Genomic DNA, 72,089 nt, shown 5'->3' on the forward strand with positions numbered 1-72,089 from the left:
GGGAAGATACCCAGAAGTATTCTGGCCTGGAGAATTCCATGGACTGTTTAGTTCATGGGGTCCAGAGTCAGACACGACTGAGTGACTTTCACTTCACTTCAGTCATCATACAGTTTTATTATCATTTTCTAAAAGAAAATGGTAATATGCAACCAGTATATTAGTAATATGGCATATAACCAGATTTTAGAAGATGCTTTTAGTCAATTTACAACTTTATATTAATAGGTTAATAAAATTATAGACATTAGGATGACTTTAAAGAGAATCCTTCTAAGCTTACATCTTTTAGTTGATTTCTTAAAAGTGTATTCTGCCCTGCTGGCATACACATATGCATTTATAAAAGTAGATATTATACTATCTATCTAAAATCTTTGTTACATGTATTCGGTAGTTGACTAGTTAAGTTACAATAAACATGTATGTATACTTATGCATGTATATAACATTTATAATAACCACAAGAAATCTAAGGTTTTGTCTTTTATGTTTAAAATAGTGTAGATAGTTTGCACACAATAAAAGTTGTATTTTTATAGCAACCAATGCAAGTGCATTTCTGCTTCAGAGGTTTCTTAATATAATAGGAAAACTGTTTCTTCCATGATGCAGTGAATCCCCAAAATTTGTATTTGGATTTGTATGCCACAGAAAAAAAATTTTTTTCAATAGTGAACTTTAAATCTGATTTGACAATAACATTCATGATACTATTTCACTTTTAAGAGAATAAACATCCAAAGGTTTCTTTTGATTTCATAAACTGCCTGAAAAGGAAAAAAAAAGTCTTTAGTAAAATTTATTGATTCTCCATCTGAAGCAACTGATAGCACTGCTATAAAAGCTATCATTTAAGTCTTTGCAATTTTTTCTAATAATGGAAGCTACATGATAAGAGACTGCTTTTTTTCTTCTTACATACACAAGAAAACTTGAAATGAAAATCATAAAATTAATCATAAAAAAGATTGCACAGGTTAGATCACTACTGGCTATTTACTACAGGGCAAGTGGGGGCAGCAGTGACAATTAGGTGACAAATTCACCCCTCTGCTTAAACCTGAGCACAGTTTGTTTTATCAGAGAGGCCCCTGCGTGCTGTTCTTCAGAGAGACATGTTAGCTCCCCTGGGTCTGGAAAGGGCTAAAGAAAGAAGAAAGGTCACATCTGTTCATTGTTCATACTTAACCTGATGTTAGAAGGACCACTCTATGGGTCACGGAGTTATCTCACACACTACCAACCAGACCATGGAAGATAATATTACCACTATTTTATTCATAAAAATGTGAAAGTCCAGAGCAAATGGTAACCTGCTGGAATCTGGAACAGTAAAGATAAATCATGTTTTATGGGCATGATTTAATGGAGTGGACGTTGTATCTGGGCTCCCACATGAAGTGGCAGTCTTAGACTTAGCCATGCCCTTAGTGAGAGTTGAAATACAAATACAAATAATAATAGTAATCTTATAAAGAGAGGCATGAGGTGAACATGCACACTTCAGAGGTATGCTTGTATCTGTGTGTGAGGCCACACAATCCCTTAAAGCTTCATTACAGGTCATCCTTCATGTGACTTTGGAGCTTGAATTTGTTACGTTCATGTGAGCACACAGACAACAACCACAAAAACAAGCAAAATAAGTCACTTAAGGTACAACTCTTCCAATGTGATTTGCAAAAAGAGAATTCCTCAAGCCACTGTCATATAAAAGAGATCCAGCACATGAATTCACATTTCAAATCACAGAATTTTGAGGAAGGTAGTAAAAGTCAGCACAATAAGCAAAATCAGGCTTTTTTAATGACCAGGGGTTCTGGAAACATGAGATGTAGAATAGAAAATAGGCACTTAACAAGTTTCTGAAAATTAAAAGGGAAAATGAAAATCCTTGGTAATATGAGATGGAAAAAATGTCCAGAAGAATTGAAAATCACCAAATAAAATGCAGAGTTTGAAAACGTAAAAATCAATAAGATATTCCAGATGAACTTGTTTAACATTTAAATATGTATGTTTAAAGAGAAAATCAATGGGCCAGAGGATAGATCTACTAAGAAAAAGTACTGAGAGTGTAGCACAGAGAGATAACAGATGAATCAAGAAGGTAGAAAACAAAAACATAATATCTCACTTAGGATATTCCCTGCAGAGGGGGTTATAGAGATTGAAAGAAAGTGTCAATGAAATAATGACCACCCTTTTTTTAGAAGTAAGTATGGAGAAATTCACCTTTATTGATATTGGACTTACTATAAATTAGGTTTTCAAAACTCGGTATAGCTGCAGGGGTAGACAAACAGACCTTGAAACAGAATAAAAAGTTCAGACATAGATTCATGCTTGCTTGTATGGAAACCTGACATATGATAGAGAGGACGTTTCAGATCTGTGAGGAAAGAACAGACCACACCATAATGACATGGCAGTTGTTATCCATCAAATCATGGAGAAATCACATAGACCATGTTGTAACAATTACTTAACTGGCTTGATAAAAGAAAAATCTGGAGGCATGCCTGGCAAAATACCTAAAAACATGTGCTAGCAAATAAAAGCAACAAAGATAAACATACTTATTATGCATTTAACTACTATTTGGAGAAGACAGGGAAGTATATAATATACCAAGAGAACTCAGCTGAGATGAAGAAGGTACAAATGTCACTTCAGGTAAAAATTTCAGGGTTGATGGGCTTATAGGAACATAGAAGGTGCAGCAGTTGTGTTTCAGGAAGAGAGATCAGGATGTGTGAGCTCCAGCTGGGAAGAGCATGACATACATGGTTCAGAACAGTTACCTTTTCTTTTTAAAGATGTGTCAATTTTATAAAATATGAGAGGTCAATGGTTAATTTGCATTTCTTTGATTTCTAACACTTTTCATATGCTTATGAGTCATTTACACTTCTTTTTTGATACTGATATGTCCTTTCATTATCCTGCTCACTTTCTTATACTTAAAGCAGAAAAAAAAATTAATATAACTGAAATTAAAATTTCAATTTAATTGAAATTAAAAATCAAATTTCTTGAAAGTCTGAGGTTGACCTCTACAGATCCCAAGACACTTCTGGCATCACTCATATCTCCAAAAGGGAAGGATCAGGAAGAGAAGATGGGTTCCCAAAACTCAAGTCACTAGGAAAGTTTGGCCACCAAACTAAAAACACAAATCAGCTTGAAATGCCAGGTATAGGATCAGAGGGTCAGAGGTTGTTTAGAACTAGAACAGGGTAAAATATGGTGAATTTGCTCAAATATTAGTTTTACCAGTATTTTATTCATTCTTGTCTTCCTATTATTCTGAACTTGCATACTTTAGCAACGTAAGTTGTTATGCAAAAGAAGAGTCAGTGCTGGATGATCAGAGTTAAATATCACAGTTAACTTTGCTTTTGTGCTTCTGCAGTCACAATGGCTAAAGGCACAGCTGTTCAGGGCATGATGCTCAAGTGTCCTGTGTGTGCCCCATGACAGCCCCCATGGTAAGCAGTCAGAAGGCAATGCTTCTGTAGGCCTCAGCTGGTATTTGATCTCTCCTGATGCAGAGAAGTTTCTCAATATATTTACGGCAAATGAATTAGTATGAGATGGGCTAAAATAATAACAGCAATGAATCCTATGTTTCTTAGGAAAGACTAAATTAAGAGATCATGTGTCTTCATAAAATGATACCACCAAAAAACTAAGGTCATGCCATCCCGTCCATGACTTCATGGCAAGTAGATGGGGAAAAAGTGGAAAAGGTGACAGATTTTATTTTCTTGGGCTCCAAAATCACTGTGGATGGTGACTGCAACCATGAAATTAAAAGACATTTGCTCCTAGAAAGAAAAGCTATGATGAACCTAGACAGCATATTAAAAAGCAGAGACATCACTTTGACGACAAAGGTCCATATAGTCAAAGCTACATTTTTTCCTGCAGTCATGTATGGAAGTGAGAGTTGGACCGTAAAAAAGGCTGAGTAAGGATCTGTTTGTTGTTCAGTCACTCAGTCATGTCCAGCTCTTTGTGACTTCATGGATTGCAGCATGTCTGACTTCCCTGTCCTTCACCACTTCCCAGAGCTCACTCAAACTCATGTCCTTTGAGTTGGTGATGCTATCCAACCATTTCATCCGCTGTCATCCCTTTCTCCTTGTGCCTTCAGTCCTTCTAAGCATCAGGGTCTTTTCCAGTGAGTTGGCTCTTTGAATCAGGTGGCCAAAATATTGGAGCTTCAGTATCAGCCCTTCCAATGAATATTCAGGACTGATTTCCTTTAGGTTTGACTAGTTTGATCTCCTTGCTGTCCAAAGGACCCTCAAGAGTCTTCTCCAGCACACAGTTCAAAAGTATCAAGCTGAAGCTCCAATATTTTGGCCACCTGATATGAAGAGGCTACTCACTGGAAAAGACCCTGATACTGGAAAAGATTGAGGGTGAGGAGAAGAAGACATCAAAGGATGAGTTGGCTGGATGACATCACCGACTCAATGGACATGAGTCTGAGCAAAGTCCAGGAGATGGTGAAGGACAGGGAAGTCAGATGTGCAGAAGTCCACAGGGTCACAAAGAGTAGGTCACAACTGAACTATAAGTAGAGACTTACTCCCTGAGTTGATGTGGCATAAGTAACCCAGGTGTGCCAATATTTATGTACTAACTCATTTATTTTTTGGATGTTGATATAAGATTGTGAGGAATTTACCTTCAATAGCCTTGATATTTTACTTATATTGACTTGATACTAACATGATGACTTAATCACAAGGTTATTATGAAGATTTAAAAAGAATTCTCTGGCCTTTACTAATCTCTTAATACATTTGTGTGTGTGTGTGTGTGTGTGTGTATTCAGTTGTGCCTGACTCTTTGCAACCTCATGAACTGCAGCCTGTCTAGCTCCTTTGTCCACGGCAGTTTCCAGGCAAGAATACTGGAGCTGGTTACCATTTCCTATTCCAGTGGGTTTTTCCAACCCAGGGACTGAACCAGTGTTTCTTGTTTCTCCTGCATCTCCTACATTGGCAGGCAGATTCTTTATCACTGCGCCACCTGGGAAGCCACTTGGGAAAGTGCGAAGAACAGATTCATTGGAAAAGACCCTGATGTGGAGAAAGACTGAAGGCAAAAGCAGAAGGTAGTGGCGGAGCATGAGGTGATTCGCTAGCATCACTGACTCAATTTACATGAATTTGAGCAAACTCCAGGAGCTAGTGGAGGATAGAGGAGCCTGGCATGCTACAGTCCATGGGGTTGCAAAGAGTTGGACACAACTTAGTGACTGAATAACAACATGAGAACAGGTGCCATTTCATGTGGGGCTTGGGGAGATTATCTTAAGCCCCACTTCCTGGCCGTGTTCTCTGCCTAAGGTGTCTCCTTCACCAAAGCAGCTGCTCTAGACTCAGTGTTTCCTGTTTATTTCACCTTTAAATTCATATGCTGAATCCTAATGTCCACGTGATGACACGTGGAGGTGGACCTTTGGGTTCATTAGACCATAAGAGTGGAGCCCTCAAGAATGGACTCAATATCTTTACAAGACATCTTCACCCTTCTGCCATGTGAGGACAAAGAGAACCAGTAAGTAGGTCTTTTTCAGATGCCAAATCTTTGTGTTCCTTAATCTTGGATGCCCTAGCATCCACAATGGTTAGAAATAAAATTGTGATGTTTATGAGCCACCCAATATGATGTATTGTTATAGCAGCCTGAATGGACTAAGACATCATTCAAAATGTCCAGAACAAATCATTAAATTGGAGTTTGTCCAGAACAATTGTCCAACATTTTGGATAATAAATTGTCCAACAAATTGTCCAGAACAAATCATTAAATTTTTTCAAAAATTTTAACCTGGGACTTCCCTGGTGATCCAGTGGTTAAGAATTCACCTTTCAATGGAGGGGACATGGGTTCAGTCTCTGATTGGGAAACTATATCTCACATGTGGTGGATCAAATAAGCCCATGAGCAGCAACTACCAAGCCCATGCACCACAGCTAGAAGGTCTGTATACCACTACAAAAAATTACTCATGATGCCAAAAAGACCCCACAAGGAAGTCAAATTAAAAAAAAAATTAAGTAAATACTTAAAATTTTTTTAGTCTATACTATTGCACATAAATATAAAAAGTCTGTGAAAAAAATAATCAATATCAATCTAAAAAAAGAAACAAAAAATTTTGTTTTAGCCAACATGAGGATTCTAACCCAAGAGACAGTCCTTCAGAAAGCTCTTAGGACTGTTCCAGTCATTAGCGATCAAAGCACGGCTATATGCATTTTTTGGACAAAGGGTTAGACATAAAATGACATAAAAACAGTTTATACAATCCAGATGTGCATGTACAAAGTGAGTCCTGGGTCATCATGACCCCTGAAAGGATTAAGAAGGAAGGCTGCTTCCTGTTGGGTTGTGGCCCTTGATGAGATTGAGAAGGAAGATCATCTCCTAAGGAGGTGTGGTAAATGCAGATGTACAACCCACAGTGAAGGAGAGAGGGAGATCCAATCAGGCAGAGACAGTGTTTACATTTAAATTTTTCTTGTTTTTCTATAAAATGTTAATTTTATTTCATTAAAAATAGTATCTTCATACTTGCAAAGATATGTAGTTTTATAGACTGATCTGAATCTTTTTCTGGTAGTCCATGTTTTTACCAGTAGGTACATGTTGACTAATCTAATACTAAACTTCTACCAGTTCCAAAAAACCTCAGCTACAGCATTAAAAGAAGCAAAACTATCTATCATATGCTTTATAAAAAAATTTATTTATTTTAATTGGAGGCTAATTATTTTACAATATGTAGGTTTTTGTCATACATTCACATGAATCAGCCATGGGAGTACATGTGTCTCCCATCCTGAACCCCCCTCCTCCCCATCCCATCCCTCAAGGTTGTCAGGAATCCTCTGGCCCTTATTAATTCCTGAATATTCAGGAATTAAGGGAGAGGCACGCCTTTCCAGGGGCTGCGGAATCCAGGCATTTCCTTTGTTAGTTTCTCATTATGGTGATAAGTACCCTCTTCTCTCTTTAATAGGGATCACCTTGTGTTTTGTAAGTCTGGAATTTTAATCTTTATCTTTGCTGAGAATAACTACCTTGTAAGACAGTATATATGCCCATGCCATGTTGATTAAAACACCTTTGCTCCATCAGAGCTTTGGTCCCCGTGTCTTTCTTCCTTTCTTTCTCTTCCTCTCTTTCTCTTTATCTCTCTATTTCTGGCTGATTCCTTGGAAAGCAAAACCCGGCTGCATAACCCAGGGAATATTAGCCTCTTTCCTTCTTTCACTTTCTCAATGTTGACTCTGGACCACCAGGTTCCGGTCCATTAAAGGACCAACAAAGGTCATCCCAGTGCACCAGTCCTGAACACCCTGTTTCATGCATCAAACCTGGGCAGAGGATCCATTTCACATATGGTAATACACACGTTTCAATGCTGTTCTCTCAAATCTTCCCACCCTCGTGTTCTTCCACAGAGTCCAAAAGTCTGTTCTTTACATCTGTGTCTCTTTTGCTGTCTTGCATATAGAGTCATTGTTACCATCTTTTAAAATTCCATATACATGTGTTAGTATACTATATTGGTATTTTTCTTTCTGACTTACTTCACTCTGCATAATAGGCTCCAGTTTCATCCACCACATTAGAACTGATTCAAATGCATTATTTTTAATAGCTGAGTAATATTCCATTGTGTATATGTACTACAGCTTTCTTAGCCATTCATCTGCCAGTGGACATCTAGGTTGCTTCCATGTCCTAAGTGCTGTGATGAACATTGGGGTACACATGTCTCTTTCAATTCTGGTTTCCTTGGTGTGTATGCCCAGCAGTGGGATCACTGGGTCATATGGCAGTTCTATTTCCAGTTTTTTAAGGAATCTCCACACTGTTCTCCATAGTGGCTGTACCAGCTTGCATTCCCACCAACAGTGTAAGAGGGTTCCCTTTTCTCCACACCTTATCCAACATTTATTGTTTATAGGCTTTTTGATAGCACCCATTCTGACCGGCATGATATGGTACCTCACTGGGGTTTTGACTTGCATTTCTCTGATGATGAGTGATGTTGAGCATCTTTTCATATGTTTGTTAGCCATCTGTATGTCTTCTTTGAAGAAATGTTTAGTTCTTTGGCCCATTTTTTGACTGGGTCATTTATTTTTCTGGTATTGAGCTGCATGAGCTGCTTGCATATTTTGGAGATTAATTCTTTGTCAGTTGCTTTGTTTGCTATTATTTTCTCCCATCCTGAGGGCTGTCTTTTCACCTTACTTATAGTTTCCTTCATTGTGAAAAAGCTTTTAAGTTTAATTAGGTCCCATATGTTTATATTTGCTTTTATTTCCATTACTCTGAGAGCTGGTTCATACAGGACCCTGCTGTGATTTATGTCAGAGAGTGTTTTGCCTATGTTCTCCTCTAGGAGTTTTGTAGTTTCTGGTCTTACATTTAGATCTTTAATCCATTTTGAGTTTATTTTTGTGTATGGTGTTAGAAAGTGTTCTAGTTTCATTCTTTTACAAGTGGTTGACCAGTTTTCCCAGCACCACTTGTCTTTTCTTCATTGTACATTCTTGCCTCCCTTCTCCATTGCAACAAAAAGAATAAAATACTTAGGAATAAATCTACCTAAAGAAACAAAAGACCTATATATGGAAAACTATAAAACACTGATGAAAGAAATCAAAGATGACACAAATAGATGGAGAAATATGCCATGTTCATGGATTGGAAGAATCAATATAGTGAAAATTAAAACTACCCAAAGCAATCTATAGATTCAATGCAATCCTTATCAAGCTACCAACAGTATTTTTCACAGAAGTAGAAAAAATAATTTCACAATTTGTGTGGAAATACCAAAAACCTCAAATAGTCAAAGGAATCTTGAGAAAGAAGAATGGAACTGGAGGAATCAACCTGCCTGACTTCAGACTATACTACAAAGCTACAGTCATCAAGACAGTATGGTACTGGCACAAAGACAGAAATATACATCAGTGGAACAAAATAGAAAACCCAGAGATAAACCCATACACTTACGTGTACCTTATCATATGCTTTTTGAAAAAATCTGATTTTAACATAAAGAAGATTGAGGTAGGTATTATTATTTTACACCCAGAAGAGCTGAAAAATCAGAAGCTCTAAAGCATATAAGTTCATGCTTTTCATGAGAACACTCAACTAATCCATTTTGTGATTGTATATCCCATGCTAAATTTGCTTATGAGTAATTCAACCTTTTAAAAATACTTGTAAAAATGTAAAGTTGCAGAACCAAATCTTAACCATGCATTCACACTATCTGCCCTTGATTGATTGGGTAAAAAGGTGGGGGTAAGGATAGAGAGAACACAAATATTTCAGAAATGGAACTTAGAGACATTAGTTTAGTACCATTATTTGAAAAATTAGATCTCATGCCTATCACTGTATTGGTGGGTGCATGAATGTGGCCTAGACATTCCCTGGATAAAACAATAAAAATCTCTCTTTTTTTTTTTTAAAGAAGCCATACAATGTCATTGCAGTGGGAACAAACAGAGAAATCAGTAGCAATATTTCAGGGAGATGAGATCTCCCAGCTCAAAACCTTGCAACAGCAGGAACACCAATGGGGAGAAGGTTGCCCCATCAGGCAGCATGACTCTCCTCCTGCAGGCCCAGCCCTTTGTGCACACAGCTGGAGCTGACAACGATGGTACATTGTTCAGACACATGGCTGGAGACCTCCTCATGGACCTAGGAGGGCATTATCCATCATGGATACACCCAGGACACAGCCTCAATGCTAGACGAGGGTGCACAGAACAGTCAAGTGTGTGCCGTCTGCTCCCCACACAGCTGAATTCCAGTCAGATGCAGAGCCGTGGCTGTATGTTCTAAGAGCACAGGAGGTGTGTTAAGAGGCCCTTGAACCAGCCTCAGTTCTTTATCATTTGCTTTATCATTTGCACTGAGGTTCAGTTCTCTTCGAGGGAATAGCACATGGTTGGAGTGATACACTCTAATGCATTCATCTAAAAATTCCCTCTACTTGGTAGTTACAGCTTCTAATACTTTACCAGTGCAAGCAGTTGCATGCAAACATGTTTTACCTCATTTTCCTGTTAATCAACTAGAAGTCATCAATATGCCATTAATTCATTTCTTGTTCATAACTTTACATTGTACCTGGAAGCACTTGGAAATACAAGGTCTGCTAGTCAAACTTTTTCCTAACAGTGCCTCATAAATCATGTATTCTGTCACACTCTGAAGGCCTTTTTTTGCAGAATCAGCAGTACTTCCTGAAAAAGTGTTACAAACCCACAGTTTGCCATATTAATCCAAGTTAGTTTATCTAGCCTGTTAATGACAATAATCTGATACTGATTACTATAACAGCAATTCTGATACCAAACTTACTTTCCCTCCTGTCTTCCCTTTGTCTATATAAACTCAATTTCACAGAATTATACTATTTTTAAAAATATTTACTATTGTAACCAATTTTTGCCATATAAGTGTTCCTCTTTTTGTAAAATAAGTGTGCTGAGACTAATAACACCTGACACACAGAGAATGTATGACTTCGTCTTAAGAAAAGTGTGGGTGACTGAGTTGCTTATTGAACATAGTATGTTACAAAATATTTCAGGATGTTTGTATGGATTATTTCAAATAACTCAATACATTTTCAAGGTAACCAGAATCCACTGCAAATCTTTGATTGTATCTTAAACATAGGAAGCCTGAATAGTGAATTTTTTTATTCTAATATAGTGTTCAAATGATTAAAAAGTGGGAATAAGCTTCTAGTATAACCATGCCTTCTCTAAATTGTAGGAGAGTGCTTTCCTTTCATGTTCAATGCAAATTTATTATTTGTAAATAAGATATTAATTTCAAACATCTTTTCCTTTTTAAAATTTTATTTATTTATTTTAATTGGAGGATGATTACAATATCATAACGGCTTTTGTCACACATCAACATGAATCAGCCATAGGTATGCATGTGTGCCCACATCCTGAACTCTTCTCCCACCTCCTTCCCCACCCCATCTGAGGGGAGAGAGAGAATTAGCCCCACGTTTTGCAAATAATGACTATGTAACAGCTGAGGTCATTTATAGCACTGCACATGCACATCACAAGGTACTCGCTTGATCATGAGCTACTTTGTGCTATAAGAATATGAACTCCACCCAAAAGAGCAGCGCATTACTGTTGCCTCATGGCTGTGCCTGTGGGGTCAGCCACAAGAGGAGAGAATTGTGGTACAGCCGCTGTGCCCGCCAGAAGAGAGAATAAAGGTGTCTTCAGTTACTATGGCTCTTAACATCTTCTTCCAGCCTCTTAGCTGATGCATTGCCTAACTTGAATTCAACAAATAGTGTGTACAGTGAGATACAGCAACATAACTGGAGTCACAAACAGGGTTAGCAATACACCTCCAGGTTATCACAGAGCACAGGCCGTGGGTGCCCTGCTTCATGCATTGAACTCACACTGGGTCATCCTTTCTACATATGGTAATGGACATACTTCTATGCTGTTCCCTCAAATCATCCCAACCTCTCCTTCTCCCACTGAGTCCAGAAGTCTGTTCTTTACATCTGAGTCTCCTTTGCTGTATGTAGGATCATCGGTACCATCCTTCTAGACTCCATATATATGTGCTAATATACAATATTTTTCTTTCTCTTTATGACTTACTTTGCTCTGCATAATAGGCTCTAGGTTCATCCACCTCATTAGAACTGACTCAAATGTATTCTTTTTTATAGCTGAGTAGTATTCCATTATGTATGTGTACCACAGCTTCCTTATCCATTCATCTGCTGATGAATATCTAGGTTTTGTCCATGTCCTAGCTATTGTAAATAGTGCTGCAATAAACATGGGCATGCATGTGTCTCTTTCAATTCTGGTTTCCTCAGTGTATATGCTGAGCAGTGGGATTGCTAGGTCATATGGGAGTTCTATTCCCAGTTTTTTAAGGAATCTCAGCACTATTCTCCATATTGGCTGTATTAATTTTCATCCCCACCAACATTGTAAGAAGGATTCCCTTTTTTCCACACCCTCTCCAGCATTTATTGTTTGTAGACTTTTTGATGATAGTCATTCTTACCAGTTTGAGATGATACCTAGTTTTGATTTGCATTTCTGCAATAATGAGTGATGTTGAGCATATTTTCATGTATTTATTAGCCATCTGTATGTCTTCTTTGGAGAAATGTCTATTTAGGTCTTTTGCCCAGTTTTTTATTGTGTTGTTCATTTTTCTGGTATTGAGCTGCATGTGTTGCTTGTATATTTTGGAGATTAATTCTTTGTCAGTTGTTTCATTTGCTATTATTTTCTCCCATCCTGAGGGCTGTCTTTTCACCTTACTTGTAGTTTCCTTCATTGTGCAAAAGTGTTTAAGTTTAATTAGGTCCCATTTGTTGTTATTATTATTATTATTATTATTATTTTGCTTTTATTTCCATTACTCTGAGAGCTGGTTCATACAGGACCCTGCTGTGATTTATGTCAGAGAGTGTTCTGAGTGCTCTGACTATGTTTTCTTCTAGGAGCTTTATAGTTTCTGGTCTTACATTTAGGTTTTTAATCCATTTCGAGTTTATCTTAGTGATATGATGTTAGAAGGGCTTCCATGGTAGGTCAGCTGGTAAAGAATCTTCCTATAATGCAGGAAACCTTGGATCGATACTTGGATTGGGAAGATCCCTGGAGGAGGCCATGGCAACCCACTCCAGTATTTTTGCCTGGAGAATCTCCAAGTTGCAGTCCACGGGGTCACAAAGAGTTGGACATGACTGCATGACTAAGCACAGCACATGGTAATAGAAAGTGTTCTAGTTTCATTCTTTTACACATAGTTGACTGGTTTTCCCATCACCAATTGTTGAAGAGACTGTCTTTTCTCCTTTGTATACTTTTGCCTCCTTTGTCAAAGATAAGGTACCCATAGGTGTGTGGGTTTGTCTCCAGACTTTCTATTTTGTTCCACTGATCTATATTTCTGTCTTTGTGCCAGTACCATACTGGCCTGAAGACTATAGCTTTGTAGTATACTCTCAAATCAGGAAGGGTGATTCCTCCAGTTCCATTCTTCTTTCTCAAGATTTCTTGGCTCTTCAGGATGTTTTGTGCTTCTATACAAATTGTGAAATTATTTGTTCTATGTCAGTGAAAAATGCCATTGATAGTTTGATAGAGATTACATTGAATCTATAGATTGCCTTGGGTAGTATATTAATTTTTTTTACTATATTGATTCTTCCAATCCAAGAACATGGTATATTTCTCCATATATTTGTGTCAACTTTGATTCCTTTCATCAGTGTTTTATAGCTTTATGTGTACAGATCTTTTGTCACCTTAGGTAAATTTATTCCTAAAGCATTTTATTCTTTTTGTTGCAATGGTGAATGGGATTATTTACTTAATTTCTTTTTCTGATTTTTCATTGTTAGTGTATAGGAAGGGATGGGATTTCTGTGTGTTAATTTTATATCCTGCAACTTTAGTATATTCATTGATTAGCTCTAGTAATTTTCTGGTGGCATCTTTAGGGTTTTCTGTGTCATCTGCAAATGGTTTGAATTTTATTTTTTTTTCAATTTGGATTCCTTTTATTTCCTTTTCTTTCATATTTTCTCTAATTGCTGTGGCTAGGACTTCCAGAACTATGTTGAATATAGTGGTGAGCATGGGCACTCTTGCCTTGTTCCTGATTTTAGAGGAAATGCTTTCAATTTTTCATAATTGAGGATAATGCTTGCTGTGGGTTTGTCACATATGGCTTTTATTATGTTGAGTTATGTTTCTTCTATGCCTACTTTCTGGAGAGTTTTTATCATAAATGGGTGTTGAATTTTGTCAAAGCGTTACCTTGCATTTATTGCAGTAATCATATGGTTTTATCTTTAATTTGTTAACATGGTGTATCACATTGATTGATTTGTGAATATTGAAGAATCCTTGCATCTCTGGAATAAAGCCCAGTAGGTCATGATGTATGATCTTTTTAATATGTTGTTGGATTCTGTTTGCTAGAATTTTGCTGAGAATTTTTGTGTATGTGCATCAGTGATATTGGCCTGTAGTTTTCTTTTTGGCGGCATCCTTGCCTGGTGTTGGTATCAGGGCGATTGTGGCTTCATAGAATGAGTTTGTCAGTTTACCTTCCTCTACAATTTTCTGGAAGAATTTGAGTAGGAGAGGTGTTAGCTCTTCTCTAAATTTTTGGTAACGTTTACCTGTGAAGCCATCTTGTCCTGTGCTTTTGTTTGTTGGAAGATTCTTATTAAACTTTAGATTTCTGTGCTTGTGATTGGTCTCTCTGCATTTTCTATTTATTCCTGGTTCAGTTTTGGAAGGTTATCCTTTTCTAAAGATTCGCCTATTTCTTCCAAGTTGTCCATTTGACAGGCATATAGTTGCTCATAGTAGTCTCTTATGATCACTTGTATTTCTGTGTTGTTTCTTGTACCTTTTCCATTTTCATTTCTAATTTTATTGATTTGAGTCTTCTTCCTTTTTTCTTGATGAGTCTGGCTAACAATTTGTCTATTTGGTTTATCTTCTCAAAGAACCAGCTTTTAGTTTTATTGATCTTTGCTATAGTCTCCTTCATTTCTTTTTCTGCTCTGACTTTTATTATTTATTTTCTTCTACTAACTTTGGATTTTTCTGTTCTTCTTTTTCTAGTTCTTCTAGGTTTAAGGTTAGGTTATTTATTTGATATTTCTCTTGTTTCTTGAGATAGACTTGTATTACCATGAACTTTCCTCTTAGCACTGCTCTTACTGAATTCCATAGGTTTGGGGTTGTCCTGTTTTCATTTTCATTTGTTTCTGTGTATATTTTGATTTCCTTTTTGATTTCTTCAGTGATCTGTTGGTTATTCAGAAGCATGCTTTTTAGCTTCCGTGTGTTTGAGTTTTTAATAGCACCCCCCCCATGGTTGATATCTAATCTTACAGCATTGTGATCAGAAAAGACACTTGAAATTGTTTTGTTTTTTTTTAATTTTAACAAGGCTTCATTTGTGTGCCAGGATGTGATCTATCCTGGAAAATGTTCCATGTGCGCTTAATAAGAAGGTGAAATCCATCATTTTGAATATGAAATGCCCTGTAGATATCAATTAGATCAAACTGTTCCAGTGTATCATTTAAAGCTTCTTTCCTTGTTAATTTTCTTCTTAATAGCATGTAGCATAGTGCCTTTTGTGTTTAGGTGTATGTGCAATTATTTTCTCTGTTAGCAGATCAGCAAGCAATCTGTACCTCAGTGGGAAGAATATAGACCACAGTTTAGCATTCTGTGATATATAGCTGTGATCAATAGGAGGACAGACAATCTCAAAGCATTAGCCACAAAGCGGTTAACAGTGTTGCAGCCTGTGCAGATAGGAGATATACTCAGGCATCTGAGGAAATAAACCTGGCCCAAAAAGTAACAAAACAGTAACAAAGCACATATGTCAAGGGAATGGTGCTTGCTACTGTGCATGGTCATGAGGTACATGGTATCCACACTGTGGATGTGTTGTCCTCATCCTCCTCCCCAAGTACCAGTGATTATCATAGCAGGGATCCAGTCCTGACCCCTTAGGAACACTTAGAAAAACAATAATTCTTAAAGTTTAATAGAAAACATACAGTCATTGTGTAGGATTCATTCAAAGTGAAGACTGCATATGTCTTAGGAAAAGCTTGACTCTTTGCTGGAGCATTTGTTTGCCTAATTCACCAGGCCCTAAAGATTAGAATTGAGGTGTCCTTGCTCTCTTAGATTGCAGAGTTTCTGTAGCATCTGACTCCTGGCATTTGTGGCAACAAGAGAATCACAGTGAGTGCCTTCATGGCAACATCGTCAAGAACTTCGGCATTGCTCATATTGTGATATGTCACCTAAAGGAGAGAACACTGTTCCTCCCATCCTGGAGGTCAACTACATACCTATTTCTTTGACATGACTTTTTTTATTATTATTAGTTTTTAAGACTTTTGTTGGAGTTTTGGCAGAGTCTTCTTTCTTCCTGCAGCAAACAAACTTCCATGTGGAATAACCCTATTCCTACTGGCAGCTTTATTTTCTAACTTTTCTATAAAAAAGTAGAGTATTTGCTAAATTTTCAAGGAAAATATTCAGGGAGTAGATATATTGCTTTATACGAATTTGCATAATGTGTTATTCATTTTAAAATGTTACTGGATAAAACTTTTACCAAATTCTTCTTTTATTCACACTTGGAAAATAGCATAATAAAAGCATACTTAATGAGTGCTGGGGTTCTTAAGTGAGGATTATATTGATAATGACATTCAACTTTTCAAGTTTATGAAGGCAGGATTCATGAACACTGCATATTTGCATACCCAAACTTTTTAGAATAAAGTTTTGCACATATAAAAATGTCAGCCCAAGTCAAGAGTAAAACTAAGCAAATTGTTATTTTCATTCATTTATGCTACTTATTGAACATCAAATATAAGACAGGTACTCTGATATGGTGAAATAGCAGTGGATAAAATGTAAAAATTCCTTGCTTCCAGGAATTTTACAATCACATGGAAAATAGATCCTATAGTAGTTAATACTTTTTTGTGTGTGCATACTTTGCGCCAAGCGCAGTTTTCAACATTTTATAAGTTACTAATTCAGTTAATCTTCACAACAGCAATATGAGATAAGGACCATTTTGTCAATGGTTCTCAGTGAAGGAAAACAAATACTGTGTATAGAATAGATATGTGACCAGTCCAAACTACAGAGTGATGGAGCATGGCTTTCCATCTAGACAACCTGACTGTTGAGCCTGAGTGTGAACCCACTTCTCTGTACTGCTTCTTCTTAAACAAACTGCTTCCTACCCGTGGGGCTTCCCCTGGGGTCTGGTACTGGGAGATTTACCTGTTGAAGTGTATGATTAGTGCTACATTCTGTCTGTTTCAGGTTTAATGGCACATAAGGGGTGACAGATAGGAGCTGAGGGAAGTACGGAAAACATGTTTGTTGTTGTTGCTTAAACCAACAGAATATGTGTATTTGATGTGTTGATTGCAATGCTAGAGTAAACTTCATAGCTGGAAGTTAGCAAGATCTCTGATGCCACCCGTAAGGCTTACGACCTCATGAGTACCAGTCAAACCCTGTTCTCAGAATGGCTAGAAAGTATTGGCTAGAGAATAAGGTCTTGAACTCTACCATTAATGAGCAGTTGATCTAAAAGTCAACAGAATATGAGCACCTTATGTGGATAAAGCATCACCTTCAGTCAACGTGATGGTCTCTGAGCAGGGATACTGGACATATGTTCTCTTTTCCTAACTAACACCTGATGGGCATAAATTTCCATTGAATTATAACATTTTTAAAGGCTTATTCTTAACTTTCATTTTATGCAGTGAAGTTTTCATAATTCAGGGAGGTATCTGAAGATTGAAGCAGCGTAAGTTTCTCTTTCCCATCTTTATGCCCTGGAGCTATATATCTGCCTTCAGTTTCCACAGTAAATATCAGTCATCTAAAACCTTTCTGGGGGACCACAAAGCTTCTATTGCATCAGGGTGCTTTTCTATGATACTTTGGGAACTATTTTAAGGTGAAGGTAATAAAAAAATCCAACAGGAAATTAGTGTTGTGCAGGCCTGTCTTTTAAAGCACAAACTCTCACAATGAGAATGCAGTGCATGGTGGGTGACGGGGATCCCAGAGGGCTTGGGGAATTGTGAGTGAAGTGCTCAGAATGTCAATCTGAAAGTGAGTCCTCCATGGACTCAATGTCTAGCCTCCAACTTCCTTGGCAAATGTGACTCCCTGCCTAATCAATAACGGCTACTTTCTTCTATAAAATATCTGTATTGTTAACAGACTCCTGTCTATCTCTGAGACATATTGTCTCTGACATCCACTTAGATGGACCACAAGCTAAGTGAGGGTATGGATTTGTTAAACAATTATTTTTTTTAGAAAAAGGACGTTTAATTATTTTTCTGTGTTATATTGTACCTGGGCTGTTTTGCACAAGAAATCACAAATGCATTCCTTTAGGCTATGGGAGATCTGCTTGGATGTCTGTCCCAGGGGCACCCCATCCATATTATCAAACTGCAGACCAACCAGTTAGTTCACCCCTAACAACTTACAGTTGCCAAGGGAACTAGGCAGTTAGAGCATCCTTAATAAACAATTTTACCTCGGTGAACTCTTAAGTCTCTAAATAGATGATCATGGTCTGTAACTTCTAAATTTGTAACAGAATTGATTAACATTCACTTTGGGTGCACCAAATTATAATCTTTACCACATGCTTCACTCAGCAGCTGACTTGCTATTAGCCAGATTGTCATGGGACTTCCAAGCTTCAGAGAATAATTGCATGAGGATATTTAATATATCAACCACCTTGAGCTAATTTATGTGAATAGATCACATTTTTAAAGTATAACTGAACAGAAGCTTATTTCTCAAATTTTGAAAATGTGAAAATCCTCAAATGTTTACAAGTGTGAAAACAGTGGACTTTAATTCAAATGTAAAGTCCTAATTTACTGTTTAAAATGGCATCTGTTGAGTGCCGATAAAATATCTATAAAAATGGCAAAAAGGAAAAAAAAAAGTTTGCAGTCATAATATCTTGGAAGGTAGCATTAACTGTTAAGGAGGCAATGCAAAGATTTTTCTGTGAGTGATCAGTATTTTTATATTTGGACAGAGGGACAATCCCCTAGAGTAGGAAATGACAACTCACTCCTATGTTCTTGCCAGAAGAATTCCATAGACAGAGGAGCCTGGCAAGTTACAGTCCTGCCAGGACTATGGGATTACAAACAGCCAGATACAACTGAGTGAATCACACAGACACACACACACACACACACACACACAGAAGAGTTACCCTAACAGACTTGGGATCACTATCTTTAGACAGTCTTAATTGCCAGTAGGGTCCTGGGCTAAAGTCCGTGACTTGAGTGGTTTGCATTCTCCTGCTCTGATGTAAAATTTTTCCTAAATGATAACATAGCACTCTGTGTCTGCATTGTCTGTGCACACAATATATTTTATGTTGAGAACTGCCCTTCTGGTGTCTGGAAGTTTGCTACATGTTAGGCAGAGGGAGATTACATAAGCAGTTCTCAGGAAAAACCTTGGGCACTCAGTCTCAAATGAAGTTCCCTGGTAGAAGGCCCTTCACGGACGCTGTCTGTTTCTGAAGGAATTGCATGCATTCTGCACAACTCCCTGAGAAAGGACTCTCAGAAACCGCGTCTTGGTCTCCTCTGCACTTTACCCAGGTGCCATTTCCTTTGCTTACCTTCTCTTCTGCTGGGATAAATCTTAGTTTTGAATACAATTGAAAATAAAAGAAATAGCCATAGGAAAGCATATTTGAAAACTGTTTTTGATACCATTGTTTTTTATGGGATTCAATGCTTTACATGAAGAGTCACACTAATTTTCTTTGAATTTCATGTAGGAAAAACGTTTCTGTCTTCAGTGTGTTAGTGTGCTTTATTGAACAATGACAGCGATTTACCCATTTGTTTCTCATTTATCTATTTTTTTTTAGTCAAAATAAAGCGCCATTAAGTAAGTTTAAGGTGTACAACAGAATTTGATATATTTATATATTGCAAAATGATTACCAAAATGTTCAGTTAACATGTATAACCATGCATAGTTACAATTTTTTTCCCCTTGGGATAAGAAATTTAAGATCTACTTTCTTAGCAATTTAAATAGACCATACAGTATGATTCACTATACTCACCAAGGTGTACATGCTGTCCATGACTTATTTGTCTCATAACTAGAATTTTGTACCTTCTAACCTTTTTCATTTATTATGCCTAATCTGTAACCTCAGCTCCTGGTAACCATGAATCTATTGTCTGTATCAGTAAGTTAATGGGGTTTGGGTGTTTTTTGTTTTGTTTGCTTTCTAGATTCCACATACAAGCGAGATCACACAGTATTTATTTTTCTCTGACTTATTTTACTTAAATCCATTCGTAGTGTCTGAAATGGCAAGATCTTCTTCTGTGCCTGAATAGTATTCCATTATTCCATGTGCTCAGTCGCTCAGTCGCTCAGTCGCTCAGTCGTGTATGACTCTTTGTGATCCCATAGACTGTAACCCACCAGGCTCCTCTGTCTGTGGGGTTCTCCAGGCAAGAACAGTGGAGTGGGTTGCCATTTTCCTCCTGCAGGAGACCTTCCCAACCCAGGGATCTAACCCATATCTCTTGCTTCTCTTGCATTGGTAGGCAGAGTGTTTACCGCTGGCGCCACCTGAGAAGCCCTCCATTATTTCATGGAGATAATAAAATCTACACCAAATTAGCTCTTGAATTCATTTAGTTAGATATATATTATATACGTATATAGATTATTAAAATGAACATAATCACATTTTCTTTATCATTTCATCCACTGACAAATATTAGATACTTAGGTTGTTTCCACATCTTTTCTGTCGTATTATTCAGTTGCTAACTTGTGTCCTACTCTTTACAACTGCATAGACTGCAGCACGCCAGGCTTCCCTGTCCTTCACTGTTTCCCAGAGTTTGATCAAACTCATGTCCATTGAGTCAGTGATGCCACCATCTCATCCTTTGCCACGCCCCGCCTCCTCTTACCCTCAGTCTTTCCCAGCATTAGTGTCTTTTCCAACGAGTCAGCTCTTCATGTCAGGTGACCAAAATATTAGAGTCTCAGCTTAAGCATCTGTCCTTCCAATGAATATTCATGGTTGATTTCCTTTAGGATTGACTGCTTTGATCTCCTTGCTGTCCAAAGACTCTTAAGAGTCCTCCAGCACCACAGTTCAAAGACTCTTGAGAATCTATTGTAGGTAATGACTACTGTAAGTAATGCTGCAATAGACATGGTGATGAAGATATCTTTCCAAGATAGTGATTTCATTTCCTTTGACTAAATACCCAGGAGTGGAATTGCTCAATCATATGTTAGTTCTATTTTTCATTTTTTGAGAAAAGTCTCCATACTGTTTTTTATATTAGTTGCCCCAGTTTTATATTCCCATGAATGATGCACAATGGTTACCTTTTCTCCAAGTCCTTACCAGCATTTGTTATTTCTTCTCTTTTCTGTGATAGCATTTTAACAGGCATGAAGTGATACCTCATTGCAGTTTTGATTTGCATTTCCCTGATGACTAGTGAGGACTAGCACTTTTTCATGTACCTGTTGGCCTTCCTATATCTTCTTTGGAAAATTTTATATTGAATTTGTCTCCCTATTTTTAAAATCAGATTGTTATTATTGTTGTTTGTATTGAGCTGTATGAGTATCTAGATGTTTTGGATATTAGCCCCTATCTGATATATGATTTACAAGTATTTTCTTCCATTCCACATATTGCTTTTTCATTTCATGGATGATTTCCTTTACTGTACAGGTTTTTTGCTCATTAGTTTGTTTTTTGTTTACTTTGATGTGGTTTCATTCATTAACTTTTCCAGCTTTTACTTTTGTTGCCAAATCTAAAAAAAAAAAAAAAAAAATCATTGCCAAGGTCTTTATTAAGGTTCTTACAATCTACGTTTTCTTCCATGAAATGAGAATGTTTGGGAAAACCTGTTCTGAACAATGAGCAAGACACATAATTAGATGAAACGTGTCTACCTAACATCAAGATCATGATAACTGGATCAAATGATCTCTTAAATTTGTTTAGTTAGTTAGCATTGGTCTAGACATGCCTAGACGTCAGAACCTAACACATGGCCATTTGAAACCCAGAAGACCTGTGGCCAAATCTGGCTTCTTACAAGTATATGTGTGTGTTAGTCACTCTTTGCAACCCCATAGACTGTAGCCTGCCAGGCAGAATACTGGAGTGGGTTGCCATTCCTTTCTCCAGGGGATCTTCCTGACCCAGGGACCAAATGCAGGTCTCTTACATTTCAGTAGATTCTTTACAATCTGAGCTACCAGGGAAACCCTGCTTACTAGGGTTTTATCTAAACTAGTCCAAAGGAAGTTAAGCAACCATTTGAAATCATATATAGTAAAGATGAAAAATGTTTTTTAAGGATTTACTCTGCATTAGGTTTGTTCTACAGAGAAGGCAATGGCAACCCACTCCAGTACTCTTCCCTGGAAAATCCCATGGATGGAAGAGCCAGGCAAGCTGCAGTCCATGGGGTCGCTAAGAGTCAGACACGACTGAGCGACTTCACTTTCACTTTTCACTTGCATGCCTTGGAGAAGGAAATGACAACCCACTCCAGGATTCTTGCCTGGAGAATCCCAGGGATGGGGAGCCTGGTGGGCTGCCGTCTATGGGGCCGCACAGAGTCGGACACGACTGAGTGACTTAGCAGCAGCAGCAGGTTTGTTCTAAGTACTTCGTTGCTCTTCCATTTCCATGCCAATCATAAGACATTTATTTCTTAGAACACCTTCTTTACATCTTGATATAGACACATCCTCTCAAGATGGATTTAAACTTCTTTAATAATAACTACTATTCTGTTCATAGCACTTGCCAAATACCATTTGCATGTTTGAATAGTATATCAGAAGAATTGATAAACAAATGAGGACTTTTCTCTTCACAAAAATGAACTCGATGAAGCAGCATAGTGACCTGTTTTTTTTTTTTTTTTCTTATTCAGAAGCTTTACTTTTCCACATTTATAGAATCCTTGAATAACGAGTTATAGAAAATTTCTCTCTTCTTTTAATTAGAAAGAATCGCAAGGCATCTATCTTGTGATCAGCATTATCATGCACCATTAAACTCATCTCTAGAGCATCTAGCTGGGTAAAACAGGCTTTACAAATTGGAAAATACTCTATGGTGCACTAATGAAGACTTTGCTCAAAGAAATGTTAGGAAATACACCTAAATATATAAAACATAATACATATCTCTGTCAAAGAAAACATTGTATATAAAATTCCCATGATTTCAGGCAGATTTTAAAATATTTTCAAGAAAGCATGAACATTATTCTTCCAAGTCCAGTATCTTTAAGAGTCACTTCTGATGGGCGTGTCTGCAACTTGAAATGTTTTAGATGAAGACTGTGGCTCCCTGGTGTGATTTTAGTCACCAAATCAGGATTAGGTGTCTTTAGGAGAGATGCCTTACCCTCTAATATGCCACAAGCTACCCTACACTTTAACTGTGTGCTTTGCTTCCGTTTGGTGCCACACTTCAAATTTCCCTCAATGACCTTTGCCTACAGGGATCCTAAAGGCCTTACTAGTTATTAATTCCAACTGCTGTATCCAACTCACACTTTAATGGTTATTTCATTTTAAAAAATTGAGCATATTAATTGTAGAATGTAGGTGCCAAGTATTATGCCGTGTTTTTCTGGATTCTTGGGCATTGGACATTCAAGAACAGCAAGTTAAAAATCAATATGGGTTTAGGGATGTTAACCAAGTTAACATCACACTCCTGCTCACACCCTGCCTTTAATGAGCCTTTTTTATTTTCTACAAGACTGAGCATTATAATTATTTATGCCTCAATTAGTCAGATAAAGCAAATTGCTTTTGTTCTATTAGACTGTGCTCGATTCCACTTGCATCTCTAATATATCATGCACCTGGTGTTGAGTTACAAAATAAAAGGCAGCCACAATTCCTATTCCACAGCTTCCTAAAATCCTATTCACTTTTAAACTTTAGTGTTTATTATTTTTCTCTAGATATCCTCCTAACATCAACATTCTGTGGAAAGCTACAGAATTTGTTTTATTTCAGTCTTTTACTAACTTCCTGAAGTGATTGTGATACAGCAAAGCATGTGAAACTTCTGCTAAATGATTAGCATACACACACACCTGCAGCCTCTCCTCTGCAGTGGACAGGTTAAGGTTCAAGGGTATTTTTTCCCTGACTTTCAAATATTTACAATATTTAAACACTATTTTTTTTCGACATAGAGTTAAAGCTGTAACTAATTTCATCTAGAATTTATAAAGAGTCAAGGATTTATTCAATAGAAATTGACTTCTCCTTCCCCAGTGGTGCTAACTGTAAAGAACTTGCCTGCCAATGCAGGATACATAAGAGATGCCATCTTATATATATAAGATAATACATATGTATATAAGATCTTATGATACCTGGGTCTGGAAGATCCCCTGGAGAAGAGCATGGCAACCCACTCCAGTATCCTCGCCTGGAGAATCCCATGGACAGAGGAGCCTGACCAGCTACAGCCAATATGGTTGCGTGACTGGATCAACTCAGCCCAGCACAGCACCAACACGACCCAGTAATAACTTCTGCGTGGGTGTGCGCTAAGTCGCTTCAGTCGTGTCTGACTCTGCAACCCTGTGCACACTAGACTGCCAGGTTCCTCTGTCCATGGGATTCTCCAGGCAACAATACTGCAGTGGGTTGCCATGCTCTCTTCTAGGGGGTCTTCCAGTCGCAGGGATTGAACCTGGGTTTCCTGAATTGCAGGCGGATTCTTTTACCACTGAGCCACCTGGGAAGCCACATAACTTCTGTGCAAATGTTAATTAAATATAAGAAAATGTAACATTTGCTGTTTATTATTTACTGCTCAAATGTTCTTTAGACAACTGATCAGAAAAAAATGTCCTTATTTCTGTATTTTTCATCTTGAAATAAGATAAATGCATAGTTTTCAAGACATTGTCTTAAAATGTAGGTCACATTATGGTTCTGACAAAGGTACAACACAGACAACTTAGGGGGAATTAGACCCCATTTGATTTAAGCCATTACTTCACTAATTGAATCAAGCGTCTAATATTCAAGATTATATTCTACAGTTAATATTCCTTCTTTACTCAGTGATTAACCAAAAATAAATTTCCCTTTACTGATATTAAAACTTTAAGAGCAAAACTGTTATTACTGGATACAATTGAAAGACTATTTTGACACATTTCAGATTTGGTAAATCGCACATGATGTCTACTCTTAGCTAATTCTTATGTGGCTGTTATCATTATCACATGTACATGTGGAAGCACACACATATGCACACATGCATGCTCTTACACATATGCACACAAACACTCACATAAAGAGTCTGCAATCATTGATTTTGATACTTGCTATATGCAGTATTCCTTCTTACAGAAAGCTTGATCTTTATTTGACCCATCTGGACTTTTTCTCTTGTTATCCACCAGAGGAGTTTGACAACAGTGTTAAATGCCTAAGACCTTTTTCTCTTCCTTTGGTTTGAAAGTAAACCTCATTCTCTGAGGTTTACATTTATGTTACATTCTGTAACATATTTGAATGAGAGGGTTACAATTCAGAGGCTTTACAACTTAATCACATGCTGGAATCATGAAGGGGAGCTTTCATACCATCCTAACTGGGAGATATTCAGAGATGTTGATTGCACAGTTGTGGGGCAGTTTGTTGTCTAGTGTCTGCAGGGGAACAGAACCAATAGGATGTGTACAGATATAGAGAAAGAGATTTATTATAATAAAGTAGATTATACAATAATGAAGATTGGAAAGTTCAAAACAGATAGTGTGGGTGGCAGAATAGGGATCCAGGAAAGACTAGGGTGCAGCTAAAATATGAAGGCTGTTGCCTGCAGAATTTCCTCTTGCTGTGCTAAGACTTCTTTTTTTTTTTTATTCTACTCAGACCTTCAACTGATTGTATGAGGCACACATACATTATGGAGAGTAATCTGTTTATTCAAAATTCACCAACTTAAATGTCAGCCTCCTCCAGAAACTCTCTCCAAATTGACACATATAATGAACAGTCACTAGTCCACCCCTTTTTAACTTGGCATCGATATGAATCTCCTTAAACGATACTTAATTTCCAAATGGAGACAATAGAAAGATCATGATGCAACTATTCAGCATATAAGCAAAAACACAATAACCCTTTCCCCAGGGAAAGATTCTGATATTTAGTTGACATTTAGTCTCCTAAATATTCATAAAATAAATGCTGTTATGTTATGTAAGTTAATGACACTTATATTTTACAGCATTATGATACAAATTCAGTGTTTTATGTAACATAAGAAGTTAAGAGGGAGAAGAAAACAGACTATAAATATGTGCATATGCACATACATGTATACACACATATACACATATATATGAATGCACATATAAAGGAGAAAATAATTCATGTCAATTATGGTCCTTGTCTCTGTAATCTGTCACATGGTTGTAGCTGGTATTCATAACTGCCTTCTCAAATACCCCTTCAGGATTTCCTTTCCCTTTGTGTCAGCATGTTCCTCCAACCTGGCACCAGTGGTGAAGAATCCACCTGCCACTGCAGGAAACAGGTGGCACGGGTTCCATCCCTGGGTCAAGAAGACCCCTGGAGGAGGGCATGGCAGCCCACTCCAGCATTCTTGCCTGGAGGATCCCATGGACAGGGGAGCCTGGCGGGCTACGGTCCACGGGGTCACAAAGAGCCGGACACGACTGAAACGACTGAGCACAAAGCTAGTGCCTCAGCCAGATGTGGGTTTTTGCCTGGTTGGGCAAACCTAGCTTAATTCCTGTCGAGTCTAGGGTGTTAATAGTCCTTCTTGGCTTAGCCTTGTAGGTTTGCACCGACTTTAGTCACAGAGCATGGTAATACGCGATGCTCTAAGAGATCCCCTACACCCAGGTGTGCTGCTCTGGATCTCCACGGCGGAGCATCAGCCCAATTCCCCTTGGGGGTCAGCGTTAAACAGGCCCAGCAGCACAGGGGTTCCCTCCTTTGTCTGTTGACTTAGAGCATGAAGCATTCAAAATGACCACATGGCATTTTTAACTTACAACTCAACAGAATCATTGTATCTCCTGGTGGAAATATTCCTCCTTTGGAATTAAGAAATCTAGGCCTCAGAATATATCACAGGAGCAGGAGACAAAAATTTTGTTTGTGGGTCACTGGGGGTAATACTGAATGGTATCACTCCCTCTTACATCCCTTGATCTTGAACCTATGAATTCTGGACTTGGGAGAATACACAATATATTGGACAATGGTCCTGAATATGCATGGTCTCCTGGAGAACCTGCTCCAGCCCTGCAAGTTATCACCATCCAGTTGGCTCTATAACCAAGTCTCGAAGAGGTTATCCCAATATTTTATCAAGTCAGTTGCTTCAGAATAGTGGGGAGTATGTTAAGACTTGTGAATTCCATGAGGATGGGCCTCCTTGCTATATCATGAATTCTTTGATCAGAATAAACACTGTATAAAATGTCATGATAGTGAATAAGGCATCCTGTGAGTGGCTGGATTTATTGCTTTGATGTAGTGCCTGGAGGGTAGTCTTGGCAGAAACATTGTGCAAAAATACAAATCTGTATCCAGAGTGTCTGTTCTAGAAAGAAAAACATGTTGCATGTTCTATGATGGAAGTTGTCTAATGTAATCAATCTGCCACCAAGTGGCTGACTGATCATCCTGATGAACGGTATCTATGTTAGGAAAACAAAGAAACAAACAAAACCCCTCAGTTTCCCCTACTGTATTTCTCCTTATTCTCACACTTTACCACACCCAAGATGATTTGACATTTCATGTCACCACATGGGTGGGGTTCTTTCTCCTACATCAAGCAATTCTATGACACCATCTAGATGTCCTACAACTGAACTCAATTCTGAAGCTCTATACTTGGAAAAAGCATCAGACACCACAGGTTAAGGGCTCAGTCTCATAAGACTGATTCTCCCACCTCCAACTTCAGATGCCAGTCACAAATAGTAGGTCCCCAGGAACTATAAATCTGTATGACGTGGCTACAAACTGGAGGTTCCCATGACCTCCTTCTCCTTGGATTCAGTTATTTGCTCAAGTGGCTCACAAAGCTCTGGTGAATATTATATTCATTGGTTTGTTAAAGGCTATACCTAAACCATCTTAAAAAGCAGAGATATCACTCTGCCAAGAAAAGTCTACATAGTCAAAGACATGGTTTTTCCAATAGTCATGTACAGATGTGAGAGTTGGACCATAAAGAAGGCTGAACACAAAAGAATTGATGCTTTCAAATTGTGATGCTGGAGAAGACTCTTGAGAGTTCTTGGACAGCAAGGAGAGCAGTCAATCCTAAAGGAAATCAACCCTGCATATCCATTAGAAGGGCTGATGCAGAAACTGAAGTTCCAATATTTTGGCCACCTGATGCAAAGAGCCGACTCATTGGAAAAGACTCCGATGGTGGGGAAGGTTGAAGGCATGAGAAGCGGGTGGCAGAGGATGAGATGGTTGGATGGCATCACTGACTCAATGGACATGAGTTAGAGCAAACTCCGGGAGATAGTAAAGGACAGGAAAGCCTGGCACACTGCAGTCCATGGGGTCGCAAAGAGCTGGATGTGACTTAGCAAATGAACAACAACAGCATGATAAAGGATACAGATGAAGAGCCAGATGAAGAGACACACAGGGTGGGATCTGAGAGGGTCTAAGCACGGGAAGCTGTGGAGTTTTTGTTCATCACCCTTCTGGTATATATGTATTTGTCAGCATGGAAAGTCTCTGAACCCCCAATAAAAATTCTTGGGGTTTTTATGAAGGCTTCCTCACAGAGAAATAATTAATTATTAACTACATTTCCGGCCTCTCTCCCCTCTCTAGAGAAGTGTGTATGTGGCAGGGGAGAGCCTGAAAATTCTAAGCTTTTATTATTAATAATAAGTATGTGTTAATCTTTCTTGTGACCAGCCCCTATCCAGAAAGCATCAAGGAACACACCCAGAATCCTCTCTTTAGAACAAAAGATGCTCCCAGCATGCTTATCACTTAGGAATTTAAAAGGGGTTTAGGAGCTTTGTGCGGGGGAACCAGGGGCAGAGACTAACATACATATTAGCACACAGTGCCGTACTGGAGACTAGGCCTTGGTTTCTGCTGCTGACTGATTGGGCCACACCCGTGGCAATAGCCAAGTCAGCCTTGGTGAGTCAGAGTCCATGTTGCTGAGCCCATCACAACTTCAGTCCCTGCCACCATGTCCCCAGTGCTCATGACCTTGGGTAATGACAAGGTGGCTGGGGAAAGAAGCCTACAAGTAACAAGTCATTCTATCCACTTGATTACTACCCCCCCTCCTCACCGAGGTCACCTTTTGGTGACCTCTGACGTAAGCAAAAATATCTTCACATTTTTCCCCTATTCAGAGAGTTCTGTCCATATATCTCTTTGCCAAATTTTCACGCCCCCAACTTTTCAATTATGTTCCTTCCAAATCACTGACCATTCAGCCAAACCTTTACCCACCACCCTTGAATCTGTTTATAACCACAAGCCTGGTCGTCTGTCCTTCTGAGAGAAACAGACAGGCAGGGCACTCTCTAACTCCTGCCCCTGGGAGGAGGCCCCTTCACTTCCATCCTTCAGGGACGTCCCAGAGATGGGCTTGGTGTCACGGCTGTCCACTTTCAGCTGGTGCCTGGGCGTCACACAGACCCACCTGTGAACTTGGGCCCAGGCTTCTCCTCCGCTGCCCACTGACCACAAGGAGCTCTGGATGGGACCAAAGATGCAGACTGGGAGAGGAGGCAGTGTAGGGGAAATGGTGACTGTGTGTCTGAGGCCCTTCTTCATGTGCTTACCTATGCTTTCAGAGTCTGCTTGTGCCTGGCCTCACCTGTATCCCACTTCCTTTTGATGATGCGTGGCTCCTGTGCATATACATCATATCACCTCGATAGGTCAAATAACACCCAGTTCACTATGGGCAGCTCAGAGTGCATGGCAGTCTAGGCCCACGAGTGAGCATTAGTCTTTACTAAGCCCCCTTAGTAGGTCAAGGTCTGCTTCTCAAAAAGTCAAATATCCCCAAAGGAGGCAAGATTTGCTCCAAAATTCTGAGTGCCTTCATTGTGGCTTATCTATAGCAAGGGGTTTCCAAAGGATTCAAGTATGTCCTCATCTCTAGGTGACAGTTGGCACACCATTGGATCTGCTGGATCACATAGCCCAAACAGCAAAACAAACGCACAGTAATTGGGACCAGTTACAGAACTATTGTCCTGAGCCCCACTAAAAACTAGTAGCTTTCCAGGTCACTCAATAAATTGACTAGTCCTTCGCTGGTGGCTCAGATGGCAAAGAATTCACCTACAATGTAGGAGAACCGAGTTCAATCCCTGAGTTGGAAATATCCCCTGGAAAAGGGAACTGCTACCCACTCTAGTATTCTTGCCTGGAGAATTTCATGGACAGAGGAGCCTGGTGGACTATGGTCCATAGAGTGACAAAGAGTCAGACAAGACCAAGAAACTAACATTTAACATGCATGAATGAGGATTATGTTGCCTCCAAAATCTAAGCTGACATGGTATGTTGACATGCCTCATATCATTGGAGCCCTAGAAATTGTACTGAGGCAAAACCCCCCAAATTTTTATTCAGATTTATTTTACATCCTATGGCATGCAACTATCTTTCCAGTAAGTCTGGAGTAGTTTCTACTTCTTGCTTCTCACATATAACCTGTGTTATGACATCAGTGTGAAGCACCAATGTGACGTGTCATGCAAGGGAATAGTGATCAAGATTCCTGGCAACTAAATTATAACACAGTGCTAGAAAATTAATGTCTGACGTATAAGAGCAGGATGTGTTCCTGGCCTTGCCAACCAAAGGCAATGGCTTCTCATGGTCTTCATCAGCATGGATGGAGAAATGAACATTTTCCAGATCAGTAGCTGAAATCCAGGTACAGGTGGACCTGTTAATTTCCTCAGGAAAAACAACCATACCTGGTATCACTGATCCAACTGTAGTCACCATTCAGTTAAGCTTATGCTAATCCACTGTCATTCTCCAAGATAGATTTATTTCTGCTGCATAAATGAAAAAGAGTTGAAGCTGGTGTGGTGGAAATCATTACCCATGCATCTTCGAAGAACTTAAGGATGGAAATAACTTTTGCAATTCCACCAGAAATGCAGTATTGCTTTTAATTTACCATTTTTCCCCCTAGGTAGAGACACTTCTAGTGGTTTCAACTTGATCTTTCCCACAATAATGACCCTTACTCCACATGTCAGGGAAGTAATATGGGAATTCTGCCAGCTGCTAAGTAGCTCTGTTGCAATTATGCCTTCTGTAACTGGAGAAATAACCACAGAACAAATTTGAGGAGTCAGTGAGCCCACTGTAAGATGCCCCCACACTGAAACTAATTGATTATCTCGCATCCATAAGTCCCTGCTTTGACTGGAGGACCACAGTGACATCTTGGGTTTTCTGAAAGTAGTGTCAGTTCAGAGCAGGTGTCCTGTAGTTCCCCAAAGTTATGATCACTTCCTTTTTCTGAATTCACAGTTACCCTGGTTAAAGGCCATAAATTCCTTTGGGGAAGGATGGGAGAAAGATCAACAGTATACATTTTTGGCAGCATATAAATTTCCTTCCTTGAGGACACCATCTTCCCATCCATTGAAATATTCTGGCTCTATAAACTGGCTCAAATCAGGAAAATAATTGAGGCATCATAGCTTTTTTTGTGTGGCAGGTTAGGTTTTTTCCCACGTGGCCTAAAACTTTTCTGCTCATACAGGTGAGTAAGAATTTACTAGGCTTCCCCTATATTTCACTTCTAGGAGCAATCCAACAGGCCAATTCCCTTGGTCTGTGAGTCGGATTATCCTGATTTTGCCCTGACTGCACTGTCCAGGGCAGTAGCCAGGCCCAGCTTGCCTTTGGTCATCAAGTGCCACCACTGCCACTCGACTCATGCCCCTGGGAGCCAGTTACTCTCACTGCATTCAGGGTTCCCAGTTTAGTGGCCAAAGTTCCCACTGCGATGTCTGGACCACAGAGAAGAGCAATTTCAGAGCAGTAAGTTAAGTAGTTCTTCCTCCTGCATCATACTTTGCACCCCACTTTTAAAGTCCTGCTGAATATTTAGTTAAAATGTAGGCCTGAAAGCAAAGAGAGATGGTGGGAATGGGTTCTGAGGAGAGGAAACAGTATTTTGCAAGACAATTGTCACACAGAAGTCATTGTAGCTTCCTCTAGCAATTCAGAGTGAACTCCCTCAGCAGAGGGTGGAGACTGCTCTTGGCAGAGCAGATCCATCAAAGACTTAGGGGCTCAGTGTTCCCACTTCCTAGAGTCTCCTATGGTGCCTCCATTCCAACTTCATGATTCCATTTCTTGGAATTGCCCTCACTTTAACAATAGACACCCTATAAGACTAGGAATTCAATGCACCTTGTGAGTCTGTCACCCTCAGAATAAGATGCTGGGTTTGGGTTTCAACAGTCTCAGCCCTAAGGCTAAAGAAGACAAGGTCTCTTTCAGGGTAGACATGAAAGCTTCCAGATCATCTACACACAGCTTCTGTTTCAGGACGGAGGACCCCTTTCAGGGCCCCCAAACGGGCTTTTGCCTAACACCCACAAATGAATTATCTGAGGAGATACACATGCTGACAAAGCAGGAGAGTTATTGGGAAGGCACCCAGGAGGAGAGCAATAATGGAAGGGAGCCCAGGAGGACTGCTCTGCCACGTGGCTTCCAGTCTCGGGTTTCACGGTGAGGAGGTTAGTTTCTAGGTTGTCTTTGGCCAATCATTCTGACTCAGGGTCCTTCCTGGTGGTGAACGCATTACTCAGCCAAGATGGATGGATGCCAGCGAGAAGGACGCTGGGAGGTGGTCAGACACATGGTGTCTCCTTTTGACCTTTTCGGAACTCTCATGGTTGGTGCTGACTTACTAGTTACATATTCTTTACCAGGACCCCCGTCATTAAATAACTCATGCAAATGGTTCCTATGGTGCTTGGCCAGGGTGGAAAGGTTTAGTCAGTGTGCTACTCCTAACACTTTAGCTAGGAATTTGAACCCATGAAATTATCCTTTCCTTTCCCTACTTTATCCAATGACATGAGGAACAACCAGCCAATTTTTTATACCTAATAATTTGAAGAAAGATGTATGAAAGTCATATTTATGGTTTTTGCAAACACAGCAGACACAGATCTTTGCTTCCTATAAGTGTTTGATCAGGAGGTGATTGGTGATATTTTGTGTGTTTTTATTTTCAGATGATATCACAGACTAACAGGCTTCCCTGGTGGTTCTGATAGTAAAGAATCCTCCTGCAATGTGGGAGGCCTGGGTTTGATCCCTGGGTTGGGAAGATTCCCCTGGAGGAGGGCATGGCAACTCACTCCAGTATTCTTGCCTGGAGAATGCCATGGACAGAGGAGTCTGGCAGGTTACAGTCCATGGGCTTGCAAGGAGTAGGACATGACTGAGTGACTAAGCTCAACACAACACCACAGACTGTCAGCCCTATGTTTACTGTTGGAGATAGTCATTAGTGTCTTTAGATCTAATCAGATTTGTGAGCCAATTGTAGGAGCCCCAAAACCTATTCAGAAAATTCATCCTTGAGATTATTTGTCTCCAGAACTACTCTCAGTACCAATATCTGTATTAGAGCTCTCTAAAGAAGCAAGGCCATAGAATGTGTAAACACATAAAAAGAGTTTTATAGAAATTTGCTTACATGATTACTAAGGATAATAGTAATAGAAAGTAAGTGTTAGTCACTCAGTCATGTCCGACTCTGTGACCCCATGGAATTCCCTAGGCAAGAACACCGGAGTGGGTTGCCATTCCCTTCTCCAGGGGGATCTTTCTGACCCAGAGATCGAACCCAGGTCTCCTGCATTGAAGGCAGATTCTTTACCATCTGAGCTACCAGAGAAGCCTGTGATTGCAAAGGATGGCAAGTCCCAAATCTACAGCGTGGACCCTGGCAGTCTGAAGAGCAAAGGAGAGCTGACCGTGCATGTGGAGTCCCAGCAGAGCTTGTCCTGTGGGTCTGAAGTCTAAAGGCAGTCATCTCTGACTGCCGAGTAACAACATGCCACAGACTGGATGGCTTATAAACAGTAGAGCTTTGTTTCTAACAGTTTTGGATGCTGGAAGTTGAAGATCAAGATTTCAGCATGATTGGGTGAGGGCCTTCTTTCAAGTTGCAGACTGTCTAGTTTCACTGTCCACATATGCAGAAGGGGCGGGCACTCAGGATTTCTTTAACAAAGGCACTAATTTCCCTCATGAAATCTCTGCCCTCATTTTCTTTTTCTTATTGACTTATTGGACCGTGTCAGGTCTCAGCTGCAGCATGCAGGATTTTTGCTGTGGCATGAGGGATCCTTAGTTGTGGACTAAAGTCATGTGGACTCTCCAGTTATTATGTACAGGCTCAGTTGTTGAGACACACAGCCTCTCTAGCTGTGAGCTTAGTTGATTTGCAGCATGTAGGATCTTAGTATCAAGACCAGGAATTGAGCCCTTGTTCCCTGCATTGTAAGGCAAATTCTTAACCACTGGACAACAAAGGAAGTCCCTGTTTTCATTTTCTACCCACCTGTAGAGACCCCACCTCCTAAGAACATCACCTTTGGGGTCAAGATTTCAACATATGAATTTGGGAGGGACACAAATATTCAGACCATAGAATCTTGTTATAGTAACTAGAACAAGCTAAACTTTTAAAAGCCTCTAAAGTTTAGGAAAAAATGAACCCACTCCCTAAAAGAATAAAATTCAGATAAATAAATCAATGAATATTTGAAACGATTGAAAAAGAGAAGGTAAAATTAAAACAAGTCTTCCCTTGGGGCTCAGCTGTAAAGAATCCATCTGCCAAAACAGGAGAGGCATGTGAGTTCAATCCCTGGATTAGAAAGATCTCCTTGAGAAGGACATGGCAATCCACTCCAATATTCTCCCCTGTGAAATCCCATGGACAGAGGAGCTTGGCAGGCTACAACCCACAGGATTGCAAAGAATCAGACACAACTTTTCAACTGAAAAACAACAGACAGATCAACCCACACTTGCTTGTTTCCTTTTAAAAGAATGCTGGATGTACACTGAAGCTATTAGATATAAGTAGAAACCTAATCACTACCCTTCATCGCTCATGACCAGGATGGGGGCCCTGTGATCCTCATTCTTTCTCTCACTGCCCTATTTGAGCTGCATTCAGAGCTTCCCGAGTCACAGCAGCATGTCCTCCTCCTGGCCTCCCTCCGTAGCCTGCGGAGTCAAGTGACTTTCTCCCCAGCCCTCATTCTACATCTCCTCTGTCTTCTTGGAAACAAGGGCTTGGAAGACAGAGGGAAGGGCTAGAGGTGAAAAGGTCCCGAGTCCAGGAGGAGGCAGATGTCTCAGCCAAGAGCCTCGAAAGGTGAGCAATGCAGGCGTACCTGTGAATGAAGACGTGCACGGGGCCTGGCTGGGAGGGAGGGTGGGGTGAGTCCTTTCCTGCAGTTCCCTCCAGAAATACCCAGTCTGTCACCAGGTCAGTGGGGAGAGCCGCTTCCCCATGAGGTCTCCCAAGCAAGCATTGTATACTGTTGGTGATCAGACCTGGAAAGTCACAGATGGTCTTTGCCCCACAGAGGGGTCTGTAGCCCCCTCCTCAGTCACTAAGAGCCCAGCCTCACCCCTCCTTCACTTGCAGCCCCCTCCGTCCCTTACCCCTGATGGACCACCACATGTGACCGGCCTTTCCCTCCTGTGTCCTGGCCCCCACTCGCCAGCAGCCCTAACTGTGTCTTGGTCCCCCACTCTCTTCAGCAGCCTGGACCACCACATGTGACCGGCCTCTCCCTCCTGTGTCCTGGCCCCCACTCGCCAGCAGCCCTGACTGTGTCTTGGTCCCCCACTCTCTTCAGCAGCCTGGACCACCACATGTGACCGGCCTCTCCCTCCTGTGTCCTGGCCCCCACTCGCCAGCAGCCCTGACTGTGTCTTGGTCCCCCACTCTCTTCAGCAGCCTGGACCACCACATGTGACCGGCCTCTCCCTCCTGTGTCCTGGCCCCCACTCGCCAGCAGCCCTGACTGTGTCTTGGTCCCCCACTCTCTTCAGCAGCCTGGACCACCACATGTGATCGGCCTTTCCCTCCTAACTGTGTCCTGGCGCCCACTCTCTCCAGCAGCCCACTCCCTGCTCTGGGCTCCTGTCACCCCCCTGGATTCCTGTGGGAGATGCCGACCCAGGCTGCTGCTGGGAGGCTCGCAGTGTCTGTCCTTCATGTCCAGGCAGCAGTGCCTCCTGCTGGGACTGACCCTGCGTTCTCACTTGCTCAGGATCAAATCAGAAACCCTCCTCATTGCAGGAAAATTCCTTCTGTAGCTTCCCTTCTCTCTGACCTACTTCCCAAGCAGCCCTGAACCTCCCTGACCACGTGCGTCTTGAAAGAGCACGTTTCCTGTCATTTCCGGGACTTCAGAACATGGATTTATCTGCCTGGAAGCACCATCTCTCCTTTTCCAGCCAAGTCGCCCTCCAAAATTCACACCCACTCTGCCCTGTTCACTACCCTTCTTCCACTTCAAACGTCAGCCTAGACTCACTTCCTGTAAGTGTTGAAGCAGAGCTGCTTGACCATGCCGGGTGAGTTGTTCTTCAGAGGAAGGGCATTTCCACGGCTTAGCTCTTTATTCGTTTCTCTATAGTTCTCACTCTCACATGCTAGGAGGGCTCATGCTGGCAGTGTGGGGTCTGGAAGTGGTTGTGTTGAAGAAATAGCTATTGAATGGATGGAATTAACAATTCTAATTGAGCTTTAGCTTTTAAGGATGCACATAAATATGCACTGGAAAGGGAATGTATTTGATAAAATAAAAATACAATACACAGCACTGTGTTTATGGAAAAGAAAACCTGCAAATTGTAGTTCCTGTGTAATTCAAAGTGTTTATTAAGCATGTAGGTGAATGCTTGAATTCATTCTGTCGAAGTTGGAAGAATTTTAGAAATCAATTCAAATAAACAGAGTTTCTTATTTTCCCCCCACTCCCTGAAATAGGATTTAAAATTGGTGTGGCCTTTGGAGATTAAAAAGAAAAAAAAAAAAAAGGCTGCTATCAGACTCACTGCCTCCCAGGAAACAGATACCTTTAATTCAGGAGAAAAAAAAAAAAAAAAACTTAAAACTTGCCTTTTCTAGCCGTTAGGCAGGGTACTAAAAAATGTTTAGTTATCAGAATGTGAAAAAGCAGAATATATGTATTTAGATCGGAGCTTTAAAGTCACAGGGGAGCAGTGAGGCAGGTAACTGAGAAGGATCTATAGGTTTCCAAGGCACAGTCAGTGAAAACAAATGGAAAACAGACCTGGCAGCCGCAGTCTGAATCAAGCAGCAGCTGTGCATTTCAGTGGCAGGGAAACTCTGGAGGCCAGGATTAAGCTCAAGAAAGAGTGATGTGATACTTTTTCAGCAGCAAATCTCAGAGAGTCCTATGATTTTTCTAACCCCAAATAACATAAACTTTCTACCAATAGTAAAGGTAAAATATTTTAAAATTTATTACATTAACCAGATTCATAGTTTCATTTCATAGAGCGGCTTCACAGAGCTGGTAAATAAATATAACGCTTCCTGATCCAGGAATCTGGCAAAGACTTGGGAAATTCTTAGTGAGAAAATGCGGAAGCAATGCTGTAGCAGTGTGGTTTAATGGCTATTGAGTCTTACATACTCAAAGTGTATGTAAATCTCCTGGGGCTCTCATTCCTCAAAACGAGATTTTGGTTTTTGGGAAAGAAGAGACTTCTAAAGTAGCTTCTGACATTTATAATGCTTAACAGAATTATCACTGAAATTATTATCTTTAAAGGAGTTTGGAAGCCATACCTTTCCAGAGTTTTGTTTATATATTCTCAAGACTTCAGAGTTGGAAATATCAGTGAAGATCACCTGGTCCAAACACTCATCCTGTGTTTAAAATCAGCCAATAACATCTCTGATAATGGCAGGAAAGGCAGAGAATTTGTGTTTACTATCATCCGCCTTGCAAAGATGCTGATTTCCCTGGGAGGTGGTCCTCAATCTCCTGTACCCATCAAATATCTGTGCAACATACTCAACATACAGAGACCCTGATTCCACCCAAATCTGATGAGTGCCCAGAGCATGCCCAAGAGAGCAGCCCAGTGGAGTCCTTGTGATCAGATCTCCATCTGTGACTCTGATGCACACCAACTGATGTGAACCACTCACGGTGCCTCATCAAAGGAATATTACAGTGAACTAAGCAGTGCACACATGTGCTCACACTTCTGTTGGTTTCAAGGAGGCCAAAGCTACTTCTACAACATACACTCTTGACACAAAGAATCACTAAAGTAGGGTCTTAGAAGGACCCAGATGGTGCACTTCTGACACTCCTAGTTCCTTCAGCCCCATTTTCACCACCATGATGCCACCTCCACGGATTAAAGGGGCTTTATTCACTGTGAAAATTTCAAATGCTGAATTACTTTTCACAGAAACACTGATAAATACACTAGAGAGTTCAGGAGCAGGGCAGATTTTGGACTTCAAATAAGTTTGTTTGTTCAAAGTCAATTCTTCATGAGGTTCAAGAATGTGTCCTGCAACGTGTGAGTTACTGTGGACACAGAAGGACCAAGAATGGAAGCCTGTCTCTCTCCATGGAGGCCGAGTCCCAGTGAAGGTGTGACAGGCAAGGATCTGAAACCTTTTGCTACAGTGCTGCAAAGTTTGCATCTGGATGAACCTCTCACCAACAACAACATACAGAGAAACTATATGGCACTAAAAATAACTGGGTGCATTTGCAGCTGGAGTAATTTTGAATGAAAGATACAAAAACCCCACAAAAAGCCCAACTGCCCCTGGAAAGAGTGAGAAGAAAAACTGGGTGTGCTGGGAGCAAAAGCAGAGTACTGCTCATGCCCTGTACACAACACTGCCTAAGGGAGAGGAAGACCACCCAGCCACTCTTCCAGCGTGACCCCTGGACACACCCCTCCTCTCACCCTATTTAAGGAATGAGCTTACCCCTCCTTGGGGAGCAAGCAAGGAAGTCTATTACTTGCTTTCATTCCCTCCTGCAGAAACTCCAATAAGCCTTGCTTGAATTTCTTGCCTGGCCTCTAGTCAACTTCTATTGATTGGAGGTCAAGAACCCTGGTTGCTATCAAGGACAAGCTGCCAATAGGCAGTTAACTCATTAATGAGCACAGTAAGCTCAGTAGTGATGACTGCTATGAGGGGGTGAACTGGTATGGTGTGGTACAGAGTGACTGGGGGTAATCATAGGGTCTTTATTAGCTAGAGTGTTTAGGAAGTTCTCTGAGTTATGATAATAAGGACTCAATGTGCTTTGGGAAGATTTTTCAAGGAGAAAGAGCAGGAAACAGAAGACCAGAGTTGTTAGGAAGTGTTTGAAAGAAGGAGTATCTAGGGGATGAGGTCAAGGCAGGACAGAGTCCAGGTCTTGTACTTACAGGCCATTCTAAGTACAAAGGCTATTTGTCATTCTAAATACAAAGGTTAATCCCTGATGACTGAATGTGCATCACTGTTTTAGAGTGGGGAAGAAATTGCAGTGAGGGAAAGAGTAGAAGGAGAAAAATCACTTAAGTGGCTGCATAGTAGTTCATACAAGAAGTGACAGTGGTTTAAGTTGGTCTCAATGATGGTAGGAACAGAAATAAGCACAGATCTTTTTTTTTGTTTTTTGTTTTTTTTTCCATTTATTTTTATTAGTTAGAGGCTAATTACTTTACAATATTGTAGGGGTTTTTGCCATACATTGACATGAATTAGCCATGGATTTACATGTGTTCCCCATCCTAATCCCCTCTCCCGCCTCCCTCCCCATCCCATCCCTCTGGGTCATCCCAGTGCACCAGCCCCAAACACTTGTCTCATGCATCCAACCTGGGCTGGTGATCTGTTTCACCCTTGATAGTATACTTGTTTCAATGCTATTCTCTCAGAACATCCCACCCTTGCCTTCTCCCACAGAGTCTAAAAGTCTGTTCTGTACATCTGTGTCTCTTTTTCTGTCTTGCATATAGGGTTATCATTACCATCTTTTTAAATTCCATATATATGTGTTAGTATACTGTATTGGTCTTTATCTTTCTGGCTTACTTCACTATGTATGATGGGCTCCGGTTTCATCCATCTCATTAGAACTGATTCAAATGAATTCTTTTTTTTTGTTGTTGTTTGTTTCTAATGTTTCTTTTTCTTTTTTTTAATTAATTTATTTATTTATTTATTGGTCATACATTGATATGAATCAGCCATAGATTTGCATGTATTCCCCATCCCGATCCCCCCTCCCACCTCCCTCTCCACCCGATTCCTCTGGGTCTTCCCAGTGCACCAGGCCCGAGCACTTGTCTCATGCATCCCACCTGGGCTGGTGATCTGTTTCACCATAAATAGTATACATGCTGTTCTTTTGAAATATCCCACCCTCACATTCTCCCACAGAGTTCAAAAGTCTGTTCTGTATTTCTGTGTCTCTTTTTCCGTTTTGCATATAGGGTTATCATTACCATCTTTCTAAATTCCATATATATGTGTTAGTATGCTGTAATGTTCTTTATCTTTCTGGCTTACTTCACTCTGTATAAGGGGCTCCAGTTTCATCCATCTCATTAGGACTGATTCAAATGAATTCTTTTTAATGGCTGAGTAATATTCCATGGTGTATATGTACCACAGCTTCCTTATCCATTCGTCTCCTGATGGGCATCTAGGTTGCTTCTATGTCCTGGCTATTATAAACAGAAGCACAGGTCTTATTGATGGAGATGGTAAAGCAGAAGTTACACCAACTTCAATTATTAGTTACCTCAAAATCACTAGTTTTTCATGGAGGATTCATCCCCTTACCCATTTGTCATTTAACTGTCCCAAGTGTTTATAAACTATTGAAATTAAATTTTTTGATTTATATACTTTATCACACATAGTTTATGTTCTATTTTTATTTACCTCACTCATTATGCATATTCAGTTCAGTTCAGTCGCTCAGTTGTGTCCGACTCTTCACAATCTCATGGACAACAGCATGGCAGACCTCCTTGTCCATCACCAACTCCCGGAATTTACTCAAACTCATCTCCATAGAGTCAGTGATGCCATCCAACCATCTCATCCTCTGTCGTCTCCTTCTCCTGCCTTCAACCTTTCCCAGCATCAGGGTCTTTTCAGATGAGTCAGCTCTTTACATCAGGTGGCCAAAGTATTGGAGTTTCAGCTTCAGCATCAGTCCTTCCAATGAACACCCAGGACTGATCTCCTTTAGGATGGACTGGTTGGATCTCCTTGCAATCCAAGGGGCTCTCAAGAGTCTTCTCCAACACCACAGTTCAAAAGCATAAATTCTACTATTAAATTTAATATAAATTTATATTATATTTAAATTAGGTTATAAAAATATAACTATAATGACTAAATGGAATTACATTTATGAAATTAATACAATTTAAGAATTTTTCTATGTATTATGTCATTATTGAGTAAATGGAGCAATTTATTAATATTATTTAGAGTTTAGGAATGGAAAACACTTATGTATTCATCAAAGTGGTAATAGTAAACTATTATTTAACATAAATTTGTTTTGAAATCCAAATTAGCTACTCGAATTATAAACGTGAAATAAATTTAGAGAAGTTTCAAAATTGGACCAGGTGGTTCTAATGGGGCACTTCAATCATCCAGACTTAGATTATCAAAACACTTCATTGTGACATGAAGTGGGAAACAACTTGTTTTGCCCTGTGCAGATGATTGTATCTACGAGTATGAAATTTTGATCATTAGGGGAAAAACAAAAGGGTCATTTGGGAAAAGCAATAGAGTGGTCATCTACATCTAACAGTGATCTCACTAGAGTACCAATATTATGTTTATTTTACTTCATTGTACTTTTCACTACACACTTAATCCAAGCTTGTTACAAAACATGCAAAAGCTATAAGAACAGAAAAAAAAATACTATCCATACTTTTACCACTAATTTTTTTTTTAATATTTTGATATACTTCTTTCCAAAATTTTATTTTGCCTAGGTTTTTTTTTTTTTCTTTCTTTCTTCTTTTTCTTAGTAGTAGTGGATGGTGGGAGAAGTTACCCCATTTTATCCTATTATGTATGAAGTTATGTCTGGTTTGCTTTTAGTTTGCTTTGTTTTACTTAGCCATGATAATATAAGAATTTTAATGCTGTTAGATTTCTTTGAAAGTCTTTTTTGAGTATATTCTAAAATATTCCAGCCTACATAAGTATAATAAATAGCTTAACAGTGGTATTTCCAATGTTTGAAATCTCCACTGTTTATACAAACACACACACATAAATATGTATTTTTTGTATCTATTTTCTTTGTTTTGGATTCTTTATTTAATCCATTCAGAAGAAGAATAAACATTGGCTCAGTATCTTAAATAATTTTCATGACTGTCACACAGAAGCATTCCACCATCCCCATCCCAGCCTCAGCTGGGCTTTTATTTTATACAGAAGGAGAAACAATCTATAACGCAAAAAGATCCAAAGTTATTTCCAAAGGAATTAACCTCATTTGCAGCAAAATGTGTGGAAGTTCAAGCTTATGGACATACTCAAGATCAATGGGGGCTATGATGAGAACCAGTTAAGAGGAGTCTGGTAGATTTATTAGAGAGAAAATCTAAACCATAGGCCAAAAGTTTTCCAGAAAAGACCTTAGAAATAGACAATAACCCTTCTGGATGACAACACTCCCTATCCCTGTAAGATAATCTATTTTTAATAGGGTCAGTCTGAGAAGCAGTACATTCCTCAGAGCATTGTCAAGAACAGCAAAGCAATCAAATAGCAATTAATGAAACTTAAGAGTATTCAGGGTGTTCAGGGAAAGAGACAGTCAAAGAGAAGCTGCTTAAACTGTGGACCCAGAGTGTCATCCCAGGATGACTTTACCCGTGGTCAAGGCTACACCCAAGAGGAAAAGCAATAGAAGACTCATGAGGACTGGGGTAGAGGGTGGGGGAGAATAGACTTCACCAAAATAGTCCAGCTGCTCTCTAAACAAAGGAACAAGAAAATAATTATGACAAACCCTGAAGTCGGCAGTATCTAGAGTTGCTATAATGCATTATCTCAAGTGTCCAGTGTCCAACAAAACTTATGGAACTTGCAAAGAAATATACAAGTCTGTCCTAAATGCAGGTGAAAAGCCAGAAACTGTCTGTGAATGCAACAAGATGTCAAGGTTTAACAGAAAACTATTTCAAAATAGCCATAACAAAAATGTGGGACTCAAGCTAATGTGCCTGATGCACAGACATGCCAAACACAGAAATTTTATTTGGAGCAGAGAAAGGCTTATTCCAGGGACCAAATAAGAAAAATGGGCAGCTCATGCCCAAAAGACTCAAACTCCCTGATGGTTTTCAGGGAAGGGTATTTAAAGGCAAAATTTGGGGTCAAGGGTGTGTAACTTTCTTCTTTTTGGTTGGTGGTAAAGTAGTAGAGTGGTGGTCCAGGAATCTGTGCTCAGCCTGAAGTCACCATCCTCCACCTAGGTGGGGGCCTTAGTTCCTGGGGAACAACTCAGAGATGTTGTTATGTGTATTCTTTGATGAGGAACTAGGACTCTGCTTTATTGCTGCACTATTGTTTCTTGACTAGGTTTCCTTTGTTTCTGCATTCCTTCACTTAATTAGTAATTACTTGACTCTGCCCTTTGGAACTCAGGGAAGGTCTAGGTAGCTGAAACCATTTTTTCTACAACAAGAAATGGGTGTTGACTAAAAAAAGATGCACACCTTTGAGAGTTGTGAGTTAGATTTTATTTGGGGCAAAATGAGGACTGCAGCCCAGGAGAAAGCACCTCAGATAGTTCTGAGAGACTGCTCCAAAGAGGCAGTGCAAGACAGTCAATATATAAGGTTTTGGTGAAGGGGGAGTTCAATACAATTAAGCACTCCTTTTACCAAAGCTTTTCTGCTAGTTATAAGGATCTGATGTCATCATGAAGGGATTTAGCACTTTTCTAGATGAGGAGATGTAAGGATTGGGATCATAAAATCTGTTCCTGAAAATACCTATCTACAACTTGTCCCACCTGATTCCGTGGAGCACAGAGAACCTCACCCCAGCCTGAATTCCCTTGGGGGGGGGGGGGCGGTGCTAAAGGTTAACAGCTGCAGCAGCACAGTTTTCAATCTCCATGGAAAGTATTAATTGCTCAGTCATGCCCGACTCTTTGCAAATCCATGGATTGTAGCCCACCAGGCTCCTCTGTCCATGGGATTTTCCAGGCAAGAATACTGGAGTGGGTTGCCATTTCCTTCTCCAGAGGATCTTCCTGGTCCAAGGATTGAACCCGGGTCTCCCACATTGTAGACAGCGTCTTTACCATCTGAGCCACCAGGGGAGTGCATTATGTCCTTGTTGTTCAGCCATTGACCGTGATCTTGGCAACTGTCAATTTGTAGTTGACATGGGGGACATGGAAACATTTTTCTACTCAGGAGTTCCCCACAGCGTCTTGCTCAATTTTAAATATATTCAAAGAACTAAATAAAACCATGTTTAACAAAGTAAATAAAGTTATAATGAGGACTATGTTGGAAATTCTGGATGGAAAATTATAACTAGTAAGTGAAAATTTCACTAAAGAGGCTCAGTAGAATATTTGAACTGACAGAAGAAAGAATCAGTGAACTTCGAGACTATGCAATCTTAGGAATAAAGAAAAAAATTAAATGAACAGAACCTCAAAGAAAATAGGGTACCTTGAAGAATCCCACCATATGCATAATCTGTCAGAAGAGAAGAGAGAGAGAAAGTGACAGAAAAATATTAGGAGAAATAATAATTTAAAACCTTTCCAAATTTGGTGAAAAACATTAATCTACATATACAAGTTCAAAAGACTCCAAGTAAGTTCAAAGAAACGCACTGTAGACATATCATATAAAAATGGTAAGGTCCAACAAAGAAAATCTTGAAAGACATAAAAGAAAATTGACTCATTACTTACAAAGGAGGCCCAGTAAGATTAAAAACAGTGCTTGTCATCAGAAACAACAAACATCAAAAGGCAGTGGGGTGACATATTTAAATTTTTAAAGAACAAAAACATGTCAAGCCAGAATTCCAGATCCAGCAAAACTGTCTCTCAAACATAAAATCAAAGTAAGGCTGCTCCTAGATAAGCAAAAATTGAAACATTTCTCGTAAGCAGACACAACTTACAAGATGTACTAAGTAGAGTTCTTCAAGATCAAAGTAAAGGACTCCTGACAGCAATTTGAATCAACCCAAAAAAGAAAGATCAGTGGTAAAGTTAATTATGGAATTACACAACATAGAAGAAATGCATATTTCCTCTCTGTCTTCTCTAAAGTGATTTTTAAAACAATTATATAAATCAGTATGCATATGATTTTATTTTTCAACCTATAACATTTCAAATATAACATATTTGGCAATAATAACACAGAGGAATCATGAGGGAAAAAGCCATTTTGGCAAAGTAAATGGCTCCATGGTAAGTGGAATCCACAGAACTGAGTGAGGAGAATCAGAAAGGTTAAATAAGAATACAGTACTAAACTATAAATATGAAATTGTTCTCTCTTTTCTTCTCAACTTCTTTAAAAAAAAAAGCATAATTAGATTAAGTTCAGTTCACTTCAGTTCATTTGCTCCGTCGTGTCTAACTCATTGCGACCCCATGGACTGGAGCATGCCAGCTCTACCGGTCCATCAACAACTTCCGGAGTTTACCCAAATTCATGTCCATTGAGTCGGTGACACCATCCAACCATCTCATCCTCTGTCATCCCCCTTTCCTACTGCCTTCAATCTTTCCCAGCATCAGGGTCTTTTCCAAAGAGTCCGTTCTTCAAATCGGGTGGCCAAAAGTTTGGAGTTTCAGCTTCAGCATCAGTCCTTCCAATGAATATTCAGGACTGATTTCCTTTAGGATGGACTGGTTTGATCTCTTTGCAGTCCAAGGGACTCTCAAAAGTCTTCTCCAACACCACCGTTCAAAAGCATCAATTCTTTGGCACTCAGCTTTCTTTATAGCCCAAGTCTCACATCCATACATGACTACTGGAAATAACAATAGCCTGGATTAAACAGACCTTTGTTGGCCAACTAATGTCTCTGCTTTTTAATATGCTGTCTAGGTTGGTCTTAACTTTCCTTCCAAGGAGTAAGCATCTTTTATTTTCATGGCTGCAGTCACCAACTTCAGTGATTTTGGATGCAAAAAAAATAGTCAGCCACTGTTTCCCCATCCATTTGCCATGAAGTGATGGGACGAGATGCCATGATTTAATTTTCTGAATGTTGAGCATTAAGCTGACTTTTTCAACCTCCTCTATCACTTTCATCAAGAAGCTCTTTAGTTCTTCTTCACGTTCTGCCATAAGGGTGGTGTCACCTGCATATCTGAGGTTATTGATGTTTCTCCCGGCAATCTTGATTCCAGCTTGTGCTTCTCCCAGCCCAGTGTTTCTCAGGATGCACTCTGCATATAAGATAAATAAGCAGGGTGACAATATACAGCCTTGACGGACTCCTTTTCCTATTTGGAACCAGTCTGTTGTCCCATGTCCAAGTTCTAACTGTTGCTTCCTGACCTGCATACAGATTTCTCAAGAGGCAGGTTAGGTGGTCTGGTATTCCCATCTCTTTCAGAATTTTCCACAGTTTATTGTGATCCACACAGTCAAAGGCTTTGGCATAGTCAATAAAGCAGAAATAGATGTTTTTCTGGAATTCTCTTGCTTTTTTGATGACCCAGTGGATGTTGGAAATTTGATCTCTGGTTCCTCTGCCTTTTCTAAAACCAGTTTGAACATCTGGAAATTCATGGTTCACGTATTGTTGAAGCCTGGCTTGGAGAATTTTGAGCATTATTTTACTAGCGTATGAGATGAGTGCAATTGTGTGGTAGTTTGAGCATTCTTTGGCATTACCTTTCTTTGGGATTGAAATGGAAACAGACCTTTTGCAGCCCTGTGGCCACTGCTGAGTTTTCCAAATTTGCTGACATATTGAGCACAGCACTTTCAAACAGCATCATCTTTCAGGATTTGAAATAGCTCAACTGGAATTCCATCACCTCCACTAGCTTTGTTTGTAGTGATGCTTCCTAAGGCCCACTTGACTTCACATTCCAGGCTCTGGGTGAGTGATCACATCATCGTGATTATCTGGGTCATGAAGATCTTTTTTGTACAGTTCTTCTGTGTATTCTTGCCACCTCTTTTTAATATCTTTTGCTTCTGTTAGGTCCGTACATCTGTCCTTTATTGTGCCCATCTTTGCATGAAATGTTCCCTTGGTATCTCTAGTTTTCTTGAAGAGATCTCTAGTCTTTCCCATTCTACTGTTTTCCTCTATTTCCTTGCATTGATTGCTGAGGAAGGCTTTCTTATCTCTCCTTGCTATTCTTTGGAACTCTGCTTTCAAATGGGTATATCTTTCCTTTTCTCCTTTGCTTTTCACTTCTCTTCTTTTCACAGCTATTTGTAAGGCTTCCTCAGACAGCCATTTTGCTTTTTTGCATTTCTTTTTCTTGGGGATGGTCTTGATCCTGCTGGAGCAGTGAGCAGCAGCTGCCTGGCACTGGAGTGACAAGTGGCTGAGAGGAGTAATCCCACATCCAAGGTCAGAAGTGGCAGCCGTGAGGAGATACCCCACGTCCAAGGTCACAGAAAACCCAGTTAGAAGGTAGGCGCTGAGAAAGGGCATCAGAGGGCAGACAGACTTAAACCATAATCACAGAAAACTAACCAATCTGATAACATGGACCACAGCCGTGAATGAAACTAAGCCATGCAGTGTAGGGCCACCCAAGACAGACGGGTCATGGTGGAGAGGTCTGACAGAATGTGGTCCACTGGAGAAGGGAATGGCAAACCAATTCAGTATTCTTGCCTTGAGAACCCCTTGAACATTATGAAAAGGCAAATAGATAGCACACTGAAAGATGAACTCCCCAGGTTGGTAGGTGCACAATATGCTACTGGAGATCAGTGAAGAAATAACACTAGAAAGAATGAAGTTCAGTTCAGTAAAGTCACTCAGTCATGTCCAACTCTTTGCGACCCCATGAATCGCAGCACACCAGGCCTCCCTGTCCATCACAAACTCCCGGAGTTTACTCAAACCCATGTCCATCAAGTTGGTGACACCATCCAGCCATCTCATCCTCTGTCATTCCCTTCTCCTCCTGCCCCCAATCCCTCCCAGCATCAGGGTCTTTTCCAATGAGTCAACTCTTTGCATGAGGTGGCCAAAGTATTAGAGTTTCAGCTTCAGCATCAGTCCTTCCAATGACCACCCAGGACTTATCTCCTTTAGGATGGACTGGTTGGATCTCTTTGCAGTCCAAGGGACTCTCAAGAGTCTTCTCCAACATCACAGTTCAAAAGCGTCAATTTTTCAGCACTCAGCTTTCTTCACAGTCCAACTATCACATCCATACATGACCACTGGAAAAACCATAGCCTTGACCAGACGGACCTTTGTTGGCAAAGTAATGTCTCTGCTTTTTAATATGCTATCTAGGTTGGTCATAACTTTCCTTCCAAAGAGAAAGAATGAAGAAACGGAGTCAAAAGCAAAAAAAAAAAACAAACAAAAAAAAAACCACCCAGTTGTGTATGTGACTGATGATGGAAGAAAGGTCTGATGCGGTAAAGAGCAATATTGCATAGGAACCTAGAATGTTAGGTCCATGAATCAAGGCAAATTGGAAGTGGTCAAACAGGAGATGCCAAGAGTGAACGTCAACATTTTAGGAATCAGTGAATTAAAACGGACTTGAATGAGTGAATTTAACTCAGATGACCATTATATCTACTACTGTGGGCAAGAATCCCTTAGAAGAAATGGAGTAACCATCATAGTCAACAAAAGATTCTGAAATGTAGTACTTGGATGCAATCTCAAAAATGACAGAATGATCTCTGTTCATTTGCAAGGCAAACCATTCATTATCACCATAATCCAAGTCTATGTCCTGACCAGTAATGCCGAAGAAGCTGAATTTGAATGGTTTTATGAAGACCTACAAGACCTTCTAGAACTAACATCCCAAAAAAGATGTCCTTTTCATTATAGGGGACTGGAATGCAAAAGTAGGAAGTCAAGAAACACCTGGAATAACAGGCAAATTTGTCCTTGGACTACAGAATGAAGCAGGGCAAAGGCTAATAGAGTTTTGCCAAGAAAACAGACTGGTCATAGCAAACACCCTCTTCCAACAACACAAGAGATGACTCTATACATGGACATCACCAGATGGCCAACACCAAAATCAGATTGATTATATTCTTTGTAGCCAAACATGGAGACACTCTATATAGTCAGCAAAAACAAGACTGGGAGCTGACTGTGGCTCAGATCATGAACTCCTTATTGACAAATTCAGACTTAAATTGAAGAAAGTAGGGAAAACCACTAGACCACTCAGGTATGACCTAAATCAAATCCCATAAGATTATACACTGGAAGTGAGAAATAGATTTAAGGGACTAAACCTGATAGAGTGCCTGATGAACCAGGGACGGAGGTTCGTGATATTGTACATTAAGTAGGAATTGTAATAATTATGTTTGGGCTAGTAACGTATACAGTTCTAATATGTTTAATGACAAAACCAAAAAGGATAAAAGGTGAGTATAGCAATACTAGTAATACCAATATTTCACTAGAAATAAGTCAGTATAAAAGGTGGCTCAGTTGTAAACAATCCACTTACTAAGGCACAGGATGCTGGTTCAGTACCTGGGCAAGAAGATTCCCTGGAGAAGGAAATGACAACCCAGTTCAGTATTCTTGCCTAAGAAATGCCATGGACAGAGAAGCCGGGCGGGCTCCAGACCATGGGGTCACCAAAGTGTCAGGCATGACATAGGAGCTAAAAAACAATGTCAGTATAAATCTGAAGAAGATTTGGATACATTAAGTTGTGTATGGTAAATCCTAAAGGAACCACTAAGGAAATAGCTAAATTTAAAAAGTCATTATATAATGTACATGGTATAAAGTATTAATAAATAAATTGAAATATTACACTAGAAAATATTCTAGTCTAGTGAAAGCTATGGTTTTCCAGTAGTCATGTATGGATATGGGAGTTGGACTATAAGGAAAACTGAGCACTGAAGAATTGATGCTTTTGAACTATGGTGTTGGAGAAGACTCTTGAGAGTCCCTTGGTCTCCAAGGAGATCCAACCACTCCAACCTAAAGGAAATCAGTCCTGAATATTCATTGGAAGGATTGATGCTGAAACTGAAACTCCAATAATTTGGCCACCTGATGTAAAGAACTGACTCACTTGAAAAGACCTGGATTCTGGGAAAGATGGAAGGCAGGAGGAGAAGGGGATGACAGAGGATGAGATGGCTGGATGGCATTACCAACTCAATGGACATGAGTTTGAGTAAACTCCGGGAGTTGGTGATGGACAGGGAGGCCTGGTGTGCTGTGGTTCACGGGGTCACAACAATCAGACATGACTGAGTGACTGAGCTGAAATGAATTGAGAAAATATTCACTTATGCAAAGTCATACAATAACTAAATAGTAGAGAAAGAAAAAAAATGCATGATACATACAGAAAAAACTGTAAAATGGTGGATGTAGGTCCAATTGCTCCATTATATTAATATGAAAATTAAGTGTCAGTCCAATTACTCCATTATATCAATATGAAAAATAAGTGAGGATGAATTAACCCAACTAAAAGGCAGACTGTCAGACCTGATAAAAAAGCAAATAACCAATCCAAATATATGTTATTTATAGAGATTCCTTAAAAGGATGGAAAAATGCACTATGGAAACAGCAACTATAAGAATACTGGAGTGGCTAATACATCAGGACACAATTAAAATAGAAATGAGATAAATTGACAATTCAACAATAATAATTGATTTCTATACCTCACTTTCACTCTCAATAGCAGATACAACTAAGCAGAATTTCAACAAAGTTATACTATAAACCAAATATTCTTGACCTGTCTACTGAACACTGTATCCAACAATTGAAGAATATATAGCCTTGTCAAATGTTTGTGATAGATCATTTCTAGAAAATGAAACATGTCAAGTAATTTAAATGAATTATAATAATACAAATATGTTCTCTGATCACAAATAAAATTAGCAATAAATAATGGAAAGAAATTTGAGAAACTCACAAAAAAGTGAAGAAAAAGAATACAGATTTGTTTATTTTATTTTAGCTGACCTAGGTCTTCATTGCTGTGCACTGGCTTTCTCTAGTTGTGGAAAGCAGAGGCTACTCTATGTTGCAGTGCACTGGCTTCTTATCGTGGCGGCCTCTCTTGTTGCAGAGCTCAGGCTCTAGGGCACACAGCCTTCAGTGGTTGTGGCATGTGGACTCAGTAATGTGGCACATGGGCTCTAGAGTGTGGCTCAGTGGTTGTGGCACACGGGCTCTAGAGTGTGGCTCAGCAGATGTGGCACACACTCTCTAGAGTGTGGCTCGGTGATTGTGGCTCACGGGCTCTAGACTGTGGCTCGGTGATTGCGGCTCACGGGCTCTAGAGTGTGGCTCGGTAATTGTGGCTCATGGGCTCTAGAGTGTGGCTCGGTGGTTGTATCATAGGCTTAGTTGCCACATGGCTTGTAGAGTCTTCGCAGACCAGGGATCCACCCTGCATTGAAGGGTGGATTCTCAACCACTGGACACCAGGGAGGTCCAATAGCATAGTTTTAAATAGCCAATGAATCAAAGAAGAAATTTTAGGGTAATTAGAAACATGGAGATAATGGAAATGAAGATACAAAGCATCATGTCATGTGGGATTGATGAAGTACTAAAGTAGTACTTAGATGGATACGCATAACTGCAAAAACATTATAGTGAAGAAGAAGCAAGATTTTAAACCAGTAACCTAACCTTCTACTTTAAGACACTGGAGAAAAATGAGCAAAGTAACCATACAGAATGCTGAAGGAGAACATAGCAAAGGTTAGAATGGGAAATAAAGAAATAGAAAATAAAATCTTTAGAGAAATTCAGTGATATGAAACCTGGTTCTCCAAAACAATCAACAAAGTGACAACTTTTTTAGTCTGATTAAAGATAAAACTGTACGAAAAGCAGAGAGAGAGAATAAGAAGACTCAGTTTAATAGCACTGGAAATGGATGTAAGCATATAATTTTTGACCTTACAGAAATAAAAAATGATTACAAAGGAATACTATGAATAATTATAGGCTAGTCTGTTATATCACTAACCTCAGATATGCAGATGACACCACCCTTATGGCAGAAAGTGAAGAGGAACTAACAACTGAAAGAGGAGAGTGAAAAAGTTGGCTTAAAGCTCAACATTCAGAAAACTAAGATCATGGCATCTGATCTCATCACCTCATGGGAAATAGATGGGGAGACAGTGGAAACAGTGTCAGACTTTACTTTTTTGGGCTCCAAAATCACTGCAGATGGTGACTGCAATCATGAAATTAAAAGACGCTTACTCCTTGGAAGGAAAGTTATGTCTAACCTAGATAGCATATTAAAAAGCAGAGACATTACTTTGCCAACAAAGGTCCATCTGGTCAAGGCTATGGTTTTTCCAGTGGTCATGTATGGATGTGAGAGTTGGACTGTGAAGAAAGCTGAGTGCTTAAAAACTGATGCTTTTGAACTGTGGTGTTGGAGAAGACTCTTGAGAGCCCCTTGGACTGCAAGGAGATCCAACCAGTCCATCCTAAAGGAGATAAGTCCTGGGTGTTCATTGGAAGGACTGATGTTGAAGCTGAAACTCCAATACTTTGGCCACCTCATGTGAAGAGTTGACTCATTTGAAAAGACCCTGATGCTGGGAGGGATTGGGGACAGGAGGAGAAGGGGACAACAGAGGATGAGATGGCTGGATGGCATCACCGACTCGATAGGCATGAGTTTGAGTAAACTCCGGGAGTTGGTGATGGACTAGGCCTGGCGTGCTGAGATTCATGGGGTTGCAAAGAGTCGGACACCACTGAGTGACTAAACTGAACTGAACTGAGTCTATTATATGATTTAAATGACATGAGCAAATTCCTAGAAAGGCACACACTAGACAACTAACTTGAAAATAAATAGAAAATGTGAGCAGACCTAGAATAAAGTAATTAAATTAGTAATCAAAAAGTTACAAAGAAAACTGTTTCTACTGTTATCATGTAAGTTACCATTGTAATTTTGAAAGTAGAATACTGATTTTTTTATGATTTATATATTTGATAATAACAATTTGAAAACAATAGCAAATGTGAATATCTAATTTATAAACTAAAAATTACCTTTAATGTCAAAAATAAAAAAAATAATATAGAATAGGCACAAATGGCTTCAATAGTAAATCCTAACCCATATCTTAAGAAGAATAAATAGTAACTCTTCACAGGCACTTCCAAAAAATAAAAGAAAAGGAAACTCTCAATTCATTCTATGAAATTGATATTACCCTGATACTAAAACCAAAAAAGACGTCATAAAAAAAGAACCCTACACACCAGTATCTCTTATGAATACAAAAAATCCTCAATAAATTCTAACCAACCAAACTCAGTAATATATAAAAAGGATTACAGGCTGTGGTCAAGTGGAATTTATCCAAAAAAGCCAACTTCATTTTAAAACTCAAAATCAATTAATTTAATATCCTGTGTCTACAGAATAAAAGTCCAAAATCACATGATCTGAAATTCTCTAGCTTTAATGAGGTTGGTTTTAAAACTTGGAGTGGGCCCAGCCCTTCAAGATTAATAGTCAAATGTTAAGGATTTCAGAGGAACCAGGATATATATATAGGTTTGCATCCTAATTCTAGTGTATGCAGTGAAGACCTATCAATCACCTTCCAAATGAGCCAAAGGGGCCCAGTGCTTTTGTGGGAAACAGTGCATCTTCATTATTCAAATGCCTTTTTCTTTGTTTTGCATTACCTTCATATTTAAAAAAAATTTTTTCCCCTAAATTATGAAAGCTGCCCTCCCCCAAATAAACCATGACTATCACCTCTTTGCTACATGGTAACTTGTTAGGGCCTAATTTACATCCTGTCTATTTATCAGTTTCTATATAACCTTCCAACACTCATGATATTAGTTCACAATTTAAATTGCAGATTTCCTCCAATGAATTTATTGCTTTAGTATATAAGATAGATTTTTATTATTTTTTTTTTTGAAAAACCATTTATGGTGATGCCTTTGTCTCTGAACAAGGCTTTACTATGTCTTATGTGAGCTATATACAAGCAAACATTTTCACAACTACCAGTTAAATATAATTGCTTATTTTAGGTATATGTTTTCCTCTCTCTTTTTTTTTTTATTTTTATTTTCTGAACTAGGGCTTCAAGAAATATGCCATAAGTAGTTTGTAATTTGTACATAGAGCAGGTTATGGACCATCACAGATGGATGCGGTTGTCATATCCATGTTTCCTGAATGGCTTAGTCTTGCAGAATTGTCCATTTAAATTGTATTAAATGAACTACATTGTCATGCTCAGGTGTAGAACCTTCTGGGAACTTCTGGGACTTAACATTTGGGGAGGGAGATGAAGACCATGTGGGCAACAGTGATAGAGAAGTTGACTTGACTGTAACTCTGATTTTATAGGGATGGAGAGCATATTAAATAAATAGAATACAGAGTGGATTATTATAGAAAACAGTTTACACAGGAGAGAACAGAAGTAGGGGGCCAGAACACCAAGCCACATTTGAAGTGTAGGCCACAGAAATTTATGAGGTTATACAGCCATCAGATGGCTCAAATGGTAAAGAATCCCCCCACCATGCAGGAGACCTGGGAAGATCCCCTGGAGAAGGAAATGTCAGCCCACTCCAGTATTCTTGCCTGAAGAATTCCATGGACAGGGGAGCCTGGCAGCCCATGGGGTCTCAAGGAGTCAGACTCGACTGAGTGACTAACACAGCAAACATACATCAAAAATGCAAGCAGCAGCCTGGCAGAGTGAGTGTGCCTGGACTTTGGAGCCACACTTCTTGGGCTGGTAGCCTTGTCCTACCAGCTGCAACAACACGCTTTGAATGAGTTGTCTGATCTCTGTCTGCCTCAGTCTTCTCCTACCTTATATTCAAGGAATGGCAGTATATATTATATTTTACAGGATCATTACAAATGAATTTATATAAAGCCTTAAAGGAAGTCTGACAAATGGTGAGGATTCAATTAAACGTACTAATTTTTATTTTTATAGTTTTTAACATTGACCACAGCACACCAAAAAAAGAAGGAAAAACTAAAGACATTGTTACAAATTCTCAGATATACAGAAAAATAAACTTCCCAACACCTATCAAAAATGAAAATTGGCAATGGTGCTGGATATGAAAGGAGGAGGGCAACAGGACACATCAGAGTTTGGAGAAATATTTTCAAATAGGCACACACACCAGTTAAGGGGAGGTTTAGAACAGCCTGCGAGGACTGCAAGCCACTGGCTACAAAACCACAATCCTCAGGATGTATGAAGCCTTCATGTAGATGAAAACAGATGCCTACTCCTTCCATCTGCTTCTCACTTAAGAATGGAAGGGGTACAAGGACTGGAAATACTCTGAACTTTTACACAGGAGAAACAAAGAAATACGAGCAGAGATGAGAAGAATGCACTGGAAACGGAAACATGGATGAACTGCAAGGTTAAAGGAGTGAAGAGAAGTGAAAAATCAGCGGTGGACATAAAATAAAAGTAAAATCATCACTTCCAAAATAACAAAGACAAAGTCAAGCCACCTTCTAAAAATGAAGGTGAAAGAAAGAGCAAACCTATTAAAACAATGGGGCTTTCCTGGTGACTCAGAGGTAAAGAATCTGCCTGCGATGCAGGAGACCTGGGTTCAATGTCTGGGTCGAGAAGATCCTCTGGAAAAGGGAATGGCTACCCACTCGAATATTATGCCTGGAGAATTCCATGGACAGAGGAATCTTATAGGCTACAGTCCACGGGGCCGTAGAGTTGAACACCACTGAGCAACTGACACTTTCACTTTTCCACTTATTAGGAATAAAATAGATGATGAAATGTTCCAAAAAGAGAACTACAGATTACAGTGAGAACAAATAATATATAAAAACAACACCTCAAGGGATGTTGGAAGAATAGAACTTGAAAGAGGTACTTATTCCTGGAGATTAAAAATAAACTCTCTTGCCTAAACTTCAGAAGGCTAATTAAGCTAGCTTACTGGAAATGATTTAAATATTAATATGGTAATTTAGTATGGGTGTGAAAGTAAAACAGGTAAACAAAAATAAGTGAAGTGAAAGTCGCTCAGTCTTGTCCGACTCTTTGTGACCCCATGGACTATACGTCCATGGAATTCTCCAGGCCAGAATACTGGAGTGGGTAGTCTATCCCTTCTCCAGGGGATCTTCCCAACCCAGGAATTGAAAGGGGGCAGGGGAGGGTCTCCTGCATTACAGGTGGATTCTTTACCAGCTGAACTATTAGGGAAGCCCAAACAAAAATAAACTGACAGTTAATCTTCCTCCCAAGGTGGAAAAACTTCTCTTTCTGTGAAAGGAAATTCTTACCAGCTAGACATACCCAAGATTCTTTTTTTCTTTCTTTTACCACAACGCATTACATCTGTGTTTTATTCTATCTTGGTTCAAATTATTTTCTGTGAGGGTCTGTTTACACAAGTGAATGAAATATTTGTTTCCAATTTGTCTGCCTCATTTTTATATAGTTGATTTTTAGACCCAAATGCAATATTCTTTGCCATCCAATATTATTTACTTTGACATAATTTATAAACTGCCTAGTAAACTTATTTGATTCACCTAGAAGTCACAAAACTCACTAAAATTTATGAAAATTACAGAAATGCATAAAGGACACCTGAAATAATTATGGTGACTTTATATGTGACTAAAGAGAATTTTGTGGAACAGTGTATTAAATATTTCACAGTTGTCTAGTATACAAGTCAAGGATCAAGGCAAAGATGTTGTACAAAACACACAAAATGATGTTCCAGAAATCCACAAGGAACCTGTGATTTCATTATTTAGAACATAGTTAACACTGAAGTTTTAGTTGCTCAGTCTGTTGGATTCTTAGAGACTCCATGAGTCTTTTAGGCTCCTCTATCCATGGGATTTCCCAGCAAGAATACTGGAATGGATGGCCATTCCTTTCTCCAAGGGATCTTCCCAATCCAGAGATAATCCAGGGATTGAACCCAGGTCTCCTGCATTGCAGGTGGATTCTTTACCATCTGAATGGAATGTAGTTAACACTGAAACCAAAACATTGCTATGTAGTTGTTCAAGACAGATATATTTAACACACACACACACACATACCAATATTACACAGAGCAATATAAAAATTAAAATTAATGGAGCTGCAGTTACTGTTTATCATCATTGAGATGGAATGTAATAAAGGATTTTTTCCCTCATTTCCTTTAGAACAGAGTCATCATGTGGTATGGTTGCCAAAACTCACACAAGTGTATCTTCTTTAATAGAGAGAATAGTCCTAGATTTCACTTCCATTAAAGCTATACATTTATTTCCAAGGTTATTAGCCTGAATTATACCTCATAGATAAAAAGATGTTCTATTTATCTTTTAGAAGGGTACTTAGTAGGACTTTCTGAAAAGGAACCAGGCTCATCATCTGGCTTGAAATTGCTTAGGCTGAAAGAAAGTTATCTTTGATCACTTTAATGACATAATTTATGCTTAACGTTTTAGTAGTTGCTATGGAGACTTCAGAATTGGTTTCATCTGTTAAATATAGTGTTCTTTCACTTGTATCTCATTTGCATCTTAAAGACCTACCTTCTATCACTTCTCCACAAGTACCTTCAGTGATGGTAGCTTTCAGCTGTTTCATCTGACAGCTTTGAAATGAAGTCCACAATTTTGGTCTACCAAAACTGATTTCACATAAAATATGTTTTCTAAATTACTATTGGAAAGGTTTATATTTCTATTTCATTGTTAAATTAGAAGGTTTTTACAACATTCTCCAAAGTGAAGCATTATTATCGATCACATATCCATTGATTTAATTTTAATTCCAATCCTGTTATAAAAAATACTACACAAACAAATTGATAATGGAGAAAGATGACCTATCTTCTGACTTTTTTCCAATAATTACAAGTGGACATATTTTTTGCCATCTCTGAACAACCTATTATTACTGATAACATGAAAGTAATACTAGTAGCAAACTCACAGGCATTCTCACCATGACACACTGAGTGCAAGAAAGCATTCACTTAAAGAGAAAGAAATGTACTAATGTTTCTGCTGTATGTTTCCCCTAGATTCAGGAAGATAGAAGCTTATACGAATATTTATTTAAAACGAAAACAAGCCCAGTGATACCACTCTGGGACTCCTGCACTCTGAGCCCTCCATGGCCTCGTTCACACGGACATGTGATGTTAAGTCACAGGATCAGAACTTCTGCTTACACATACAATGGTTTTATTTTATTCCAGCATGCTTTTAACTTTAAGCACTAACAATGGGAATCTCTTGCTAAGTTTTAAAATGCTTTCTATTTATGCAGAATAGAAATATACAGTAAGAGATTTTCATGCAAAGCATATACCCTTTAAATTTAAAGAAACAGTAAGAAAAAAAAAAGATGATGGATGTTTGGAAGATTTGGTATTAATGCTTAAAAGAAAAACTAGTAGCATACTTCACAAGCTGTTTTTAATTATGACTTTTCTTCTTAAAATTAAACTGGTCATCATATTTGGAATTTAATTTAATCTTTTGAGTAATATTTTTTGGAAGAAATCATTATTTGTCATAATGATTCTTCCTGTTCTTTCCAAATATATTGTTCCCAATCTTAAGAAGTGGACATCTTAAATAATTCAAACATTGTAAGCCTTGTTTGATAAGCTGTAGACATGAGTAGTATTACATGGAGTCTGCAATTAATAGTACTATTCTGAGTACTTTATAATTCATGAGAATTTAGATTGTATGTTAAATGTTCTTATAAAATAATAGTAATAACAAAGAGGTTATGAGAAAACATTTGGAGGTGATAGATATGCTTATGGCATAGATTGTGGTGATGGTTTCTCCAGTGTATAATTATCTCCAAACTCATTAAATTATATATATTAATTATGTACAGATATTTATGTGTAAATTATACCTTAATTAAGTGGTTTTTTAAAATTGCAAATGAAAAAAAAATGAGAGAGAAAATTAAACTGTTCCAAATATTGATGGATGGTGACTTAAGAGCTAGAAAATAAAGAGACAATGTTTATTTCAATCCGAAGGAGCAATAAATAGTTCATTTCTTTTTGGAGCGTGTTTATTTCAAGGCAGACCCATGGCTGTGCTAAGAATCAGAATTGGGAGTGCTGGGGAGTGGGATAGATGTCAAAATTTAACTCAAGGTTCAATTTTACTCAAAGAGTCCATCAACAAAAAATTAAAATGGAAATTTTTTGAAGGAGAATACATAAGTATACTGGGAAAGACTGAAGGCAAGGGATAAGAGCGCAGCAGAGAATGAGATGGTTAGATAATGTCACTGACTCAATGGGCATGAGCGTGAACAGACTCCAGGAGATACTGGAGGACAGGGAAGCCTGGTGTGCTGTAGACCAGGCGGTCGCAAAGAGTCAGACACGACTCAGTGACTGACCAACAGCAACAACACAGATATTACATAACTAATCATATATGATGGTGAAATGCTTGACTCTGAGAGAATATCTTTTATCTTTCTGGTAGACAAGTTACTCCTGGGGTGTTTTCTCTGATGCTCAGACCAACAGTAAAGGCAATGATAGGTCTCTGTCAGACCAGGGTTGCCATGAGGTTTTGAACACTCTCCATGGAGACCCAGCTTTGAACAAACATCATATAGTTCCTCAATGAAACATCAAGATGCATGAGATAATATAACCAGTTTTCAGACAATGGAAATAACACCATAACCATTCTGCATTATTTGTGAATATATTGGGATAAAATGTTAGCATTTCAGTTCAAGTTATGAACAAATAATCAGCCCATGCAACTATGAAACCTGAACAGAATGCAAGAGTCTACTATTTCAGGATTCCAAAGAAAGTAGCAAGTTGATTAAGGAAAAGGACAAGAATTTGAATGATCATGTAAATGACAGTGAGTTTATCATTGTTTTTATTTTCTAGAAGCCCTTGAACTAATCATTGTTTTTATTTTCTAGAAGCCCTTGAACTAATCTTAAATATCTAATATTAGAAGTGAAGCTCCTAGAGAAGCCTGTAATTATGTCCCAGAGAGAAGGAAAGTTCTAGTATCCAGAGACAGAGGGAAATGCCCTGTTTTGTTTGTCTTCTATTCTTGCCCTTTCAGTCTCCGTCCCTGAATATTTCTGTGGCAGCAGCAGCAATGGGAACACAAAAATTTCAGAATTCTGATGGAACTGAGGAGAGACTTCTGAGAATTCTAAGGAGAGAATTCTGAACTCTCCTCTCAAATCAAAAAAGTTATGGTCCTGAAATGATGAGAAAAGCCCATTGCTATATTTTTCCTCTCCCTGTCCTTTATCTACCTGTTTTCTAATTACACAAGGAGGGACAATAATGCTTAGTAGAGGATAATTAAAGCATGAGCTTTCCGGGCAGAGATGTGAAAAGGGAATCACTTCAAGCTATAAAATTCTGGGGAGATGACACAGACGAGAACTCAGGGAAATAACCACAAAAAGTCACTTATGGACTCCTGGACTGACCTGCAACCTAGCTATTCATGTGTACATGTGTGCTAAGTCACTTCAGTCATGTCCGACTCATTGTGATCCTATGGACTGTAGCCTGCCAGTCTCCTCCACGGGATTCTCCATGCAAGAATACTGGAGTGGGTTGCCATGTCCTCCCCCAGAGAATCTTCCTCACCCAGGGTTTGACCCCACATCTCTTACATCTCCTGCACCAGCAGGCTGATTCTTTACCACTAGTGCCACCTTTATATATGATCCTATTCAGAAGAATTTGAGACCTGAAATCAAACACAGCACCCAAGGTCCAGACTGGACACAGAATGGCAAGCAGATGGGATAGATCAAAATAACACTTGCAAAGAATTTGAAAACTGAAATGACATTGGGATCACAAACCACAAAATGAAGATTGAAACTTGCAACCTGAACCTAAGTGAGTAGACCATTTGCTTGGGAGAAAAAAAAAAAAAACAAAAAAAAAACACTTCATAGAATTTAAATAAGATCTACAATATAGCACTGAAATATCAAAGATGCAATCCACAATGATTCTGTATATGAATAAAAAAGATTATCTCAACTTAACAGAGGAAAACAAATGCAAGAGATATCAATGACAAAATGAGAGATCAATTGTTTGACAAAGACTAAAAACAGCTATTATACAAATGTTCAAAAAATTAATTGCAAACCATTTTGAGACTAGTGAAGAAGAAAGAATAGTCTCCACAAAAGAAATAGAAGATATAGAGATAAGCTAAATAGAAAATTTAGAACTGAAAATATAGAAATAAAGAAGGAGAAGGAGTAGTGAAGAAGAAACTGCTGACTTACTGATTGAATGGATCTGTTATCAGAATGAAATAAGAGAATAAAGAGTCAGTGAAACTGAAGATAGATCAATAGAAATGACCCAATGTGAACAACATAGAGAAAAAAAAGTTTAAAAAAATGAATAGCACCTCAAAGTTTTGTGGGTCAATAGCAAAATTTCTAACATCCATCTCAGTAGTTGTGGGTCTGAAGCTGGGACAGCACAGTCTTTTCATGTTGAGCTGTTGCACCTGTACATTTACCATGAAAATTGGGCAGGGCAGGACCAAGAGGCACCAAACGGATTAACTGAATGCCAGATATATCCTCCACTATCCCAGTGTCTAGCAAAGAAAGCAAAACTGTATTCTTTTTAATGGATGAGTAATATTCCATGGTGTATATGTACCACAGCTTCCTTATCCATTCGTCTGCTGATGGGCATCTAGGTTGCTTCCATGTCCTGGCTATTATAAACAATGCTGCGATGAACATTGGGGTGCACGTGTCTCTTTCAGATCTGGTTTCCTCGGTGTGTATGCCCAGGAGTGGGATTGCTGGGTCATACGGCAGTTCTATTTCCAGTTTTTTAAGGAATCTCCACACTGTTCTCCGTAGTGGCTGTACGAGTTTGCACTCCCACCAGCACTTGTTTCATGCATCCAACCTGGACTGGTGATCTGTTTCACACTTGATAATATATATGTTTCTTGCTGTTCTCGCAGATCATCCCACCCTCTCCTTCTCCCATAGAGTCCAAAAGTCTGTTCTACACATCTATGCCTCTTTTTCTGTCTTGCATATAGGGTTATCGTTACCATCTTTCTAAATTCCATATATATGTGTTAGTATACTGTATTGGTGTTTATCTTTCTGGCTTACTTCATTCTGTGTAATGGGCTCCAGTTTTATCCATCTCAGTTGGATGCATGAGACAAGTGCTTGGGGCTGGTGCACTGGGATGACCCAGAGGGATGGAATGGGGAGGGAGGTGGGAGGGGGGTTCAGGATGGGGAACACATGTAAACCCATGACTGATTCATGTCAATGTATGGCAAAAGCCACTATAATATTGTAAAGTAATTAGCCTCCAACTAATAAAAATAATTGGGAAAAAATGAAAAAAAAGAAAGTTTAAAAAAAAAAAAAGTAAGCAAAACTATAATTCACAAAGAATAGGTTTAGTTTGACGTTGTTTTCAGGTATGTCAGCTTGGCAATGCAACAGTTAGGGTATTATTTTAGAGCAGATGTCACTATGTATATAGAAAGGCTATAAATTTTTTTATTTCTTGCAATAGAACCATTTAACGCCTACTAACTTTTCATAAGAACACTCTTTTTTCTTTTCCCCTGGGAAGCAAAATTAAGAGTAGAAGGGAAAAATAGTAAAGCCTAGAGCCAGAAGACAATTACAGACCAAGGGAGGGTGGGGTAGTAATAGAGAAGACTTTTGTGAACATCACAGATAAGTGAGAACAAGGTGTGTCCAATAGGGATTTTTTTCCCCTCTTTGTTCTTTTTTCTTCCTTGTTTTAAAAAATTACATGAAGTGTCCCGTGTAAAACCTCACCTCAGATTCCCATGATATGTTCTGTGGGTAGGTTTCTGTAGACAGTGTGACAGAGAGTTTGTCCTATGGACACAGCTCAGGGTAAAGACAGAGGCTGCTCTACCACCAGGAAAGCCCCGCGTGAGTCCTGAGGTCCTTCTGTGCCGTTCTCACGTCCAGTGCAGTTGTTCAGTCGTGTCTGACCTTCTGCAACAGCATGGGCTGCAGTACACCAGGCCCCCTGTCCATCACCAGCACACAGGGCTTGCTCATGTCTGCTGAGATGGTGATGTCATCCGACCATCTCATCCTCTCTTGTCCCCTTCTCCTGCTGCTTTCAATCTTTCCCAGAATCAGGGTCTTTGGCAATGAGTCAGTTCTTTGCATCAGGTGGCCAAGGTATTGGAGCTTCAGCTTCAGCATCAGTCCTTCTAATGAATATTCAGGACTGATCTCCTTTAGGATGGACTGGTTTAATCTCTTTGCTGTCCAAGAGACTCTCAAGAGTCTTCTCCAACACCACAGTTCAATTCATCAGTTCAGTTCAAGCATCAATTCTTCAGCTCTCAGCTATCTTTATAGTTCAATTCTCACATCCATACCTGATATCTGGAAAACCCATAGTTTTGACTAGACAGACCTTTGTCATCAAGGTAATGTCTCTGCTTTTTAATATGTTGTCTAGGTTGGTCATAGCTTTTCTTCCATGGAGCAAGCATCTTTTAATTTCATGGCTGCAGTCACCATCTGCAGTGATTTTGAAGCCCCCCCAAAAATAAAGTCTCTCACTGTTTCCATTATTTCCCCATCTATTTGCCATGAAGTGATGGGACCAGATGCCATTTTCTCCATGTTTTGAAGGTTGTGTTGTAAGCCAGCATTTTCACTCTCCTCTGTCACTTTCATCAAGAGCCTCTTTAGTTCCTCTTTGCTTTCTGTCATAAGAGTGTTCTCATCTGCATACCTGAAGTTATTGATATTTCTCCTGGTAATCTTGATTCCAAATTGTGCTTCATCCAGTCTAGTGCTTCTCATAATGTACTCTGCATATAAGTTAAATAAGCAGGGTGACTATACTTGACGTACTTGACGTACTCCTTTCCCTATTTGGAACCAGCCTGCTGTTCCATATTCAGTTCTAACTGTTGCTTCTTGACTTGTGTGTAGATTTCTCAGGAGGCAGGTCTGGTATTCCCATCTCTTGAAGAATTTTCCACAGTTTGTTGTGATCCACACAATCAAAGTCTTTGGCATGGGCAATAAGACAAAAGTAGATGTTTTCCTGGAACTCTACTTTTTCAATGATCCAGCAGATGTTGGCAATTTGATATCTGGTTCCTCTGCCTTTTCTAAATCCAGCTTGAACATCTGGAAGTTCTCTTTCATGTTCTGTTGAGGCCTAGCTTGAAGGATTTTGAACATTACCTTGCTAGTGGCTGAGATGAGTACAATTGTGCAGTAGTCTGAGCATTCTTTGGCATTTGCCTTTCTTTGAGATTGGAAAGAAAACTGACCTTTTCCAGTCCTGTGGCCACTGCTGAGTTTTCTAAATTTGCTGGCACATTGAGTGCAGCACTTTCACAGCATCATCTTTCAGGATTTGATGTAGCCAAGCTGGAATTCCATCACATCCAGTAGCTTTGTTTGTAGTGATGCTTCCTAAGGCCCACTTGACTTCTCACTCCAGGATGTCTGGCTCTAGATGAGTAATGACACCATCATGGTTATCTGGATCTTTCAGATCTTTTTTGTATAATTTTTCTTTGTATTCTAGCCACCTCTTCTTAATATCTCCTGCTTCTCTTAGGCCCATACCATTTCTTTCCTTTACTGTGCCTATCTTTGCATGAAATATTCCCTTGGTATCACTAATTTTCTTGAAGAGATCCCTAGTCTTTTTCATTCTATCATTTTCCTCTATTTCTTTGCATTAATCACTTAGGGAAGCTTTCTTATCTCTCAGAATTATTTCCATAACAAAAATAAGGCATAATTTACCTTTTTATTCCCATTGTTTCATGAGAGTACAGTAGGCATCTCCCAAAGCAGACCGAATTTAGAAACAGATCTGAAACTCCAGCTAATTAAATATAAGCTGGACAAGAAAGAGATTCACAAAAATGTTAAGCAGCACTATTTTTTTCTCGTAATTTCTATGTTTTGGAGACTATAGTTATGTTTTCACAAAGATAATGCTATTTTTGTTAACAAAAAATTACTATTTTTTTACATGGAAGCTGATGAGTAAGGCATTAAAAAATATATCCCAACTGACTTCTAATTTGGTAAGCATAAAAAGACACAACTCACACCCACAAAAACACTTTGGGTTCACAATAATTTTTAAATTGCTAAAGTGTCCTGAGACAGAGAAGTGTATGATTCACTGAAGTTGAGGAGGAGATCTTGTCATCAACTTTGCAGTGGAGGCAGATGTGCCGATGGGCACATTCTTACCTGAAGTCAGTAACCACTGAAGAAAAGCAGATTTGAGAGAAGGAGAAGGGTTTTGTGGGACATATTTTGTCATGAGCCTGAGTTCAAGAAAGCACCTGAGCTGGTGAAATGGGTTTGGAGCACATCAACAAAGAGTAGCAAGTTGACCTACAAACACAAAGAGCAAACACCATAGGAAACCACCATCAACGTGCTTAGGAAGTAAGAGGAGGAGGGGCAGGCTTGTGAAGATGTGGCCAGAAATTCCATAACATGGCCTTTTGCTGTTGTTGTTCAGTCACTAAGTCACGTCCAACCCTTTGCAACCACATTGACAGCAGCATGCCAGGCCTTCCTGTCCCTCACGATCTCCCAGAGTTTACCCAAGTTCACGTCCATTGATCCAGTGAGGCTATCCAACCATCTCATCCTCTGCCACCCTCTTCTTCTTTTGCCTTCAGTCTTGCCCAGCATCAGGGTCTTTTCCAATGAGTCAGTTCTTTCTATCAGGTGGCTAAAGTAGGGCGTTTCAGCTTCAGCATCAGTCCTTCCAATGAATATTCAGAGTTGATTTCCTTTACGATGGACTGGTTGGATCTCCTTGCAGTCCAAGGGACTCTCAAGAGTCTTCTCCAACCCGACAGTTCAAAAGCACCGATTCTTCAGAACTCAGCTTTCTTTATAGTCCAACTCTCACATCCACACATGACTAATGGAAAAGCCATAGCTTTTACTAGACAGACTTTTTTTAAGCAAAATAATGTCTCTGCTTTTCAACATGCTGTCTAGGTTAGTTATAGCTTTTATTCCAAAGAGCAAGCGTCTTTTAATTTCATGACTGCAATCACCATCTGCAGTGATTTTGGTGCTCAAGATAATAAAGTCTCTCACTGTTTCCATTGTTTCCCCATCTATTTGTCATGAAGTGATGTGACCAGATGCCATGATCTTAGTTTTCTGAATGTTAAGCTTTAAGCCAACTTTTTCACTCTCCTCTTTCACTTTCATCAAGAGGCTCTTTAGTTCTTCTTCAATTTCTGCCATAAGGGTGGTGTCATCTGAATATCTGAGGTTACTGATATTTCTCCTAGCAGTCTTGATTCCAGCTTGTGCTTCATCTAGTCCAGCATTTCACATTATTTACTGTGCATATAATTTAAATTACCAAGGTGACAATATACAGCCTTGACATACTGCTTTCCTGATTTGGAGCCAGTATATTGTTCCTTGTCCTGTTCTAACTGTTTTTTCTTGACCTGCATACAGATTTCTCAAGAGGTAGGTCAGGTAGTCTGGAATTCCCATCTCTTTTAGAATTTTTCACAGTTTGTTATGATCCACACAATCAAAGGCTTTGGCAAAATCAATAAAGCAGAAGTAGATGTTTTCCTGGAACTCTCTTGCTTTTTCAATGATCCAATGGATGTTGGCAATTTGACCTCTGGTTCCTCTGCCTTTTCTAAATCAGCTTGAACATCTGCAACTTTACAGTTCATGTGCCCTTGAAGCCTTACTTGGAGAACTTTGAGCATTACTTTGCTAGTGTGTGAGATGAATGCAATTGTGCAGTCGTTTGAACATTCTTTGACGCTGCCTTTCTTTGGGATTGGAAAGAAAACTGAGCTTGTCCAGTCCTGTGGCCACTGCTGAGTTTTCCAAATTTGCTGGCATGTTGAGTGCAGCACTTTCACAGCATCATCTTTCAGGATTTGAAATAGCTCAACTGTGTGAGGCTGTCACGGCTAACGCCATGACAGGCAGCCTAGATTAGGAGTAGGCCTGGTTTCCCGGGGTAACATAATTATCAGGCCACCTGGAGCCAGCCAATCAACATGTGCCTAGCAAGAAAAAGGGAACCTATCAGGGGAAAGCTGAACGCCCACAAGGATTGGGCCAACAAAAATTGCCTTTCAACTGTGTAACCAATCCGCTTGTGCCAACTACCCGATTGTACCCAATAAATACCCGAGAGAACTGGGGCTCGGGGCCTTTTCATCCTCACACCCTTGGTGAGGGCAGGAGGCCCTGGCTCGAGTCAGTAATAAATTCCCCTATTGCAAGTTGCATTGTCTCGAGGAGTCTTCTTTCCCAATCGGGGATTCGGACTACAGGCAGAACAAACTGGAATTCCACCACCTCCAGTAGCTTTGTTCATAGTGATGCTTCCTAAGGCCCACTTGACTTCGCATTCCAGGATGTCTGGCTCCAGGTCAGTGATCACACCATCGTGACTATCTGGGTCATGAAGATCTTTTTTGTACAATTCTTCTGTGGATTCTTTCCATGTCTTCTTAATATCTTCTGCTTCTGTTAGGTCCATAAAATTTCTGTCCTTTGTTGTGCCCATCTTTGCGTGAAATCTTCTCTTGGTATCTTTAATTTTCTTGACAAGATCTCTAGTCTTTCACATTATATTATTTTCTTCTATTTCTTTGTGTTGATCACTGAGGAAGGTTTTCTCATCTCTCCTGGCTATTCTTTGGAACTTGACATTCAAATGGGAATATCTTTCCTTTTTCCTTTGCCTTTCACTTCTCTTTTCTCAGCTGTTTGCAAGGCCTCCTCAGACAACCATTTTGCTTTTTTGCTTTTCTTTTTCTTTAGGATGGTCTTTATCACTGCCTTCTCTACAGTGTCATGAACCTCTGTCTGTAGTTCTTCAGGCACTCTGTCAGATCTAATCCCTTAAGTCTATTTGTCATTTCCACTGTATAATTGTAAGGGATTTGATTTAGGTCATACCTGAATGGTCTAGTGGTTTTCCCTCCTTTCTTCAATTTAAGTCTGAATTTGGCAATAAGGAGTTCATGATCTGAGCCACAGTCAGCTGCCAGTCTTATTTTGGCTGACTGTAGAGAGCTTGTCCATCTTTGGCTGCAAAGAATATAATCAATCTGATTTCAATATGGACCACCTGGTGATGTCTGTGTGTAGAGTCTTCTCTTGTGTTGTTGGAAGAGGATGTTTGCTATGACCAGTGCATTCACTTGGCAGAACTCTGTTAGCTTTTGCCCTGCTTCATTTTATACTCCAAGGCCAAATTTGCCTGTTACTCCAGGAATCTTTTGAGTTGCTACTTTTTGATCCCAGGCTCCTTTAATGAAAATTACATCCTTTTTGGGTGTTAGTTCTAGAAGGTCTTGTAGGTCTTCATAGAACCCCTGAGTATCATAAAAATGAAGAAATAGAAATGTTAATGTAAAGCTTTGTGTTTGTCTTTCTTCTATTAAGAGATTTGAAAATTTGCATATAGAAACAACCTGACAACAATAGGAGAAGCACCAGCTGCAAGAAGCTTTCACTCATTGGTTTCCATTCATGCTGTGTGTTCATCAGTCAGATGCTCTCCTCGGGGTGCATTTCTTAAGTGACAAGGTACTCTTCCTTATTTGCTTGAGGGATTTTTTTATGTCACAGTATGTAATTCTCTCCTGTAGATGATTTAATATAAAGTTAGGAAATAGTGTTTCATGATGATAAATCTCTTCAGTTGGAGGAAGTCTTCATCACAAAAGAGATATCAGAGAAATGTGAGGCACTCTCACATTTTCCAAGGCAGAATGCATGACAGGTAACGCCTCACTAGAGAGTTATTCCAGACTTTGGAGTAATGGCGTGATTTCCTTTCTGAGTTAATATGTGACCCAGGGCAAAGTAAGGTCATAAAAGAAAATAGTGGATAGAAAAAATCAGTGATTTGATCTGCTCCCAGAAACACTGACTAGTGAAACATGCATATATATATATATATATATATATATATATATATATATGTATTTTTAAGTTGAACAAATCAAGAGATGGCTGCTGTGCCAGAAATACAATATAATCAGAATGCATTACTTCCATGTATGTACTTCTAAGCTAGTATATAACAAATTCAGCTACTCAATAACAGCCTTGAAATGTGTGCACACATTAAAGTATGGATTACAATATTTTTCTTCTTTTAAATCAAAGTAAATTAAACAAGTGGTGTTCTCACATCTAGAGTATAAATAAACATAGTAAGATTTGATAATATACTTAAATTTAGTACTGGGTTTCTTAATATATCAATATTGAGGTTCTCATCTTCACAAATGACTAATTCAGGAGAGAGAATAGAAGGAACAATGCTCCATAGAACATTACAGAAAACAACTGCTCTTTTTCTGGGAACACCTTCAGAAAATTGAATAACTAGTATATGAGAGTCACTCGATAGAAGCTGAGTGATAGCATTTTCATTACTCTACATATTTGCAATTTTATATTTTATATTCTAAAACTTGATTCTGACATTTTTGGAAACCTTAAATTTATTTTAAAATATTACTTTAATCATTGCATAATATCAATTTATAGATATACCTAAAATGTGATTTTACACCCATTTGGACCATTCAGCCTAATGAAAATATAAGTTATCATGGTCTAAAAAAGTATTTCTTTATCAACATTTGTCTTCATCTCATTATATTCTTAGTAAAAAAAAAAAAAGTAAAAGGATAAAAATGTATTAAAGCTCTTGAAATATTTGTACAGATTGGTTTTCAGAAAGGCTGTACCAGATTAATCTTTTTACCTGACTTAAGGCACAAAATGTGGTCAATTTTAGTAATCATTACAAGTGAAATTGAAAACCATACCCTGAAGTTTTGGAAATTCTAAGATCAGTTATGTCAATTATTTATTTTGCTCAAATTTTCTATATTGGTATTATTTTTTTAGTCATTCTTTCAGTTACAGATAAAGGTATTAAAATATCCTACAATTATTGGGAATGTGCCTTCACCCTATTAATTCTGTTACTTCTTGCATAATATATGGTCATATTTTTGTATACCTATAGATTTATAATTTTAACCAATTTCTGGTTGTTTTGATCATATAGTCTTTTGGAAAATTCCTATTTAATTCTAGAAATGTCCTTTGCTTTAAGGTTGACCTGGGTATGGCTCTATAAGTATCTTCTGTTGTATGATTGCATGTTTTCATTTTTCGAGTTTTAAATTATAAACTTTCTGTTTTGTTATATTTCAGATGAGTCTCCTATTAGAAGTCTAAGTTTTTATGGAACAGTGAAACAACCTTCCTTTTAACTAGGGTATTTTAGCCATTAATATTTAATGCAATTACAGGTGAACATAAATGTACAAACTTTTTAATCCTTTTCTATTGTTTTTCATTGGGGGGATTATTGAATAGGCTGAGTTAGCTATACTAATAAGCATAATCACCTTAATTAAATTATAAGTAGAGAAAATTTGAAATTGGCATTCAGTCCCTATAAATGTCAGTCAGCTTCCCATTCATGTTTCTACTTAGAATACATTTGGTTATTTACTGTGGTTTTGTTCCATGACAGGATCTGAATCCCAGTTTTTGTGATCCCTGTTAAGCAACTCTTATAAAACTCTATGAAATTTCTGAACTTCAGGCAATATATTCAGTGTACTCAGTTGCTTCAAAGAGAAAAAGAGACACAGGTGCCATCAACTGTGTCTTCTAATCTCTTCCAGATTTTGAGCCTTTAATTCTTCACTTGCCTAAGAAGCTCCAAACAAATGTGCTCTTGGAAATCATTTTATCCAACTTTCTAGCCATTTTCAGGAGGGAGGATTTTACAAAAGAATACATTTTGCTATTGCCAGAAGCAGAACTCTGATCTGAATCAACTTTAAACTTGCAGACACGTGTTGAGCAATATTGTTCATTCAATGTCTAGTTTATTATTGGGCTAAGTTCCAAAATTTCACTTTTCACAATTAGTTTGTTTTTCTCTAAGAAATAAAGTAATAGATATTGATTAGTTACATGCCAAGCCATAAAGCATTTTTAATTTATGACACTCTTGAACCACACTATCAGTAATGGTCCCATTAATCATTGAAACCCACCTCTTTTTCCTCTGTGGAATTACAGCCTACATATTTATGATAATGAAGGTTTCAGTCACTTTAGAAATGTCTTGTAGAATTGCGTTTCCTTGCTCTTCCCTAGGGTCTTCCCAAGGTGGTTTGTTGATTTGTAGCCGTAAGGTCTACACTGCCAAGTGTTCCACACTGATTTTGTGTCGTTCTTGGTTATGGCTGCAGCATGAATATCACCCTTCCTGGGTGATCACTGACAAGTCAGTTTGTCTCTCCATTAAAGGTGATGTGTTGTCATCCATTACAGGATCTAAGATTTTTGCCATCTGCCCTAGTTTCAAAGCTTGTTTGCTGCTTCCAGATATCACCCATTCTATCTGTGCTTATAGTACTTCTGTGGCTTTTCAGAGAGGTTCTCAAAAGAGAGCCCAAGACTCCTGGATTTATTGGTGAGACACATAAAGGCATCTTAAATCCAAGACCCAAGTATCTAGCTCAGCTGTCAACTGCTTCCCTTTTACAGTGTTGGTTTTCCCTACCTAGCTCTGAGATAACACCACCTTAACAACACCTATGTCTTCCAGGGATTCAGACTGGGAGCTGGGCAAAACCTCTACTGGTCTTCTCCTGCAGCCTAGTAACACATTGCCCATTACAACAGTTAGTCCAAAGAAAGGAGTTCAAGACACTTTACTTGACCACATGATCCCCTCAAGTTCTTACTACTCCAAGTGTGTTCCTCCCATGGACCAGAGCCCCTGCATCATAGGTACATTTGTGAGAAATGCAGAGTCGAAAAACTCCATTATGAGCTACTGAATCAGAACCTGAATTT

This window comes from Cervus elaphus, chromosome 18, assembly GCF_910594005.1.
Source record: "Cervus elaphus chromosome 18, mCerEla1.1, whole genome shotgun sequence".
Lineage (NCBI taxonomy): Eukaryota > Metazoa > Chordata > Mammalia > Artiodactyla > Cervidae > Cervus > Cervus elaphus.